Consider the following 52,714-nt stretch of genomic DNA (forward strand, 5'->3'; position numbering starts at 1 on the left):
ACTTTGGATACCGGCTACAGACTGACAGAACAGAACCTGAGGAGAACCAGTCAGCTATTAAACCAGGGACAGAGGAACTACTAGACTTTTGTTTGCTGACAAGCGACTGAATGAGGGCTGAGACGCTGCGATCTTTTAAGGTTCTGAAAAAATCCAGATGACATGAACTAGGTTTTAAGTCCCACTCTAAGCTGAGAAATCATCTCTGAAAGAAGATCAGAGGGGAAAGAATGGGTTGACATGTGTGTACTAAAGTACAGATATGCAAATTGAATGCCAAAACTTTTCATCATAATACAAATCAAAGGTTCATGACATGCATGTCTAGCCAAAGCTAGCAGTAGAGTTGTTGGAATCTACTATAGGAAGGAGCATTGGTAACAGTTCGTGGCCTTTGTTTTAGAATTACTCCAAATCCTGTTTGCGATGGGTTTGTGCTATTAATTTTTTTGTTCAGTGAACCACTGTATGATACTGTCTCCTGGTAACTGACAAGAAGCTGTTTCTAACACTTACATTCAGGGTCCTGCTTTCATTCACTCTCCAAGACTTGTGCAAGGCTTTCCAAAGAGTCCTGAGAGAACAGAACCGCTGGTCTGTGTTTCTGCAGAGTAGAGCTGAGGTGCAGCAAAGGGGAGTGTAATAGAGATTGTATATAATTTATGCCCATCAACTGTTACACACTCATGGCTGAAGTAACTTGCACACTCAGCTGAATATCAGTGCACACCGTGTCTTTGCACTATTCACCCTTTGCGAAGCGAACCCTCCCCCCCAGCTGAAATAACTGTCAGTGTTAGCTTGTAACTTGCCTGATATCTACAGGCCTGCAGTTCCTGTGAGGATGAAAAGAAGCTTGTTGGATGACTGAGTTTTCTGGAATCAGTCAATGCTGACCAGGCAAAGCACTTCAGCTTCTCTTGGAGGGATTCTTGAGAGTCAGGGTGTATCACCGGGAGCATTTGGTAATGGAAAGTTAATAGAGGTTGGTTCTGATTGAATTTACACATGTAAATCTGGAGTGATGCTGTTGAAGTCACTGTTACTGAATTCAGAACCTGGCCCTGAGAATTGATCCCATGTGCTACAAAGAGGGAGTGGCAGAATTTCGACTGAGGAGTGAAGAAAGTAAAAAAAAATGCATATAAAGAGGCAATGAAACACACTTATAAATCGCTTCAATGGAGGACAGATAATACAATGACCACTTTCACCCTGCACTTGCCATGTTTTTATGCATGTCACGATACAATGGGCCACACTCAGAAGTGAAGGGCCAGAAAGGGTTTCTGTGTGAAAGTTACAGCTCTAAAATCACAGTTATCAAATAGGCTGTGGAATTCCCAGCCACAGGATATCACTGGGGATCAGAGCATGGCAGGATTCAAAGAGGGTTTGGTGCTTATAGCGGTAATTGGAAAATCCAATTTCATTAGTGAGAATTTTTTTTAAATGTCTTGGAAGGGCTCTAAACCCTCCTGTTTTACACCACAAAATATGTCTAACTAGTGGGTGTCAGGGGGAAATTTTCCCTGGGAGCAGGTTATTCATAGCTGCCCATTGCAGGGTTTCTTCCACCTTCCTCTGAAGCTTCTGGAACTGGTCACTGGATACTGAGCTAGATGGACTGCAGGTCTGATCCAGTCTGGCAGTGCCTATCTTCCTATCAATGGTGTAAATCGAAGACTATGTTTTTAATGATCTTCCTTGAGATCCTGGGAGTCTCTAGACTTGCACTCAGAGCAGAAAGTTGTCTCATTAAATATCAGCTCGTCTCCTGTTCTTTTTCCTTTCAGGAAGGAATGTTGAAAACTCCTTGGACCTGCCCAGTACATTATGTCAGCTGTCAATGACACCAAATTCCAATTTGCAGTGTTCCTTCTCACTGGGATACTTGGAAAGGAAGACGTCTATCTCTGGATCGCTATCCCCTTCTGCTTAGCGTACGTTACTTCAATAGTAGGAAATTCAGTCATTCTGTTCATTATAAAAACAGATCCAAGCCTCCATGACCCCATGTACATTTTCCTTTCCATGTTGGCCGTCACAGACCTTGGCTTATCGATAACCACCATACCTACGATACTGGGCATATTCTTGTTCAACTCTAGGGAGATCAGCCTCGATGCCTGTTTTGCCCAGCTGTTCTTCATCCACTTGCTTCAAGGTATGGAATCCTCCTTCCTCTTGTTGATGGCCTTTGACCGCTTCATTGCAATCTGTAACCCATTGAGATATGCTTCCATCTTAACTCCACCGAGGTTAGTCAAAATGGGACTGCTGTGTGTGCTAAGAGGGGTGGCTGTAGTATTACCACTCCCTTTTCTGCTGAAACGGTTCCAATACTGTCGAGCCAATGTCCTCTCCCATTCCTACTGCGTGCATCAGGAGGTCATGAAGCTGGCTTGTGCGGATATCACAGTCAACAATATCTATGGTTTGTCTACTGCACTCTTAACCATGGGCTTGGACTCGCTGCTCATCTTCCTCTCTTATATGATTATCCTCAAAACAGTGCTGAATGTTGCGTCCCATGAGGAGTGTTTCAGGGCCCTGAACACCTGTGTTTCCCACCTCTGTGCTGTCCTGCTCTTCTACATACCAGAGATCGGCTTGTCTGTGATACACAGATTTGGGAATAGCTCTTCTCACTTGCTTCAGTTTGTCCTGGGCTACTTCTATCTGCTGGTCCCACCCCTAATGAACCCCATCGTGTACAGTGTGAAAAGCAAACACCTTCGTGCGAGGATAATCAGGGTATTCATCAACTGAAGGGTCAGTTCCTCACACTGCTCCCATACTAGTGACCTGAGAGTCAAAAAACATGGTCCACAGCCATCTATTCCATCCTGGACCCTTCCATCCGAGAAGACATGAGCTACTGATCTCCACTCAGACCCAGAGCAAGGGGAGAGGGGCTGGTGAGGCAGGAGAGTGCAGTCAGGGAAGGAGACCAAGGCAGGAAGCAGCATTTATAAAGTGTCTGTGTTCATGGAAAACCAGGGGACTGCTGCGTTGTTGGCCCAAAAGAGTCGTATTGGTGGCTGCTCCAACCTCAGAATTCCTATGATGTCAGTATAGAGAAGGGATGTGGATGTGGTTTCCCATTACACCTGGCCTGTCACTGTCCCGTCTCCGACTAAACATCCAAGGACCATGGCAAAAGCTGCAGAGTTGTTCTGCCATCGCAGTCCTGGTCCTTCCTGGGCTCTCTGGGTGCTGTGTGATCCATGGGGCTGCACCAGCTGTGGACAGAGGCTATTACTGGGGCATAGACACCCACCCATCCCCTACGCCCCCAGCCAGATTCCTGTGACTGAGTCGTGTCAGAGACCTGATTAACACAGGAGCTCCAGGAGAAGCCATTTAGGCACCCCTACCCGACTGATAGCTCTGCACACACCATACCCGCTGAGCCCTCTTCCCACCGACGCAGAGCAGAGCTACATGTGTGAGTGAGGCTCTGACACACAGGAGTCCTGGCAAGAGACTCAGGCCGAGGTTCCCTCCATTTGTGCTGCCCCAGCTGCTTGGAAAGGTTGGAAACACACCTCAACTCCCTCAGAGAGGCACAGCTGGCTCCTCTCCCAGCCTAGCTCATGCAGTTTAGGGCGACCACCTTCTCAAAAGGTAAAAGCAGGACACATGAAGGAGTCCTGCCTCCCTGTGACCCTGCCCCTGCCCCTCTTCGTCCCCCTGAGGCTCCACCCACTCCTCCTCCTCTTCCTCTGAGGCCTTTGCCCCATCTTCCCCCCCACAAGGTTTCATGCTCTGCTCCTCCTCTTCCCCTTGAGGGACCACCTCCTGGTCTTCCTGAAAGCCGGAGGTAGGCTGTGTTAAGAGCCACCCAGGGATCCCGGCCCACCATGGGGAACCACGGACCCTCTATCGGGGGGGGGGCAAGAGGAGGAGTAGAAGCCCCAAAGCAGCCCCCATCCCATGACCCTGACTCCCCACAGGTACCAAAATGGAGTTCAGTGTCATGTGATCTGGTCACATGTCTTTGCATTCCCTGCTGGGTCATAGCAGCCATTACCCATAGGCTGTCTGGAGCGTTCTCAGGAAGGTTCACCAGGTGGGGGATAAGCTTCTCCTAGGACCTATTATTTCCCCTAATGTGCCAATAACTGGAATAGGCCCTTCATAGCCAGCTGTCTAGACTGTAAATATTTTGCCTAGTGGGTGTCACCGTGGTGTAACTATACAGATAAATAGTCAATATTCATAACTTCAGATGCAAAAATAAAAATATGCATAAAAGTGGGATAATCATATTCTGCCAATCATAACTTTTCCGTAGAAACCTCACAGGACATATTTTTTACAAGATGTGTTATAACTATGTCACAATCATATCACAATGATGAATATGGGGGCAGTGTCAGAAAAGCCTCCTCAGCTGCCCTGGAACCTGCATGGCACAGATAAAAAGCTCAGGTTCTTCAAGAAGAGACAACTGCGTGGTAGCAGACGTGGTGGTGGTGGGGGGGACTGGGTTGCAGTCACGGGGGCCAGGGAGGCTCTGGGCTTCTCCAGGGGTGGGGGGCTCTTGGAAGCCATTACCATCCAGCGGAGGTCAGCCCAGCCCTCAGGCTGCTCTAAACTCCACTGAGGCAGGGGAAGAATGGGCCAGCAAATCAAACCACTGTAACTGGCTCCTTGCCATCCCCACTCTCTGCAGCACAAGGGGGAGCTTTGCTGGCGCAGCAGAGAATCGAGCCAGGCCTGTCACTGCTCAGAGGTCTGGAAGGCTGGGCCTGTGGTCTGGGCAGTGCTGTGTGACTCAGGAGAGCTGGGTTTGATTCCCTGCCCTCTGTGACTGTGGGTAAGCTATAGGCTATCTCTGCACGTCTGCTAAGGTGGATAATAGCCCTGCCCTGCCTCACAGTGGTGGCGAGAGGATAAATACATTCAAGTGCTCAGATACTCTGCGACGCTAAGCTCAGGGCTATGCCAGTGTTCCACAGAGCAACGCCTCTGACATTAATCTATCAAAGGCCTCTTACCACAGCCTCCTGTGACAGATGGCATCTGGGAAGCCCCATGAGTCCAGCCCCTTGGTGTCTGTGGCAGATGTGGGGGTGCTCAGGGGTGACAGTGAGGGGTAAGTAGTGGCTTTTTGAGGCGAGTGCTGCTGCGTCACGGGCATTAGAGTTTTTGAGCCATTGAGGTTGAATTGGTCTAACTGCCGAGCAATGGCCACTGGGGGTTCCTCTTAGATGGTCTGGCTCGAAGGAAGGAGTCTGAGGGCAAAGGTTACTATGGTAACTGGGCCCAGGCTGACACAGGTTTCAGTAAAGACTCTGTGATGGGTTTGGTCACAGAGATCCCCTTGGGACTGTCACCTGATGTGCTGAAATTACCTCTGAGCCAGTTTTCTCTGCCACCTTGGGACCTCTGGGACCCTGTCTTATTGAGCCAGACATGCTAACCTGCTGCAACGCAGACCTGCGGTCTGGGATAAGCTCCCCAAACTGCAGATTTTAGCTGAAAACTGCTCAGCAGGTTACCTGTCTCCAGCTCCCAGACACCCAGTTCCCAATGGGATCCAAACCCCAAATAAATCCGTTTTACTCTGTATAATGCGTATCTAGGGTAAATTCATAAATTGTCTGACCCCCTATAACACTGATAGAGAGATATGCACAGCTGTTTGCTCCCCCAGGTATTAATCACTTACTCTGGGTTTATTAATAAACCAAAGTGATTTTATTAAGTATAAAAAGTAGGATGTATGTGCTTTCAAGTAATAACAGACAGAACAAATTAAGTCACAAACAAAATGAAACAAAACACGCAAGGCTAAGTGTAATACATTAAGAAACTGATTACAGTTAATATCTCACCCTCAAAGATGTTCCAATAAGCTTACTTCACAGATTGGACTATTTTCTGCTCTGGGCCAAATCCTTTCCCCTGGTACTGTCTTTGTTAGATCCAGCAGACATCTCAGGTGATAAGCAGGGGTTTTCTCATGACTGGCAGCCCCCTCCTTCCTGCTCCACCCTCTTTTATAACTTTGGCACAAGGCAGGAATCCCCCGTCTCTCTTGTTACCCGCCCGACATGCTAAATGGAAAAGTAACAGATCTACGATGGATGTCACCACCATGCGACATGGCCATATGTCTCCAAGACCTCCAATCTCTACCCCACCCCCCGGGCTGGTCCTCACGCACACAGGAAGGCCTGCAGGCAAACAAACCAATGCCCCATTGACGGCCCCCACCCGGCGCGACCACAACAGTGACACAAGTCCACATCCCATCTCCCCAACTCCAGACACAGAAACAACACATGCAAACAAATAGGATGAACACACTTAGCAGACCACAAGCTTTCCAATCACATCACACAAGAGACCTCTTGCATAAAGCACATTCCAGCCACATCACACTCACAAGCATACCTCCCCAAGCAAGTGGAGTGTAATGTCACAGGCTGCTTTCACAAGAAAGGGGCAAACAGATGGGAAGATGCTTTCAGAGACACATGTAAACTAGGCTGTGTCCCAAGAACTCCATGGCTTCCCAAAAGAATGTAAGTTGGGCCATTTCTGTTTCTCTATCTCCAGAGCAAAGCCTGTCTAACTTAGGTTGTTGTAATACATGAGATAAATGAGTGTAGATGTGTGACAGCTGTCTTTTATTTTAAAACCTTTTTCTCTGATGCTTTCCGCTGTTTGCTAATAAACCTATTCGTTTTAAGGAAGCTGGGGTGACTGTTCAGCTCTGGTCACAAACCCCGAATGGAAGAGACTGAGGTTTCCAGTCAGACCTTCTTGGCATTTAGCGTAGTTGGGATTGTGTTCCTTACTCGAAGAATGGGAGAATTGTAAGACTTGCCTGAAGACAGGGAAGAACCTTGTTTAAAGGTTAAAGAGACCATACATCCTGGTTTTACTGTGACAATCCCAATTTTTCTTGGCCAGTCTCTATCCTTGTTGACTGCTTGTCAGTGTAGTAAGATGAGGCCCTGAAACATAAACTCTTGCATCAGAGGCCTGTTATGAGGCCTAAGGCCTGAACTAAAGTAATGGTCAAGAATTTGCTAATATAAAGCAAAGTTAAATTGTGAGCAAAAGGCAGGCCCTGCTCACAAAAGCTGGCAAGAAGAGGGCTGATGTTGCAAATATATACATAGCTAAAAGGTACTGAGTACTAGTAATATAAACATGTGCCAGGATGGTACCAGAACATTCTGGTACTAGCACATTCCACATAGATAACAAAGAACATGCCGACCCATCCTAAAGACAGGGGCAAAAGGATAATATGATGGAGTTGTTTTGATTGAACCAACATGTACAAGGTAATAGGCAACACTTTAGTACGTAGAGGGGTTGTACCTCAATACGTTAGGAGTGATGTGTAACTTGTTTGTACCTGTGTATAAAAATGTACCTCTGAGGGGTTGTCTTTCTCTGGCCTAGGGGACAGTGGAGAATCCCGCCACTGACTGAGCCGGTCCATTGTCAGGGGGCAAATATTTGTAGTATGTCCGGTAGTATGTCAATGGTATGTATGTCCAGTAGTATGTCTGGTAGAGTCTATGGGAAATGGTTCTGATACTGTCGAGCCAATGTCAATGGTGCCTGTCTCATATTTAGAGTCGTCAATCTGCCCCACTACAGGGAGATTCCCACATCTGAGCCATTCCTTTTCGGTGAGGACCTGTCCCACATTGCGGTGTCAGTGCAAGAGGTTGTAATGCTGCACCCTATATTCATTGTAGTATTGTGATTATGAGATGTTTATGACATAATTATACCTCTGCTACAAGGTGTGTCTTGTGAGGTGTCATTGGAAAAGTTACGGTTTACTGAATATGATTATCCTATTTCTGTGCATGTATCATTTTTGTACCTGAAGTTATGAATATTTACTCTGTATCTGTATTTCAAATGTGCTTACTCTGGGTAACACCAACAACTAGCCTCTCAGGTAGAACGACAAAGAAGCTAGGCAGGGCTGATGGCTCATTAACCAGGTTAATTGATGATGGAAGAGGTTAGCCTTCCTGTGAATGTTTCGGCCAGCCTATGAGCAATGGCTGTCATGGCTCAACAGGGCATGCAAGGGCATGGGACCAGATTTCATGGCACTGAACTCCATATTGGTACCTGTATTTTTCCACAAACTGGGCTGGGAACTTGGCTTAAAATAAAGTGTTCCCACCATATGGAAAAACTATATAAGGTGGGGACTGATACCCTCTTTTGGCCTCACTCCCCGCACAAGAGAGTTCCTAGAAAAAACGAGGAAGAAAGACTGAATTAGGGGAAGGGCTGGTCCCAGGCTAAAGGGATTTCTAACCTGTGTATGGAAACCTGGTGCACTACACGTATCATCAGAAAGGATGAGAAATTGCTATTTCAAATCCTATCTATCTACTGTGTTAGCCTTAGTTTGCAGTTTTGTTTATTTGCTAGGTTATCTGCTTTCATCTGTTAGCTATCACTTATAATAATGTAAAATCGATCTTTGAGTAATTAATAAACTTCTTTTATGTTTTATCATAACCAGGGTGTTTTGACTGAAGCGTCTGGGAAAATCTCAGCTGTACACAAAGGCTGTTACATACCTTTCCCACATTCAGTGGAAAGCCTCCTATATTAATAAATTTGTACAGATCCCTGTGCAGTGCAAGATGGTATAATTCTGGGTTTATTCTACAGCAAGGGTGCAAGGCTGGGGAGCTGGGAAATTGTTTGTTGTCTCCTGTTTGTCCTTGAGTGGCTTAGGTAAAGCATTCAGGTAGCTCAGTTGGGTGTGTGGCAACACGTGCTCCCATGCTGGGTGACAACACTGCCTGGAGAGGCCAGCAGAGCAGTGTGAGAGATGCCAGCCCAGCTGAATGGATAGGGGGCTCAGTGGTTCCATCGGCTCCCAGCCTGCACCCCAGGGGAGACAAACTGTCACAGAGGTTTTAGAACAAACTGATAAATTAAACAGTAATAAGTCACCAGGACCAGATGATATTCATGCAAGAATTCTGAAGGAACTCAAATGTCAAATTGCAGAACTACTAACTGGTATGTAACCTAGCACTTAAATCAGCCTTTGTTCCTGATGACTGGCAAATAGCTAGTGTGATGCTGATTTTATTAAAAAGTCTCCATGGGCGATCCTGGCTATTACAGGCCAGTAATCCTAAATTTAGCAGCATGCAAATTAGTTAAACCTATAGTAAAGAACAAAATTAACAGACACCTACATGAACATGATTTGTTGTGGAATTGTCAATGTGGCTTGTGTAAACGGAAATCGTGCCTTGCCAATCTATCTGAATTCTTTGAGAGGATCAACAAAAGTGGGCAAGTGTGATACGGAGGATATAGTGTACTTGGAAGTTCAGGAAGTCTTTGACAAGGTCACTCACCAAAGGCTCTTAAGAAAGGTAAGCAGTCATAGGATAATGAGGAAGGTTCTCTCATAGATCAGTAACTAGTTGAAAGATAGGAAACAAAGGGCAGGAATCAATGGTCAGTTTTCACAATAGAGATAGGTAAATAGTGGTTTCCCATAGGGATCTGTACTGGGACCAGTGCTGTTTCACATAGTCATAAATGATCTGGAAAAAGGGGTAAGCAATGAGGTGGAAAAATTTGCAGTCAAGACAAAATTATTCACTATACTGAAGTCCAAAGCAGACTGTCAAGTGTTACAAAAGGATCTCAGAAAACTCAGTGACTGAGCAACTAAATGAAATTTAGTGTTGATAAATGCACTGTAATGCACATTGGAAAACATAATCCCAACTATACATTGAAAATGATGGTTCTAAATTAGCTGTTACCACTGAAGAAAGAGATCATGGAGTCATTGGGTATCGTTCTCTGAAAACATCTGCTTAATGTGCAGAGGCAGTCAAAAAAGCTAACAGAATATTGGGAACCATAGGTGGTGGATATAGGCCCGGATATAGGCCTACATATATCCAGGCAGTAAGAGGGTATAGTCCAGTAAAGGGTTAGACTTCCCTGGCGCATATGTGGCCACCAGCCATTGATTGCAGAGTTTGCACAGAGAAGTTGTTGCTTATTATTATGCACCATGCAGGTTCCAGGGTGGCTGAGGAGGCAATATGTGTTACTCAGATTCCTGGGTTCATCAGTGATCTCCTTGGACTCCACGGAGATTACTGATGAAACCAGGAAGCTGAGTAACACAGACCGCTGTCACAGGTTGTCACCTCCGGGGTGCAGTCTGGGAGCCATCCGAATCGCTGTGCCCCTTAACCCTCCAACTGGGCTGGCCAATCTTACACTGCTTTGTTGGTGACACAGCCAATCTCTGCAAGCCTTGTTATCAACAACGACAGCAGCTGTTGCCATAAACCCAACTGAGCTACCTATGTGCTTTACCTAAGCCACTCAAACACAGGCAGGAGACAAGAGCCAATATCCCAGCTCCCATGGCTTGCACCCTTGCTGGCATATAAACCCAGACTTATACTGCCTTGCACTGCACAGGGGTCTTTACAACGTGCACTCATTAATACAGGTCGCTTTGCCCTTGATGTGGGAAGGATATGCAACAGCCTTTGTACACAGAGCTGAGATTTTCCTCAGACACTTTACCCAAAACACACTGGTAAAGATAAAGCATAAAACCAGTTTATTAGCCACTGCCACAGGCCCTGGTGGCACATCTCTGATGAACCTGTGCTAGCAGTTTGCTGGAGAGGGTCCTAGAGTAGCTGTGGAGGCACAAAGATTGTGTGTGGAGGGGGGACTAGCTACCAGTGGATCACTGAGATCTGTACATAACTTTAAGGATCTATGTAATCTCCCTTCTCTGTCCTGCAGGCTGAGTTTGTAATGCAGGAAAAAGGGCTGACAGGAAGAAATCTGGTCCTATATTATTATTATTATTATTATTATTATTATTATTATTATTATTATTATTATATTTCAGTAAGATCACAGCTGTGACGGCATCATCATTAGCCCTCGGTCGTCCCCGAAGTCGCCATGTGACTAATCAGAACCATATGAACAGTGATGACAAGCCCGGATTCCACAAATAGATCCTGCAGCAGGGCATCACCACACATCCCCTGTGATTTGGCCTCTGGCAGTTTGCCATTGGCTGAGGCAGGGGTTAAAACCGAGCAGCTGAGGTTCCCTGATGGCCAAGTGGCCCCCAAGGAATGTGCAAACATGCTTCATAAAGACAGTTGCCTCCCGATCTGAACACATACTGCCTGCTGCCTGTGCAACTTCTCCGATGACTCCTGGTCCTTTTGGGTGAAGACCTCTGGTGTCAGCGGCTCCCCGTCTAGCAGGAATTGGGTACGTTGGCAGGTTTCACTATCTTTAAAATGTGCAGTGAAGGGGAAAGGCTGCAAACTGTTTCCATTGGCAGATGTTCTGTGCAGCAGCAGAGGACTCAGCTGGGCTGTCGGGGTGACTCAGTGACGGGGCTGGAGGACAGGCAGCGCTAGGTAGCTTAGGAACCTCTCCCCTACATCTGCCCATGCTCCATGGGGGGCTGTTCAAGCTACACAGAAAGCCAGACATTCAAACCGAGCTCGGAGTGTAAAAACCCCAAAGCCCCGAGTCAGGATTTTTGAAGGGCTCCCATTTCTAGAGGTGCTGTGTGCTCTGGGCCCAATCCTGCCACCGGCTGAGGGAGAGGAGACCCCACAGATTATCAGTGACTAGTTCCTAAATCACCTCAGGTTTATTTACTCCTGAAAATTTAATTAGCAAATGCATTTTCAAAGGGTTTATTCTCTGGCTCAGTTGTGAACGCAGGAATTCAGAGCTGCGTTGCTCTGTGGTAACAGGTCCAATAGGGCATATTTCTGCTTCCTTAGCGGCTGAGGGCTCCAGCACTTCCACCCTGTAGATAGCCGTCAAAGTTAGAGGCTTCCCATGTCTCTGACTCCTCTTGGTCTCTGAGGGCCACATTTCAGGCCTCGTAGTCTTCCCTTACATGGGATGGAATCCCACGATCCTCCCACCCTCAGCCTGCACCCTGGGGTACAGCACACTACGGCCGACTGTGGATGCCGAGCAGGTCTGTGTGGGTTCGGCACCTGTGATTCTTCCCTCTGGGACTGTGGGAGTATTGATGAGACTGGGGCGACCAGACAGCAAGTGTCAAAAATCGGGACGGGGGGAGAGGGGGGGTAATAGGAGCCTATATAAGAAAAAGACCCCAAAATTGGGACTGTCCCTATAAAATCAGGACATCTGGTCACCCTAGATGAGACTAATGACCAACCAGCCTTCTTGAAACAAAATACTGTTTAATATGAACAGAAGGAATAAAGTGTAACATGGGAGAATAGAAGGGTTTTCAAACAACTTCTCAGCAACAGCTGCCCCACCTCTGGACAGACTCCCAGCGCTGGCAAAAACAAGCTGTGTAACATGGCTGGAGCCCGGGAATAGGCTCCTCCTGGCTTATATCTCCAGTGTAGTCTCTCAATCTCCCTGGGGTGGTGACTGAGCGATGGCTTTTCTTCAACTATTCCTTCCCTTCCTCCTTGTTTTCCAGCAGCCTGCTATTAAACTAAGATGAGTCACACTAGTTTCACCTTATATAGCCATAACAGAAACATCCCAATAGTCAACCCAATATAGCCATACAGCAAACATCCCCAGAACTGGGTTTAACACACACATTCATTATAGGAGCTCAGTTCCATGTCTGTCACAGTGCCAATCCCGGGTGCTATGCATTTTGTGAATACAGAACATAGACAGTGAGAGAGAGAGAGAGAGAGAGAGAGAGAGAGAGAGAGAGAGAGCAATAGATTACTTTCATGTGTGAAAGGAAGTTTCATTTCCATGAATACTCATGCATTTGACTTTGAAATCCACTTCCTGCAAACCCTGAATTACAGATTCTGGGGTTACTATGTACTAGAGAGTGAGAGCTCAGGGAATGAATATTTCATATACTGATCCCAAGGCCTGTTACCACTCCAGATACAGGCTACAGACTGGCAGAACAGAATCTGAGGAGAACCTAGGGTGACCAGATGTCCCGATTTTATAGGGACAGTCCTGATTTTTGGGTCTTTTTCTTATATAGGCTCCTATTATCCCCCACCCCTGTCCCGATTTTACACATTTGCTGTCTGGTCACCCTAGGAGAACCAGTCAGCTATTAACCCAGGGACAGAGGAGCTACTAGACTTTTGTTTGCTGACAAGCCACTGAATGAGGGCTGATGAAACACACCACTTTTTAAGTCCCACTGTAACCTTAGAAATTATCTTGGAAAGCAGATCAGAGGGGAAAGAATGGGTTCACGTGTGTGTACGAAAGTACAGATGTGTAAATGTTATGCCAAAACTTTTCATTGTTCTATAAATATTAGAAACCAAACTTTCATGACATGCAGGTATATTGAAAGCCAATGGCAGAGTTGTTGGAACCTCTACAGGAAGGAGCAGTGGTAACTTTACTGCTTAATTGGTATTGCTTTAGAAAGCATTTTAGAAGTACTCCACATACTGTTTGCAATGGGTTTGTGCTGTTAACTCTTTGTTCAGTGAACAGCTGTATGATACTGTCTCCCAGTAACTGACTAGAAGCTTTTTGTGACACTTACATTCAGGGTCATGAATACAATCCCTCTGTTATACCTGTGCAAGGCTTTCCAAAATATCCTAACAGAACAGAACCACTGGTCTGTGTTTCAACAAAGAATAGAGGAGAGGTGGAGAAAAGGGGAGTGTAATAGTGCTTGTATCCATGGCTGAAGTAACTTGCACACTCAAATGGATATTAGTGCAAACCTAGTGTTTGCACTATTTACTCCTTTCTGACACCAACCCCTCCTCCACCCAACTAAGTAATTGTCTGCGTTAGCTTCTTTTACTTTGCCAAATATCTGCAGACTTTTGAAAGGGAATACGCTGCAGGTCCGGCAAAGATGAAAAGAAGCCTGTAGGATGATTGAACTCTCTGGATTCAATCAACATTGGTCAGGAAAAGCACTTCAGCTTCTCTTGGAGGTCAGAGTGTATCACTGGGAGCATTTGGTTAGGGAAAGTTAAGAGAGCCCGGTTCTAATCAAATTGATACATGTAAATCTGGAATGATGCAGTTGATGTCAATGTTACTGAATTCAGAATCTGGCCCTAAGAATTTATCCCATGTACTGTAAAGCGGCAGTGGCAGAGTTTGAACTCGCAGGAGTGGAGAAAATAATATATAGAGTGAGGCAAAGACAGACGTTTATAAATAGCTTCAGCACAGGACAGATAAATACAATAAGGATTTTCACCATGCACCTCCCATGTATTTACACACATCATGATACAATGGGACGCACTCAGAAGTGGAGGGCCAGAAAGGGTGTCAGTGGAAAGGTCACAAATGTAAAGTCACACAGTGCTCAAGCAGGCTGCGGAACTCCCAGCCACAAGATATCAGTGGGGCCAAGAGCTTCTCTTGGAGGTGTCAAAGAGAAGGAGTCAAAGAAGGACGAGATGTTTATATGCGTAACCAGAAAATCCAAATGCCGTAGTGAGAATTGTTTTTAAAAAGTCTGGGAAGGATCCTACACTTTCCTGATTTACACCAAAAAGTATGTCTAACTAGTGGGTGTCAGTGGAAACTTTCTCTGGGAGCAAGTTATCTCATAGCTGCCTATTGCAGGGCTTCTTCCACCTTACTATGAAGAATCTAGACCTGGCCACTAAATACTGAGCTAAATGGACTACAGGTCTGATCCACCCTGGCAATGCCTATCCTCCAATTGGTGGCGTAAATCCAAGACTATTTTTGCTGATCATCCTTGAGCTTGTGGGAGTCTCTAGACAGGCACTGAGAGCAGAAATATGTCTCATTAAATGTAATCTAGTCTCCTTTTTTTCCTTCCAGGAAGCTCAAACTCCTCAGACCTTCCCAGTACATTATGTCAGCTGTCAATGACACCAAATTCAAATTTGCAGTGTTTCTTTTCACTGGAATACCTGGGCAGGAAGACATCTATCTCTGGATATCTGTCCCCTTCTGCTTAATGTATGTTATTTCGATAGTAGGAAATTCAGTCATACTGTTCATTATAAAAACAGATCCAAGCCTCCATGAGCCCATGTACATTTTCCTTTCCATGTTGGCCATCACAGACCTTGGCTTATCAATAGCCACCATGCCAACGATACTGGGCGTATTCTGGTTTAATTCTAGGGAAATCAGCCTCGATGCCTGTTTTGCCCAGCTGTTCTTCATCCACTCGCTTCAATGCATCGAATCTTCTGTGCTCTTGTTGATGGCTTTTGACCGCTTCATTGCGATCTGTAACCCACTGAGATATACTTCCATCTTAACCCTGCCAAGAATTGCCAAAACGGGACTGGTGTTTGTGCTACGGGGGGTGGCCCTAATATTCCCACTCCCTTTACTCGTGAAACGGTTCCGATACTGTCGAGCCAATGTCCTCTCCCATTCCTACTGCCTGCACCAGGATGTCATGAAGATGGCTTGTGCGGATATCACAGTCAACAACATCTACGGCTTGTCTGTTGCACTCTTAACAATGGGGTTGGACTCGCTGCTCATCTTCCTCTCTTATGTGATGATCCTCAAAACAGTGCTGAGCATCGCATCCTCCACAGAGTGCCTCACGGCCCTGAACACCTGCGTCTCCCACCTCTGCGCTGTCCTGCTGTTCTACATACCAGAGATTGGGCTGGCTCTGATACACAGATTCGGGAATAGCTCTTCTCACTTTCTTCAGATTCTTCTGGGCTATGTCTACATGATGATCCCACCCCTGATAAATCCAATAGTGTACAGTGTGAAAAGCAAACACCTTCGTGCGAGGATAATCAGGGCATTTGTGAAGTGAAGGGTCAGTTCATCACCTGTCTCCAGCACTGGTGACACAAAAAACATGAGCAATGGCCACGACCATTTATTCCATCCTGGATCCTCTTCCCCCTCTGCGCCTTCCTGCGCCCCATCTCTTCCCACAAGACTTAGCCCCCTGCTCCTACTCTTTACCCAAGGCTCCGCCTCCTCTTCAGGCTAGAAGCTAGAAGCCAGGCGATGGTAACAGCTGCCCAGGGAGTCAGCCACCTTGACGATCCCCAGACGCTCTACATTTTACCTCCCAGGATGTACAACCCAGGGAAGGTGGAGAGTCTGGGGCTCCCTGCAGCAGTCTGAGCTCCTGGGGCAGCTGCTACCATGGCCAGAATCTGGCCTGGCTGTGGGGTGGAGCCTTGGGGGAAGTGATGGAAGAGGGGGTAGGGCCTAGTGGGAAGAGATAGGGCAGTAAGTAGGACCTCATGGGAAAAGGAGCAGTAGGGGATACGGATCCGATGAAGACCTGAGCAAACAGGGAGGTGGGGGGCTCCAGAGTAAAGGAGCAGGATGGGGCCGGAGGGTAGGAGAGCCTGTGTTTTGGAGAAGTTTGAATAAATGTGACCCCACAAAAGGGGCTCTTGTATTAAGTATCCCAGGGTGAGAGTAAGTCATTGCAAGGACCTTAGAGGCAAGGGCAGGGAGCCTGCAGGGCTACCTCAGGCCCCAAGGGGGCACTCTGGAATGGCCGCTGTCTGCAGGGACTTCATCAGAGTGGGATGTGCTCTTGGAAGCCGTTACCATCAGGCAGAGATCAGCCCAGCCCCCAGGCTGCTCTAAACTCCGCTCAGGTAGGGGGAGAACAGGCCAGCAAATCAAACCTCTGTAACTGGCTCCTTGCCATCTCCGCTCTCTGCAGCGCACGGGGGAGCTCTTCTGGAACAGGAGAGAATCCAGCCGGGCCTGTCACCACTCAGATGGCTGGAAGGCTGGTCCTGTGGTCTGGGCACTGCTCTATGCCACAAGACAGCTGAGTTTGATTCCCTTGCTGTGTTTGACCATGGGCAAGCCCTTGACTGTCTCTGAGCCTCTGTACAGGTGCTAAGTAATCCTGCCCTACCTCACAGCATTGACGGGAGGATAAATACATTCCAGATGCTCAGATACTCTGAGACCCTAAGATCAGGGCTGTGTCAGGGTCCCACAGAGCAACACCTCTGACATTGGTCTATAAAAGTCTTCTTACCACAGTGTCCTGTGACAGCTGGCTTCTGGGAAGCCCCATGACTCCAGCACTGTGGTGTCTGTGGCAGAAGTTGGGGTGCTTGGGGTGACAGTGAGGGGTAGGTAGTTGGTTTCTGAGGAGGGTGTTGGAATGTCACGGAGTCACTGGGAGTTTCAGCACAGTCACCGGAGCGATGTTTTCCAGCCATTCAGACTGAATGGGTCTAACTGCCAAACAACAGAGCAACAGCCACGGGGGCTTCATCTTAGATGGTCTGGCTGGGAGAAAGCAATCTGAGGGCAAAAGTCAGCTTCACACCTGTCCCTGTAACACAGACATGGCTGAGCACTACGGTGACTCCACCCAGGCTCACACGGGTTTCAGCAAAGGCTGCTTCCACAAGAAAGTGGCAAACAGAGGGGAAGATTCTCTGAGAGACACAGGGAAACTAGGCTGGGTCCCAAGAGCTCCTTCGCTTCTGGAAAGAATGTAGTTGGGCCAGTTCTGTTCCTCTATCTCCAGAGCAAAGCCTGTCTAACTTAGCGAGTAGTGATACACGAAATGGAAGAATGTAGACATGTGATAGCTACCTGTTATTTTAAAACCATTTTCTCTAATGCTTTGTGCTGTTTACTAATAAAACTCGTTGGTTTAAGGAAGCTGGTGGTGACTGTATAGCTCTGGTCACAAGCACTCGAAGGGAAGAGACTGAGGTATCCTGTCAGTCCTGCTTGGTGATAAGCATTTAGCATAGAAGGGGTGTTGTTCCCAGCCTGAAGAGTGGTAAAATTAGGATCATAGGAACCTAAGAATGGCCATACCAGATCAGAGCAATGTTCCATCTAGCCCAGTATCCTGTCTGCCTGTTCTGTTCATTCATGTGGGGCACTTGGCATTGGCCACAGTGGGAAATCAAAAAGTGATCCAGATCCTGTCGCCCATTCCCAGATTCTGACAAAAGAAATAAAAAAGTCTAGGAACACCATCCCTGCTCATCCTGACTAATAGCCATTGATGTACCTATTCTCCGTGAATGTATCTAGGGCTTTTTGTACTCTGTTATAGTCTTGGCCTTCACAACATCCTCTGGCAAGGAGTTCCTCATGGTTGACTTAGTTGTGGGAGGAAATACTTCTTTTTGTTTGTTTTAAACCTGCTGCCTATTAGGGTACGTCTACACTTACCGGAGGGTCCGGCGGCAGGCAATCGATGTTCTGGGATCGATTTATCGGCGAGAGGAGTACGCGGCATTGACGGGGGAGCCTCCCTGCCGCGTCTGGACCCGTGGTAAGTTCGGACTAAGGTACTTCAAATTCAGCTACGTTATTAACGGAACTATTAGGTCATCTAATCTGAACTCCTGCAGAACGTCACCCAGTTACCACTGTATTGAGCTCAATGAGTTGCATCTGACTAATGCATAACTTGTGTTCATCTAAAGTGTATCTTCCGGGAAGGCATCCAGTCTTGGTTCAGAGATATCAGGAAAATCCATTACCTCTCTTGGGAGTTTGTCCCACTGTTTAAGCACCCTCATTGTTAAAAATGTGTGGCTCATTTCCAAATTTAATTTGTCTGGCTTCAGTTTCCAGCCATTGGTTCTTGTTATATCTTTCCTTGCTAGTTTAAAGAGCCCATTAAAAATTTTATTAAGATGATGTTAAAAAGAAAAAATTGAACAGAGTTTGAGCATAGAAATTTCTGGTTATCAGGGAATAACATACAGATTATCGAGGGTGCAAAGTTTGGTTTAAGATCAGGTGGCATAAGGAATATATAATCTGCAATATCCCCAATTGGGGGTAAAAGGTTGATCGGTCAAAGTACAGGCATTGAGATATGAGGGTATGAAGTTCATAAAGTGGCTATGTTCGGGTGATGGAGTATAATGAGTGGATATGATGATGAGGATGGATTGACCCTCATTTGGTGAGATTTAATGTTCAGGGAGTTTATGGTCCCAGTTCATATGATCCAACAGAGAAGGTCACTTGGTCCTTTCTCGTAGTGGGAGAACGATGTCACTCTGGCTCACGCCTCCTTGTACTGTCGGTGGCCGGTGATGTGCTCGATGTAGATGTCCCTGGACCATCGCATGATGTCTGAGACCATGAGGCGCCCCATGAGCCGACTACCCGGCATTTCATCCCTGAAAAAGTGCTTGTACACTGCCATCAAGTCATCTCTCAATCTTCCTTACTTCTACTCACTACGTCCCAGTTTATAAAGCCAAGGGTAAGTTGGAAAAAACATAGGCGGAGAAAGTCCTAGCTGTATTAGTCAGTCCTAGGATGACTGTGAGCCACTGATGTGCTGCGCCTGTGAACAAGACAAATGAGATACTAGAATGTGTCAGCGAGATTGGGAACTGTTCATATCCATATACCAGGCATTGTTGAGAACTCTTCTGGAAAACTGTAAAATAGGGGTCACTCCTATTCCAGAAAGGAGAATTCAGCCTGTGACTGGTGCAGAGAAAGGCTCCAAGGATGGTCAGGGCAATGGAGGGCCAGGCTTACAAGGAGACTTGAAGAGCTTGGCTAGTTTAGCGTAGCACAACGCAAGGCTCTGCGGGGATCAGATTGCTCTATAAATACATTGGGAGAAGGGGGGTGGTGAACACCAGGACTGGAGATGAGCTGCTGAAGCTAAAGGACGGTGTTGGCACAAGAACAAATGGGGACAAACTGGCCAGGAGTTAACTGAGGATGGGAAGGAGAAGAGGGTTTCTGGCCATCCAATAAGGGAGAATTCTGGAACAGCCTCCCAACAGGAGCAGTGGGGGGTGGGCCAAACAAATCAGCTCATTTTAAGATGGAAGTAGACGGTTTTATGCACCGGACGATGTGCCGGTGCTGCCTGCCATAACAGGGGTCTGGACACATTGACCCAGGGGGTCCTTTCAAGGTCTATGCCCCTATGGGTCACATTCACCTATTTTGCATCACACTGGGAGCTCATGTGGAGTCACTATGACCCTGCTCTGGTCCCTGGCCAATGGGTTTGTCCCTCAATAGATTCAGGAGAAATCATGATTCAGCATTTTCATCTGGAAAAAGAATTGTCCTTGGGTTCCTATTTAGTGATGTCTCAGGTGTTTAATTCCCTGAGTTTCAGGCAATCTCAGCATGCTGAGCTGCCAGCTGCCCCTCCCCAACCCCTAGCCCCAGAGAGGAAGGATGGTTCGGGGTTAAAGTGCTGGCCTGCCACTCAGAACTGGCTTCAGTTCCAGGATCTTCCACCGACTTTTTCTGTCACTCAGCAGTATGCATTTGAATACAGCTCAATATAAAGGTATATATCTAGGAGGAAGGGATGCAGCCCGTCCTTACCAGATGGGGGACATAATCCTGGGAAGCAGTGACTCTAAAAAGGACCTGGGATTCATAGTGGGTAATCAGCTGAACTTGTGCTCCCAGTGCGCCCCGGTGGCTGAAAAAGCTACTTCAATCCAGGATGTACAACCAGGGGAATCTTGAATTGGAGAAGAGAATTTATTTTATCTGGATATTTGGCAGTGATTTGAGCACTGCTGGAATCCTGTGTCCAGTTCTGGTATCTACAGTTCAAGAAGGAAGTTGATAAAGTGGAGTGGGTTCAGTGAAGAGCCACGAGAATGATGAAAGGATTAGAAATCCTGCCTTATAGTGATAGATTGAAGGAGCTTGATTGATTTAGCATAACAAAGAGAAGGTTATGGTGTGACTTGATCAAAATCTGTAAGTACCTATATGAGGAGCAAATGTTTAACAATGGGCCCTTCAATCAAGCAGAGAAAGTTATAACATGATCCAATGGTTGGAAGCTGAAGGTAGATACATTCAGACTGGAACTAAGGTGTATTTTTTTTTTTAGCAATGCGGGTAATTAACCATGGAGGAATTTACCAAGGGCCATGGTAGATTCTCCATCATGGACAATTATTAATCAAAGCAGGATTTTGTTCTAATAGTTCTGCTCTGGCGGTTATTTTGGGGCAGGTCTCTGGTCTGTGCTATACAGGCTGTCGGACTAGGTGGTTACAGTGGTGCCTTCTGGCTTTGGGATCTGCCCAGTGCTGTTAAATGCACTGCCCAAGCACATGGGGTGTTGTACTGATAAAATGTTACAGATTGTGAGGCGCTCGGACGCTGCAATAACTGGGGCCAGAGCTAAGAGCTTTAGAGAGATTTCAGCTCTGTGTGCCCCAAAAGGGTGATTTGGGACACTGGGTGGAGAACCTGAACTCTTCCCAACACCCCTTGGTGATGAGGCCTGTCATTAGCACAGTCCCCTTTGACGAGGGAGTTCTGGGCCCCTCCTGCAGCTCGGCAGTAAGGGGGGAATCAGGACGTGCTTTCAGAGCGTGAAGGATCGGGAGAGCATTGCCTGGCCGAACAGAGCCCTGCTGGTCTGCCCCTCGGCCTGTCTCATGCCTGAACATGAGGATAAACCCCTCTGCGCTGTGCCACAGGTACCTAGTGACTCTGCGAGCCCGTCACTGCTATGTCCGGCTGTCTGTGGCGTAACCCTGTTCCTTACAACTTGGGGCTCTGTAGACCAGTGCAGAGGGAAACAACGTTTCTGCCACTGATGGACTGTGTGACCAGAAATGTCCACTAATCAACCCTCAGTGCCTTCGTTTGTGGGTTCTCCCCTTGAGATATGGCCAACAGCACCCCCTCTTGGCATTTAATTGGGAGTGTCACACTATTTCCTGTCTTTCTGAGAACCCCAGCTTCAGGGATCAAGACACTGCATGGGAATCTCAGCTTTCAGTTTTCCTTAGAAGGATTATGTAAAAAACGGATTTATAAAAAAGCTAGAAAACGTATAGCAGGTGACCAAGAAGGCTCAGACACCAAAGACAAATTAAAATGAACCCCACGCGAGTGTATTTTTACATCTCATTATTTTAAATTAATCTTATGATTTTTGGTTGTGTTACTCATAATTTTTCAATGGGGCTTGGTGATATTCGGTACCTAGTTTAAAAGATCTGAAAAGTAACTAGCAGATACCTGTTCAAAATACAAATTAAACCTAACATAGTAGATATATTTGATATAAATTAGGAATTTTTCACCCTAACTAATGATTCAAGCAGTCCACCAAGTTTCCATATGCAGACTAGAAATCCCTTTAATCTTTGAGCAGCTCTTCCCCCAGTTCAGTCTTTGTTCCTCAGGAGTTTTCAGGAGTTCTCTTGTGTGGGGAGTGAGGCCAGGAGATGATGTCACTACCCACCTTATATAGTGGTAAAATACAGGTAGCAAAATGGAGTTTAGTGTCATGTGGTCTGGTTCCATGCCCTTGCATTCCTTGATGAGTCATAGCAGCCATTATCCATAGGCTGTATGGAGTATTCTCAAGAAGGCTCAGCACATGGGAGAAAAGCTTCTCCTAAGGCCTAGTGTTTCCCCTAATGACCCATTATCCTAAGTAGGCCCTTCACAACTGGCTGTCTACACTGGAAGCATTTTGCCTAGTGGGTTATGGTGCCAACCTGGATGTGGAGACTGTTGGATGTAGTGGTGTTGATCCAAAAGGCAAAGGGATTGTTGGATACCAAGTAAATTTCGTAATCAGAAACATGTGGACGGAGACTCCAAACAACTCTACCAGGCTGGCTGTGGTGAGCCAAATCCATCCTGCCAGAACTGCTCTCAAATGGGCGTATGAAGCAGAAGAAAAACAACAAGCAGGACACATCCTTAGAGAGTCACTCGTGGCCGTATTGCTAGCCTGGGCATGGAGTATCAGAGACACCACCCAGACACAGCATATTCCCACAAAACACCTTACCAAAATCACACAAAGAATCAAAAAGGAACTGATTTTAACCAAAGTCACACAGGGACAGTATGCTTGTTGTTGGAAGGTGGATGAGGAGGTTAACTGTGAACACTTTATTACCTTTGCTGTATCCCCTGACACTGGTCCTGGTAATACTCTTGGAAGTGAGACATCCATCGACAACAAATGCACACAGATTAAGCAACAAAAAGTAGAAACTCCAAAAATGGAGTGAGATTTTGTGACAGCACATCAAATAGTAAAACGCCACCTCACAGCAGTAGTAGGGGAGGATCTTTGCCATGTAATATTCAATCATAGCCACGAGAAAATGCTAGTGGTTTAAAACTGTGAACCCAGTAACCAGTCACGTGGACGGGATCTTAAAAACATATGGGGAATAGACAGACAGGGTAACGTTTATCAATTCACAGGATAAATTGAGCGTATCCATTCACATACATAGCCTTCAGCTAAAATGAAGGAACATTCACGGGAACTTGGGTCATGACCCCAGGTATTAGCAAATGTATTTACCATGTACAAGTATGTGATGGTGCCTACCCAACACAAACACACACCTCACCCCATCCACTCTATTCACCACTGACATTACCCCACCAATGGAATGTCCAATTCTACAACCTTGGCCCACATCAGGAATTTTCCTGGACCCTACCAGAGAGTATATGGTACAGAATGTGGGACGGATATATGTGCTACTAAAACTAAATTTTGCTAGTATGACCATGCCAATACAGTGCCCCCAACAATATAAAGATTGGTTCGATTCAGAAATTAAAATGCAATTTCAATTTTGGAAGGGGTTTCAAAATCCCTTACCAAAACAGCAAAGGGGGAAAAAAAAGAGGTCTTATGAGGACCGTCCTGGGAGGCTCAGAACTTGGCATGTCCATATGGAATTCCACAGGTATCGAAAATCTCAATCTGAAAATAAACAGCATCATTGATGGAATAGGTAAAATGGTCAAAACAGAAGGAGGCATTAGTAGCCTATTTCTGGGTCAACATGCAATTACAATTGACAACATACATTCAATTGCTCAAGGGTTCAGCCATCTAAATTCTACTATTTTGTCAATTATTAACAGCATGGAAAAAGAATGACGTTTCACTGGCAGTTGCCTGTGTGGGATGGTGATCGGGTAATTGAAATGATCAAACAAAGTTTATTATTACACTTACAGTTACAAAATTGGCCACGAGTACTAGACCACACAGCTATTTTAAAACAAACACAAGAGCAAGGAGTAAAATAATATTGCTCCTATGTTCCTACAGTTTGCTAAATTTGATAAGGTTTCAAGCTTAGATCATGACAACAGTGAAAGCCTTCAAATCATAGATTCATAGATTCATAGATTCTAGGACTGGAAGGGACCTCGAGAGGTCATCGAGTCCAGTCCCCTGCCCGCATGGCAGGACCAAATACTGTCTAGACCATCCCTGATAGACATTTATCTAACCTACTCTTAAATATCTCCAGAGATGGAGATTCCACAACCTCCCTAGGCAATTTATTCCAGTGTTTAACCACCCTGACAGTTAGGAACTTTTTCCTAATGTCCAACCTAGACCTCCCTTGCTGCAGTTTAAACCCATTGCTTCTTGTTCTATCCTTAGAGGCTAAGGTGAACAAGTTTTCTCCCTCCTCCTTATGACACCCTTTTATATACCTGAAAACTGCTATCATGTCCCCTCTCAGTCTTCTCTTTTCCAAACTAAACAAACCCAATTCTTTCAGCCTTCCTTCATAGGTCATGTTCTCAAGACCTTTAATCATTCTTGTTGCTCTTCTCTGGACCCTTTCCAATTTCTCCACATCTTTTTTAAAATGCGGTGCCCAGAACTGGACACAATACTCCAGCTGAGGCCTAACCAGAGCAGAGTAGAGCAGAAGAATGACTTCTCGTGTCGTGCTCACAACACACCTGTTGATACATCCCAGAATCATGATAGCCATCGCAAGGTGAATGCACGACGCAGTCAAGTGTGGGAATTTTGGTAAATAATACGCACAGCATTACCCCATTGTGTGCTTAGTAACTGAAACTGGCTTGGAAATTAACCAGGCTTATTGCACAAAACATAATGGATGATGTCTGTGTCAATATTATGCTACAATTGATACCAACAACACAAAAAGAGGCTGGGCCCGATCGGTACAAAAAGAATTAGTCAATGAGGTGGTACGAATACAAGATGTGGTATGTGCACTGAGATATTCTAATTTTTCTACACATGGAACCATCTGTCCTGGAATTGATACAGGATTTTGTGTGCAAGTCAACAGCACAGTTCAAATCGGAACCCAGGCCTTTTGGCCAACAAGTAGTGTTAGCACTGCCACTGAAGTTATTGCTCCTCCTGGCAACCTGCAAGATTTATTAATTGAATTGTTTCCCCATTCTAAACTACAATTGGACATACACGATTTGATGGCAAGAACCAAGGAAGCCTTAATATCCATAGCTTACCTTATCCAACAACAAATAGAAGAAGTAGAAAGTGTGCAAGGAGAGGTGGGAAATCCGAAAAGATATTACTCTCCACCCAATAGTCAGAATACTTAGTGTAATACTGACGGGAATACACACCATATCAGTAATTGCACTGATGGGAATGTGTTGCTACATGCAACGTCAAACCAAGAAGGCCAAATTACAACACCAGGTTGAGAAACAAATGGAACTAGCTATCAACACTGCCATAGTAATGAACAATCCTTATAAGGAATAATCAAATGCTTATTAATATTTAAATGTCAATGTTTTTACTTGAATAGTTTATAAAGGTGTGTTGGACCAAATGTGTCTGTAGTGAGGCCGAGTGGCCTCCCTCCTCAAGGGAGAGCGAGGGTCCACTACACTCCCCTTGATGGGCGTAACCTAGCCTGCCATGCCTCCCTCGCCGGAAGTACAGGAGCGGGGCCAGAAGTATAAGAGGAAGGCCCTGAAGTTCTGTGGGGGTGGAACCCTCAGAGGAGAAGGACGCCCCGCCAGTCCTGCAGCACCCCGGAGGGGAATCTGCGCCCGGGTGTCCCCGATCCCCAGAAGCGGATGACGCCGAAGAGGACTGGCCGGGACTACCTGCCGCTGTGTACCCAGAGGAGCCGGAGGAGGCCTGGAGGCCAGGGGTACCAAGCCCTGGGGAGGCAGGAAATAACTCAGGGGCAGCCACAGAGCAGCCGGCTGCAGAGCTAGGTGTGGCTCAGTTGCCGTGTTGCGGCTGGATCCCTGCCGACACAGGAGTGGCCAATCCTGCCATTGCCAGGGCCCTGGGCTGGAACGCAGTGGAGTAGGGTGGGCCGCATCCCCCTGCCACCCCGCCCCGGGGTCGCCGACATCTTACACTTCACCGGGAAGCTCCTGCTCTGGAGAAGGAACCTCCCTTACCAGCCCACTCATAGACTGCTGCTTTGGTGGCTACCTGAGCCCCACCCAGGCTAAAGACAGCCCTGAGACTGTTTGTTGCTGGCAGCCTGAGCCTTCTCAAGCCCAGGCCAGAGCCTGTATGAGACTGTTTGTCACCCAGCCCTATTGTGGGGCCGGGGACTAGAAGACACACAGGGTCTTGACTGGCCTCAGGGCGGAGACAAAGACCCTAGGCCAGGGGTGGCCAACCTGAGCTTGAGAAGGAGCCAGAAATTACCAATGTACATTGCCAAAGAGCCATAAAAATATGTCAGCAGCCCCCCAGCCCCGCTCCGAGCGCCTCCCACCCACTGGCAGCTTCGCCGATCAGCGCCTCCCCGTCCCTCCCCACACCTCCCGATCAACTGTTTCATGATATGCAGGAGGCTCTTGGGGGAGGAGCGAAGACACGGCAGGCTCAGGGGAGGGGGCAGGGCCTGTGGCAGAGCCAGGGGTTGAGCAGTGAGCCCTCCCCGGCACATTGGAAAGTTGGCGCCTGTAGCTCCAGCCCCGGAGTCGGTGCCTAGACAAGGAGCCGCATATTAACTTCTGAAGAGCCACATGTGGCTCCGGAGCCACAGGTTGGCCACCCCTGCCCATGGCGGTTCCTGGGATGCTTGCCGTGGCCAGACAAGCCCCAATAAAGAGACAGCCTACACCTTGGGACCTGCCGTCCTGACTGCGGGATGACGGAGGCAAGCAGACTGAGTGGCCTCACTCCTCATGGGAGAGCGAGGGTCCACTACAGTGTCCTATCCGGAATACTCGAGGTACAAACATGTATATACTCATATATACACCTATGCCCATTATTTACACATATATCTATGTATGCATACCAGTTATTCATATATCATTTATCATAAGGAGTATACCTGGTGCTCAACCGTTCAAGGAAATGATCATGCAATCCCTCATACATATCACTATATATATCTACATTAACGAGAGAGAAAATATCATATTGCCTCTGTAGAAATCCATGGAATACTCACACCTTGAATACTTCATGACGTTTTGGTTGCCCCATCTCAAAAAGTATATATTTGAATAGGAAAAAGTACAGATAAGGGTGTCAAAATATTCAGGGGTATGGAACCACTTCCAGATGAAGAGAGACTCAAAAGACTGTGACTGTTCAGCTTGAAAAGGGATGACTAAGCGGGGATATGACAGAGGTCTATAAAATCCTGAGTGGAGTGGAGAAAGTGAATAAGGAAGATTTATTTACCCATTCACAAGAACCAGGGGTCACCCAATGAAGTTAGTCGGCAGCAGGTTTAAAACAAACAAAAGAAAGTCCTTTTTCACACAATGCACAGTCAGCCTGAGAAACTCATTGCCAGGGGATGTTGCAAAGGCCAAAAGTAAAACAAGTCCAAAAAAGAATTAGATAAGTTCATGGAGGTTAGGTCCATCAGTGGCTATTAGCCAACATGGTCAAGAACGCAGCCCCATACTCTGGGTGTCAATAAACCTCTGAGTGCTAGAAGCTGGGAGCAGGTGACACAGGATGGATCATTCAATAATTGCCTTGTTTTGTTCATTTGCTCTGACGTAGCTGCACTGGCCACCGACAGAAGACAGGACACTGGGCTAAATGGACCATGGGTCTGACCCAACAAGGCCGTTCTTATATTCTCAAATTGTTCCAATGATGGATGTGCTGCTGCAGAGAAGCATTTCCAGGGGCTCCCTCTGTTATACAGCTGGCATAGCCACCCTAGTAAACGTCCAGAAGCAGCCCAGTGTAGGAGGCTGAGGGGGGTGGGGGGAGGCGAGTGCTGCCACCTACGGGTGTGGTCCTGTAGCACCAGGCATAGAGGCTCATGGTTTCAGCTGGAGCTGGGCTGGAAAACAGTTTTTTCCCCTTCCATGAGAAAATTTTGACCCAAACGAAAATGTTTGTTAACTTTCCAACCATTTTGGGGGGTGACTTTTCATAGAAAACGGATCATTTTTCTCTGAAAGCTCAGCTGCCATGATGCTGCTGAGCTAAAGCTATCTGGATCCCTAAGAGAAATTGGCGACTTTTCATCTGCCTCGTCCTCGTAACATAAATGAAGGTGGCACTGAGGGAGTCTATGGCTGCACTCTGGGGATGGAAAGGTCTAAACTTCCTGCCCAGTCTAGGGCTGGGCTATTGTGCCCATCAGCTACTCTAACCAGCCCTCTCATCTCTGTGCAGCCCCCTCCTCCCTGTACAACTCACCCTTCAGCAGATCCTGTGGGCAGTGGCTACTGTGACAGGCCCTGGTAGCACATCTCTGATGAACCTGTGCTAGCAGGAAGCTGGAGAGGGTCCTAGAGCAGTTGTGGAGGCCCAGAGATTATGGGTGGGGGGGCCTAGGAACCAGTTGATCACGGAGATCTGCATATAACTTTGGGGATCCCTGGATCCTGGGTCCCCGTTTCGGTCTTTAGGGAGAAGGGAAGGGACCCCCCTCCTGGAACGATCCGAGGGAAATTTGCATGTAGGGAGCCTTGTGAACTCTCCCTTCCCTGGCTTGCACCCTGGGTTTGGAATGAAGAAAAGGGGCCTGCTGGGGAGAAATCTGCTCCTATTTATAATTATTATTCAATTTTATTTTATTTCAGCAAGATCACAGATGTGACAGCATCATCGTTACCACTCGGCCGCCTCCGAGGTAGGCATGTGACTAATCAGAATCATATGAACAGTGATGACAAACCCAGATTCCAGGAATAGAGCCTGCAGCAAGGCTGGCACTGCAATGCACTTGGGTAGAATCACCTCTTATCCCCTGTGATTTGGCTTCCTGCAGTTTGCCATTGGCCGTGATGCAGGTAAGGCTGGTGCACACTAAGACAGGCAGATGAGGTTCCCTAATGGCCAAGTGGCCCCCAAGGGAATGTGCAGGCATGCTTCATAAAGACACTTGCCTCCCTATCTGAACAGATACCGTCTGCTGCCCTGCAACCTCTCTGATAACTCCTTGTCCTTTAGGGTGAAGATCTCTGATATCAGTGGCTCCCCGTCTAGCAGGAATTGGGTATGTTGGCAGGTTTCACTATCTTTAAAATGTGAAGTGAAGGGGAAAGGCTACAAGCTGTTTCCATTTGGAGATGTTTTGTGCAGCGGCAGAGAACTCAGCTGGGCTGTCGGGGTGACTCAGTGATGGGGCTGGAGGGCAGGCAGCGCTAGGTAGCTTAGGAACCCCTCCCCTACAGCTGCCCATGGTCCACGGTGGATTGTTCAAGCTACACAGAAATCTGAGATCCAAAGTGAGCTTGGAGTTAAAACCACGATGACCCAAGTCAGGATTTCTCAAGGGTCCTGTTTCTAGAGGTGCTGTGTGCTCTGGGCCCAATTCTGCCAGGAGCTGAGCGAGACGAAACCCCACGGAATATCAATGACTAGTTCCCAAATCACCCCAGGTTTATTTGCTCCTCAATTGCTCCTCAATTCAGAGCTGTGCTGCTGTTGGTAACAGGTCTGATAGAGCCTATTAATGTTTCTGACTGTCTGAGGGCTCCAGGTTTCTACCCTGTAGATTCCACTCAGAGTTACAGGACTACCTGCACGTCTGCCCCCTCTATGGTCTCCGAGTTCCAGACGTGAGGTGTTGTACCCTGCCCTCTCCTGGGGTGGAATCCCGCGATTCTCCCACCTCATACTGGGCTCTGGCTACAGGACAGTGTTGGTCAAGCAGGTCCAAGTGTGTTTGGCACCTGTGGCTCTTCCCTCAGGAAGGCTGTGAGTAGTGGTGAGACAAGTGACCAATCAGCCTTCTAGAACCAAAATACTGTTTAATCAAACAGTAGGAATAAAGTGTAACATGGGAGAAGAAGAGGGTTTTCAAATAACAGTCTATACAAATCTCTGACCCCAAGTCCTCGCACTCTGATGGGGACCCAGGCAGGCCGAGGGCCTTCAGACTTCTCCAGTGGTGTCTGTGCCTGTCAGTCTGAAGACCTTCTCAGCAACAGCTGCCTCAGCTCTGCACAGACTCACGGAACTGGCAAAACAAGCTGTGTAATGTGGCTGGAGCCCAGATATAGGCTCTTCCCAGCTTGTAGCTCCGGTAAAGTCTCTCGTAAGTACTGACTGAGCAATGGCTTATTTTGAGCTGTTGCTTCCCTTCCTGCTTGTTTTCCAGTAGGCTGCTATTAAACTAAGATGAGCCATACTGTTTTCTCCCAATATAGCCATGACATAAACATCCCACTAGTTAACCCAATATAGCTCTACAGCAAACATCCCCAGAAATTGGTTTAACAGACACATTCGTTATTGCAGATCAGGTCCATGTCTGACACTCTTCCATTCCCGAGTGCTATGCATTTTATTCATATAGGACATAAGCAGCAAGAGAGAGAGAGGGAGAGCAATAGACTGTTCTCATGTGGGAAATGAAGTTCCATTTTCACGAATACTCATGCTTTTGACTTTGAAATCCAAGTCTTGTAAACCTTCATCCTGGTGGAAATAAGAGGTTCTGGGGTTACTATGTACAAAAGAGTGAGAGCTCAGGGAATTAATATTTCATATACTGATCCCAGTGGCTGTTACCACCCTGGGTACAGGTCACAGACTGACAGAACAGAACCTGAGGAGAACCAGTCAGCTACTAACCCAGGGACAGAGGAGCTACTAGACTTTTGTTTGCTGACAAGCAACTGAATGAGGGCTCAGATTGAGGTCTTTTCAGATTCTGAAGAAATCCAGATGACAGACACTACATTTTAAGTCCCAGAGAAAAGATCTCAGAAAGAAGATCAGAGGGGAAAGAATGGGTTGACATGTGTGCTAGAGTACAGATGATGTGTAAATGTTATGCCAAAACTTTACATTATCATAAAAATATTCCAAACAAACTTTCATGACATGCAGATATATTGAAAGCCAGGGGCAGAGTTGTTGGAATCTCTACAGGAAGGAGCAGTGGTAACTTTACTGCTTAATTGGTATTGCTTTAGAAAGCATTTTAGAAGTACCCCACATACTGTTTGCGATGGGTTTGTGCTGTTAACTCTTTGTTCAGTGAACAGTTGTATGATTCTGTCTCCTAGTAACTGACCAGAAGCTGTTTGTGACACTTACATTGAGGGGCATGAACACAATCCCTCTGCAGTACCTGTGCAAGACTTTCCAAAACATTGTGGGAGAACAGAACCACTTGTGACTCTTTCAGCAAAGTGTAGAGCTGAGGTCCGGGAAAGGGGAGTGTAATAGTGGTTGTATATAATTTACGTCAATCACCTCTTACACAAGCATGGCTGAGTAATTTGCACACTCAAGTGGATATCAGAGCAAACCTAGGGTTTTTTCACTATTCACCCATTTGCGACATCATCCCCTCCCCTGCCCAGCTGAAGTAACAGTCAGTGTTCGCTTCTAGCTTGCCAGATACCTAGAGACCCTTCCATGGGGAGATGATGCAGGTCCTGTGAGGATGGCGAGAAGCCTGTAGGATGATAGAACTCTCTGGATTCAGTCAATATTGGCCAGGCACTTCGGCTTCTCTTGGAGGGACTCTGGGGGGTCAAAGTGCATCATTGGGAGCTTTTGGTAAGGGAAAGTAATAGAGCCCAGTTCTGATTGAATTTACACATGTAAATCGGAAGTGACAGTGACATAGCTGAAGTCACTGTTATTGAATTAAGAATCTGGCCCTTAGAACTTATCTCATCTACTGCAAAGCGGGAGTGGTATAATTTGGACTCTCAGTAGTGGAGAAACTAAACCAACATATGTAATGAGACAATGACACACGTCTATAAATAGCTTCAATGGACATTTTCACTATGCACTTCCCATGTGTTTTAACAAATCATGATACAATGGGCCACACTGAGAAGTGGAGGGCCAGAAAGGGTGTCTGTGGGAAGGTCACAACTATAAAATCACACAGCGCTCAAGCAGGCTGCGGAACTCCCAGCCACAAGATATAAATGGGCCAAAAGCTTAGAAGGATTCAAAGAGGGACTGGATGTTTTTATGGGTAACCAGAAAATCCAATTACACTAGTGAGGATTTTTTTTAAGTCTTGGAAAGTCTCTAAACCTTCCTGATTTATACCACAAAATATGTCTAACTAGTAGTCTCAGGAGGAAACTTTCCCTGGGAGCAGGTTATAGCTGCCTATTTCAGAGCTCCTTCCTCTGCAGCGTCTGGAACTGGCCACTGGATACTGGGTTAGATGGACTGCAGGTCTGACCCAGTCTGGCAGTGCCTATCTTCCTATCAGTGGTGTAAATCCAAGACTATATTTTTGCTGACCTTCTTTGAGCTTCTGGGAGGGTTTAGACTTGCACTGAGAGCAGAATGATGTCTATAAATATCATCTAATCTCCTGTTCTTTTTCCTTACAGGAAGGAAAGGTCAAAATTCATTGGCCCTTCCCAGTACATTATGTCGGCTGTCAATGACACCCAATTCACACATGCAGTGTTACTTCTCACAGGGATACCTGGGCAGGAAAACGTTTATCTTTGGATCTCTGTCCCCTTCTGCTTAATGTATGTTATTTCGATAGCAGGAAATGCAGTCATTCTGTTCATTATAAAAATAGATCCAAGCCTCCATGAGCCCATGTACATTTTCCTTTCCATGTTGGGCGTCACAGACCTTGGCATATCGATAGCCACCATACCAACGATACTGGGCATGTACTTGTTTAACTCTAGGGAGATCAGCCTCGATGCCTGTTTTGCTCAGCTGTTCTTCATCCACTCGCTTCAATGCATTGAATCCTCTGTGCTCTTGTTGATGGCCTTTGACCGCTTCGTCGCGATCTGTAACCCACTGAGATATACTTCCATCTTAACCCTGCCGAGAGCAGCCAAGATGGGACTGGTGTGTGTGCTAAGAGGTATGGCTGCAATGTTTCCACTCCCCTTTCTCCTGAAACGGTTCCAATACTGTCGAGCCAATGTCCTCTCCCATTCCTACTGCCTTCACCAGGAGGTCATGAAGATGGCTTGTTCTGATATAACAGTCAACAGCATCTATGGCTTGTTTATTACACTCGTAACAGTGGGTTTGGACTCACTGCTCATCCTCCTATCTTATGTGATGATCCTCAAAACAGCGCTAAGTGTTGCATCCCATGCAGAGTGCCTCAGGGCCCTGAACACCTGCGTATCCCACCTCTGCGCCATCCTGATCTTCTACACACCAGAGATCGGCTTGTCTGTGATACACAGATTCGGGAAAAGCTCTTCTCACTTGCCTCCGATTCTCCTGGGCTACGTCTCTCTGCTTGTTCCGCCCCTGATGAACCCAATCATATATAGCGTGAAAAGCAAACACCTTCGTATTAGGATAATCCGGGTGTTTGTCAAGTGAAGAATCAGTTCATCACCCATCTCCAGGTACTGCCACCTTTTCCATCCTGGACCCTTCCAACTGAGACGACATTACTGAACCTGATCCCATCTGAACCTCTCTCTATAGAGATAACAAATAGAGATTACCACTCTATAGAGAGAGGTTCAGATGGGATCTAAGGCTTGGAGCAATGGGAGGGTGGCTGTCCCCACTAGCTGGTGAGGGAGGGCAGGGCACTGGGGGAAGGAGACCAAGGCAGGCAGCAGCATTTACAAAGTGTCTGTTTTCATGGAGAGCCAGGGGACCAGTAGGATGTTGGCCCAAAAAGAGCCTTGTCAGTGGCTGCTCCGACCTCAGAATTTCTGTTGATACAATCAATAAAGAGAAGAGACGTGGATGTTGTTTCCCATTACACCTGGCCTGTCACTGTTCTGTCTCTGGTTAAACATCCATGGGCCAGGAAAAAAACCTGCAGATCTGTTCTGCAGTCGCAGTCCAGGCCCTTCCTTAGTGCTTTGGGTGCTGCGTGATCCATGGGGGCTGCACCAGTGGTGGATAGGGGCTATTCAAGGAGCACAGTCACCCACCATTTCCCTATACTCTTAGCCAGTTGCTTGTGACTGAGTTGTTTCAGAGATATGATTAACACAGGGGATCCAGGAAAAGCCATTCAGGCAACACCCCCTCCCCCTGTTGACAGCTCTGCCCACAGCACACCTGCTGAGCTCACTCCCCACCAAGGCAGGGCAGTGTGTAACTGAGGGTCTGAAGCACAGGAATCCTAGGAAGAGACTCAGGTCCATATTTCCTTCTCCTCCCCTCGGTTTGTGCTGCCCCAACTGCTTCTAAAGGGGTGGAAACGGTCCTCAGCCCCTTCACAGAGGCACAGCTAGCTCCTATCCCAGCCCAGCCTGTTCAATGTAGGGTGACCACCTAGTCAAGAGACAAAAACTGGATACTGCAGAAGCCACTTCCCCTCTGTGATCCTGCCCCACCCCTTTTTCTGCCTCCTTGAGACCCTACACTCTGCTCCTCCTCTTCCTCTGAGGCCCCTCCCTCTGCCCCATCTCTTCCCTCAACACTAGTGTGACAGGTTCGGTCACAGAGATCCCCTTGGGACTGTCACCTGATGTGCTGAAATTACCTCTGAGCCAGTTTTCCCTGCCAGCTGGGGATCTCCAGAACCCTGCCTGGTTGAGCCAGACACACTAGCCTGCTGCAACGCAGACCCGGGGTCTGGGCCACGCTCCCAAAGCTGCAGGTTTTACCTGAAAACTGCTCAGCAGGTTACCTGTCTCCACCACCCAGACACCCAGTTCCCAATGGGATTCAAACCCCAAATAAATCTGTTTTACTCTGTATAATGCTTATACAGGGTAAATTCATAAATTGTCCACCCCCATAACACTGATAGAGAGATATGCACAGCTGTTTGCTCCCCCGGGTATTAATCACTTACACTGGGTTTATTAATAAACAAAAGTGATTTTATTAAGCATAAAAAGTGGTTTTGAGTAATAATAGACAGAACAAAATAAGTCACAAAAGCAAAATAAAACAAATTCGCAAGTCTAAGCCTAATACTTTAAGAAACTGATTACAGGTAATATCTCACCCTCAGAGATGTTCCAATAAGCTTACTTTACAGACTGGACTATTTTCTACTCTGGGCCCAATCCTTTCTTTCTTAGTTCTTAGTTCCAGCACACATCTTAGGTGATAAACGGGTTTTCTCATGACTGGAAGCCTCCTTTGTCCTGCTCCACACCCTTTTATATCTTTGGCACAGGGCAGGAACCTTTTGTCTGTGCTTGTCCCCACCCCTGCCTCTTCCATGGAAAAGTACGAGGATTAAGATGGATTCCAGTATCATGTGACATGGTCACATGTCTCTGAGACCTCTAGTCTCGATTCCTCCTGGGCTGGCCCTCATGTACACAGGAAGGCTTGCAAGTATACAGAGCCATTCACAGTTCATTGATTTCTGAAGCACCCTTAATGGCTTCCACTTAATATGTTTACATCAGTGATACAGGTTTATATCTCATTCTCCTAACTCCAGACATAGAACTAATACATGCAAACCAATGGGATGAACACACTTAGTAGATTGCAAGCTTCCTAATGACACCATACAAGAGTCCTTTTGCACAAAGCATATTCCAGTTACATCATATTCATATTCATAAGCATATTTTCATAAAACATATGGAGTGCAACATCACATCCTGCAATGTCACAACTACACCCTGTGCTCCTCTTCCTTATCCAAGGCTGCAGCCCCACTCCAGGCTAGAAGGTAGAGCTGGACCATGGCAGCAGCTGCCTAGGGAGCCAGAGCCACTGTGAGGAGCCCCAGACTCTCCACCTGCCCTGGGCAGGGGGCTGGGAGGCCCAAGAGAAGCCCTCAGCCTGTTTTCCCACCCCACGGGATGCATCCCAGAGAAGATGGAGAATTGCAACCCCCCAAAGCGGCTTGGGCTGCAGGGCAGCTCTTACCATAGCCTGCCTCGGTGGAAGTAGAGGAGCAGGGGGAAGGGCCTAGTGGGAAGAGATGGGGAGGTGGCAGGGCCTCATGAGAAAAGGAGGAGAGGGGGTGCGGCAAGTCTGAACCTTGCTGACCCTAGGAAGCAGGGTGGTGGTGGGTTCTTGAGTAAAGGAGGAGGATGGGTCCAGTGGGCAGCAGAGTCTGTGTTTTGGAGAAGACTGAATAAATGCGACCCCACAAAGGGGGTTCTTGTTTTAAGTATCCCAAGGGGAGAGTAAGTTATTTCAAGGACCTTAGATGGAAGGGCAGGGCACCTATAGGGCTACCTCAGGTCCCAACGGGGCTTTTGGGGTAAGCTGTTGTCTGCAGAGACTTGGCCAAAGTGTGCTCTATTCTTGGAAGCCATTACCACCAGGTGGAGATCAGCCCAGCATGCAGGGTGCTCTAAACCCCCTGAGGCACGGGGAGAACAGGCCAGAGAATCAAACCTCTGTAACTGGCTCCTTGCATCCCCTCTCTATGCAGCTCAGGGACGAGCTTTGCTGACACAGCAGAGAATCCAGACAGGCCTGTCACCATTCAGATAGCTGGAAGCCTGGCCCTGTAGTCTGGGCATAGCTCTGTGATTCAAGAGAGCTGGGTTTGATTTCCTTCCCCTGTGTGACCATGGGAAAGCCATTGGCTGTCTCTGAGCTTCTGCACAGGTGAATAGTAGCCCTTCCCTGCCTCACAGCAGTGGCGGGAGGATAAATAAATTCAAAGTGCTCTGAGATCCTAAGATTAAGGCTATGTCAGTGTTCCACAGAGAAATGTCCCTGACATTTGTGTATGAAAGGCCTCTTACCACAGCCTCTCATGACAGCTGCCTTTTGGGAAGCCCTGTGACTCCAGCACCTTGGTGCCTGTGAGGAATGTGGGGGAGTGACAATAAGGGGTAGGTAGTGGTTTTATGAGGGAAGCGTTGGAGCATCATTGGGATGCTGGGAGTTTCAGCACAGTCACCGGACCGGTGTTTCCAAGCCATTGAGGTGGAATAGGTCTAACTGACAAGCAATGAAGGAAAGGATTTCTGAGGGGATGTTGGGTCTAACTGCCAAATAATGGAACAGCAGCCATGGGGGTATCATCTTAGACATCCTGCTGGCAGAAAGCAGTCTGAGGGAAAAGGTCATCTCCACACCTTGGCTCAGTAACATGGAGATGGCTGAGCACTATGGTGACTGGGCCCAGGCTCACACACGTTTCAGCAAAGGCTACTTCCACATAAAAGTAGAAAACAGATTGGAAGATCCTGTAACAATCCTGATTCTTCTTGGCCAGTGTCTACCCTTGTTGAGTGCCTGTCAGCATTCAGAGGAGCAACTTGTTCAAGTTGTATCCTAGATAACGATCCACTCAAGCCAATGATTCAAAGAGTCGTAGAGTTTAAGGCCAGAAGGAGCCATTAGATCATCTGGTTCAGATGTTGTCAAATGGGGCTGTGGGCCAGGCTGGGATGTGTGTGGAAGTATTGAGGGGAGGGGAGTTAGAAACTTTAGGGAAAAATCTTTCTGTGCACATTTTACCCACAGCAATGAATAACTAGCCAAGCTGATTCCTCCAGACTGATCCGGTCCTCAGACGGTGCTGTGGATTTGACTCTAAATGGCGCTGTGCATTTTGATGGATTTCGGTTAAGCTTGCACAACATGATAAAAAGTTGTTGCTGTCTGTACGTGGATCCATTTGCTAGGGTGCTGTGTGCACATTTCATTGTAAACACCATGGAGGAAGGAGAGCTCGGCAGGCAGTGGCATTTACAAAGTGATTGTGTTTGTGAAGAGCCAGTGGGATGATGGCCCATAAAGACCCATATTGCTGGCTGCTCAGACTTCAGAATTCCCGTTGACACAGTTAATAAAGAGAAGGGACGTGGATGTTGGTTCCCTTGCACGTGGCCTGTCCCTGCCCCATCTCTGGTTAACAGATCTACGGGCTGTGAAAAAAGTTGCACAGCTTTTCTGCAATTGCAGTCCTGGCTCTTCCTGAGCGCTCTGGGTGCTGCGTGATCCAGGGGGGCTGCAGCAGCCATGGACGGACACCCCCTGCCCCTACACCCTCAGCAGTGTGCCTGTGACTGAGTCGTGTCAGTGACATGACTAATGCAGGAGGCCCATGAGCGGCCGTTCAGGCAGCCCCCTGCCCCTGCATTGATGGCTGAGCACACCGCACGCCTGGTAAGCCCAGAGCTGTGTGTGTGAGTGCACAGGAGTCCTGGAAAGAGACTCAGGCCCAGATTCTCTCCCCCTCTCCTCCCTTTGTACTGCCCCAGTAATCCAAAGGTTTGGAAATGACCTCAACTCCTCCCTCGAGGCCTGGCTCGTTCCTATGCCAGCTCAGCCCATTCGGAGTAGGATGACCACCTTTTCAAAAGACACATGGAGGAGCCCTGTCCCCCCTCAGTGGCACCACCCTGCCTCTCTTCTTCCACCTGAGGCCCCACCCTCTGCTCCTTCTCTTCCTCCATGGCCCCAACCCTACCCAGGCTGGAAGCTGGAGCCTTGCCGTGGCAAGAGATATCCAGAGAGTCCTGATGTTTCACTTCCCTGGGCAGGAGGGTGAGGGGACACGAGAGCATCCCCTAGTCCGTGTTCCCACCCACCAGGACCCGCCATACATTGAAGGTGGCGATTCCTGGGCTCCCCACAGTGACCTGAGGCCTGAGGTAAAGAGGAGGAAAAGGGGGAAGGGCCTCAGGAGAAGGGGAGGAACAGGGGGTGGCTGGATCTAAGGGGAAAATGAGCAGGGGATGTGGCAAGCCTGAACCAATGCAGACCCCAACAAGGAGGTCGTGGGGAACTCCTGAGTAAAGGAGGACGATGGAGCTGGAGGGTAGGAGAGGCACCTGAGTCACAGAGCAGTGTGCGGACCACAGGTCCAGCCTTCCAGCTATCTGAGTGGTGACAGTCCCCGCTGGAGTCTCTTCTGTGCCAGAAGAGCTCCCCACTGTGCTACACAGAGCGGGGATGGCAAGGAGACAGTTACAGTGATTGATTCACTGGCCTGTTCTCCCCCCTGCATCAGGGGAGTATAGAGCAGCCTGGGGGCTGGGCTGACCTCTGCCCAGTGGTAACGGCTTCCAAGAGCACAGCCCATTCTGGCCACATCCCAGCAGATGGGTGTCACCCCAGAGTGCCCCCTTGGGACCTGAGGTGGCCCTGCACATGCCCTGCCCTTCCCGCTAAGCTCCTTGCAATGACTTACTCTCAGCCTGGAATACTTGAAAGCCCCCTTTGTGGGGTCACATTAATTCAGTCTCCTCCAAAACACAGGTTCTCCTACCCTACAGCCCCATCCTCCTCCTTTACTGAGGAGCCCTCCCACACCCACCCTGCTTGCTGGGGTCAGCATTGGTTCAGGCTTGCCACACCCACTACCCCATCTCTTTTCCTGAGGCCCTACCCCATCTCTTATCAGAAGGCCCTTACCCTTGTTCCTCCTCTTCCCCTGAGGCTCCAGGCCCCAGCCACATCAGAGCTAGACTGTGGTAAGAGCTGCTCCGGGAGCCCAGGCCCCTGTGGGGAGCCCCAGGCTCTCCACCTTTCCTGGATTTTAAGTTCTGGAGTGTGGGGACACAGGCTGGGGTCTTTCCTTCAGTCCCCCAGTGAACTGCCCAGGGCAGGTGGAGGATTTTGGTTTCTCAGAGTGGCTCTAGATCCTGGCAACTCTCACCATGTCCCAGCTCTGGCTTCTGGTCTGGAGAGGGTGCAGAGCCTTCACCAGTGAGGAGGACCAGGGGGTGGGGTCTTGGGGGAAGAGATGGGGTGGGGGGAGGGGTCCTCGTGGGAAGACGAAGAGTAGAGAGGCAGTGGGGACGGTGCTCCTGCAGGTGTCTCGCTTTTGCCTTTTGAAAAGATGGTCACTCTACGCAGAATGGGCTGGGCTGGGATTGGAGCTAGAGGTGCCTCTGCGGGGGAGTTGAGGACCGTTTCCAACCATTTTCAGTGCAGCACAAATGGATGGCGGGAAAAGGGAATCTGGGCCTGAGTCTCTTTCCAGGACTCGTGTGTGTCAGACCCTCACTCACACCCGCAGCTCTGCTCTGCCTCAGTGAGGAGGGGGCTCAGCACGTGTGTGGTGTGCAGAGCCATCAATGGGGCCGGGGGGCCTGAATAGCTTCTCCTGGGTCTCCTCCATGAATCACGCATCGGACACGACTCAATCACTAGCACCTGGCTGAGGAGGTAGGGGAAGGATGGGTGACCGTTCCCTTTCAATAGCCCCGTCCACAGCTGGTGCAGTGCTCATGGATCACGCCGCACCCAGAGGGTTTGGGAATCACCGGGACGGTGACTACAGAATAGCTCTGCAGCTTTTTTCATGGCCCATTGATATTTAACTAAAGACAACAGGACAGTGACAGGCCAGGTGTAATGGGAAACAACACCCACCTCCCTTCACTTTACTGAATGTTTCGGCAGGAATTCTGAGGTCAGAGCAGCCACCGATTCAGATGTTTATGGGCCAACATGCAACCAGTCCCCTGGCTCTCCACAAACACAGTCACTTTGTAAATTCTGCTGCTGCTTTGGTCTCTTTCACCCAGTGCACTGTCCTCCCTCACCAGGCCCTGTCCAATTGCTCCAGGCCTTAGACCCTGTCTGAACTTCTCTTCTTTCACCAGCGCTGGAGCCACCTGATTAACTGACTCTTTGCTTTTTGAATGCCTTGATTATCCTCGTACGAAGGAGTTTGCTTTTCAAGCTGTACACAATCGGGTTCATCATGAGCGGGACCAGCAAATAGATGTAGCCCATGAGAATCTGAAGCAAGGGAGAAGAGCTATTCCCAAATCTCTGTACTACAGACAAGCCAATCCCTGGTATGTAGAAGAGGAGGACAGCACAGAGGTGGGAGACACAGGTGCTCAGTGCCCTAACGCACTCCACATGAGATGCAATGCTCAGCACTGTTTTCAGAATCATCACGTACGATAGGAGGATGAGCAGCGAGTCCAACAACACTGTGGAGATTGTGACAAACAAGCCATAGATGCTGTTGACTCTGATATCCGAACAAGCCATCTTCATGACCTCTTGGTGCAGGCAGTAGGAATGGGAGAGGACATTGGCTTGACAATATTGGAACCGTTTCAGGAGAAAGGGCAGTGGGAATACTACGACCACCCCTCTTAGCACACACACCAGTCCCATCTTGACTATTCTTGGTGGGGTTAAGATGGAAGCATATCTCAGTGGGTTAGAGATCGCGATGAAGCGGTCAAAGGCCATCAACAAGAGCACCGAGGATTCAATGAATGTGAGTGAGTGGATGAAGAAGAGCTGGGCAAAACAAGCATGAAGACTGATCTCCCTAGAGTTAAACAAGAATATCCCCAGTGTTGTTGGCATGGTGGCTATCGATAAGCCAAGGTCTGTGATGGCCAACATGGAAAGGAAAATGTACATGGGCTCATGGAGGCTTGGGTCTGTTTTTATAATGAACAGAATGACTGAATTTCCTACTATAGAAATAACATACATTAAAAAGAAGGGGATAGAGATCCAGAGATAGATGTCTTCCTGCCCATGTATCCCAGTGAGAAGGAACACTGCAGAGCTGAATTTAGTGTCGTTGACAGCTGACATACCGTACTGGGAAGTCCGAGTAGTTTTGAACCTTTACTCCTGAAAGGAAAAACAAGACGAGACTAGATGATATTTAACAAGACATTTTTCTGCTCTCAGTGCAACTCTAGAGAGTCCCAGGAGCTCAAGGAAGATCAGCAAACACTTAATCTTGGATTTACACCACATATAAGAAGATAGATATTCCCAGAGTGGATCAGACCTGCAGTCCATCTAGCCCAGTATCCACTGGCCAGTTCCAGATGCTTCAGAGGAAGCCAGATGAAGCCCTGCAATAGAAAGCTATGAGATAACCTGCTCCCGGGGAATGTTTTCCCCTGACACAAACTAATTACACATATTTTGTTGTGTTAATCAGGAAGGTTTATAGTCTTTCCAAAACTTTTTAAAACAGTCCTCACTAATGTAATTGGATTTTCTGGTTACCCACATAAACATACGAAACCTACTAAACTCTTGGCCGCATTGATAACTTGTGGCTGGGAGTTCCACAGTCTCCTTTACCCCCATATGATTTTACAGTTGTGACCTTCCCGCAGACACCTTTTCTGACCCTCCACTTCTGAGTAGCCCATTGTATCATGCAATGAAAAGTGCATGGTGAAATCTGTCATTGTACTTATCTGCCCTGCATTGAAGCTATTTATAAAAATGGTTAATTGCCTCATTATATATTTTTTTAATTTTCTCCACTCCTGAGAGTCCAAATTATGCCACTGCCTCTCTGCAGCACATTGGATAAATTCTCAGGGTCAGGTTCTGATTTTAATAACAGTGACTTCAACTGCGTCACTCCAGATTTACATGTGTAAATTCGATCAGAACCAGGCTCTATTAACTTTCCCTTACCAAATGCTCCCGGTGATACACTCTGACCCCCAAGAATCCCTCCAAGAGGAGCTGAAGTGCTTTGCCCGGCCTGCGTTGACTGAATCCAGAGAGTCCAATCATCCCACAGGCTCCTCTTCATCCTCACAGGACCTGCATCCTCTCCCCATGCAAGGGTCTGTAGATATCTGGCAAGTTACAAGCTAACACAGACAGTTACTTCAGCTGGATGGGGGAGGCATCACAAATGGGTGAATAGTGCAAACACTAGGTTTGCACTAATATCCAGCTGAGTGTCCTAGTTATTTCAACCACACCCGTGTAAGAGATGCTGTGCGTAAGTTACATACAACCCCTATTACACTCCCCTTTCCTGCACCTCAGCTGTACACACAGGTGGACTGGCAGAACTGCAGGTTCTCAATGCGAGGATAAGACAATGGTGTAGAGAGGAGGGATTTATATTTATTAAGAACTGGGGAAACTTTTGGCAAAGGGGCAACCTATACAGGAAGGATGGGCTCCGCCTAAACCAAAAATGGAACCAAATTCCTGACACTTAAAATAAAAAATTAAAAAGGTTGTGGTGTACGGGGAGATTCTGGCAAACCGGTAAAATGCCTGAAACCACTATGGCTTATTGTTAAAAGCAGCCTATTCAGCAGTCTCAGCTTGACCAAGGCAGGAGGGGAGGGGGGGTTTTGGGTGCCACAGAAAGTACGGCTCATCTTAGGTTAACAGCAGGCTGCTGGAAAACAAGCAGGAAGAGAAGCAACAGATCAAGAAAAGCCATCGCTGAGTCAGCACTTCAGGGAGGTTGAGAGACAACACCAGACCCAGTGGCTGGGCTCCAGCCACATTACACAGCTTGTTTTGCCAGCACTGGGAGTCTGTCCAGGGGTGGGGCAGCTGTTGCTAAGTAGCTCTTCAGACAACACTGGGGCAGTCTGAAGGCCCTTGGCCTGCTTGGGTCCCCGTCAGAGAGAGAGGTTTTGGGGTCAGAGATGTGTACACACAGTTGTTTGAAAACGAGGGCTGTTTATTCATCGCAGTTAATTCATGCGATTAAGCCAAAAAAATGAATCTCGGTTAATCACAGTTTTAGTCACACTCTTAAACAATAATAGAATATCAAGTGAAATTTATTAAATATTTAGGATGTTTTTCTACATTTTCAATTACAACCCAGAATACAAAGTGTACAGTGTTCACTTTACATTATTATATTTATTACAAATATTCACACTGTAAAAAAGACAAAAAAATAAATAATATTTTTCAATTCACCTCCTACAAGTACGGTAGAGCAATCTCTTTATCATGGATGTGCACCTTACAACTGTAGATTATATTCATTACATAACTGCACCCAAAAACAAAACAATGTAAAACTTTAGAACCTACAAGTCCACTCAGTCCTACTTCTTGTTCAGACAATCGCTAAGAGAAAGAAGTTTGTTTACATTTATAGGAAATAATGCTCACGCTTCTTATTTACAATGTCACCTGAAAGTGAGAACAAGTGTTTGCATGGCATTGCTGTAGCCGGCATTGCAAGATATTTACTTGCCAGGTATGCTAAATATTTGTATGCTTTGGAACCATTCCAGAGGACATGCTTCCATGCTGATGAGGCTTGTTAAAAAAACAATGTGTTAATTACATTTGTGACTGAACTCCTTGGGGAAAAATTGTATGTCTCCTGCTCTGTTTAACATGCATTCTGCCATATATTTTGTGTTATGGCAGTCTGAGATGATGACCCAGCACATGTTGTTCATTTTAAGAACACTTTCACTGAAGATTTGACAAAACACAAAGAAGGTACCAATGTGAGATTTCTAAAGATCCACAGCACTTGACCCAAGATCTAAGAATCTGAAGTGCCTTCCAAACTGTGAGAGAGATGAAGTGTGGAGCATGCTGTCAGAAGTCTTAAAAGAACAACACTCCGATGCGTAAACTACAGAACCTGAACCACCAAAAAAGAAAATCAACCTTCTGCTGGTGGCATCTGACTCAGATGATGACAATGAACGTGCATCAGTCCACACTGCTCTGGATCATTATTAAGCAGAACCCGTCATCAGCATGGATACATGTCCCCTGAAATGGTGTTGAAGCATCAAGGGACATAAGAATCTTTAGCGCATATGGCATGAAAATATCTTGTGATGCCGGCTACAAAAGTGCCATGTGAACACCTGATCTCACTTTCAGGAGACACTGTAAACACGAAGCAGGCAGCATTATCTCCTGCAAATGTAAACAAACTTGTTTGAGCGATTGGCTGAACAACAAGTAGGGCTGAGTGGACTTGTAAAAACTCTAAAGTTTTACACTGTTTTATTTCTGAGTGCAGTTATTTTTTCTACTTAATTCTATATTAGGTGAATTGTAAAATTAAGCGAATTGAAAACTACTGTTTCTTTTGTTTCTTTTTTACAGTGCACATATCCACAAGCAAAAATGAATATAAAGTGAGCACTGTACACTGTGCATTCTGTGTTGTTATTGAAATCACTATCTTTAAAAAAGTAGAAAATATCCAAATATATTTAAAAGAATGGTATTACATCATTTTTAACACTGTGATTAATTGCAATTAATTTTTTTAATCATGCAATTAATCGGGATATTTTTTTAAATACTTGACAGCCCTATTTAAACCCTGCTTATTCTCCTATGTTACGCTTTGTTCCTACTCTTCAGATTAAACAGTATTTTGGGTCTAGAAGGCTGGCTGGTCACTCGTCTCACCACTACTCACAGGCTCCCAAAGGGAAGAACCACAGGACCCGAACCGACTCAGACTTGCTCAGCAAGCACAGTGGTCAAGCAGTGTGCAGTAGCCCAGGGCCCCGTCTGGGGGTGGGAAGATCGCTGGATTGCATCCTATGAGAGGGAAGGCTACAAGGTGGCCATCTGGCACTCAGAGACCAGAGTGGGGGCAGGGATGCTGGTTGCCCTGTTATTCTGAGGGGTCTCTCCAGGGCAGAGAGTCTAGAGCCCTCAGCCAGTCAGGAAACAGAAATATGCCCTATCGGACCTGTTACCACAGAGCAACAAAACTCTGAATTCCTGCCTTCACTATCGACCCAAAGAATAAAACCTTTTCAAATGAAAATACATTTACTGATTAAATTTCTAGGAAGAAATAAACCTGAGGCAATTTGGGAACGAGTCACTGATATTCCATGAGGGTTTCCTCTAGCTCAGTCCCTGGCAGGATCGGGCCCAGAGCACACGGCACCTCTAGAAACGGGACCCCTTGAGAAATCCTGACACGGAGCATCAGGGTTTTAACACTCGGAGCTCACTTTTAATGTCAGATTTCTGTGTACATTGAGTAGCCCACCGTAGAGCATGGGCAGATGTAGGGGAGGGGTTCCCAAGCTACCTAGCCCTGCCTCACCCCCCAGCCCCTCACCGAGTCACCCCGACAGCCCAGCTGAGTCCTTTGCCGCTGCACAGAACATCTGCAAATGGAAACAGCTTGCAGCCTTTACACAGCACTTTGCATTTTAACGATAGTGAAACCTGCCAACGTACCCAATTCCTGCTAGACGGGGAGCTGCTGACACCAGAGGTCTTCACCCTAAAGGACGAAGAGTCATTGCAGAGGTTGCACAGGGAAAATCTGTTCAGACAGGGAGGCAGCTGTCTTTATAAAGCATGCCTTCACATTCCCTTGGGGGCCACTTGGACATCAGGGAACCTCAGCTGCTTGGCTTAGTGTGCATCAACTTTAACCCCTGTCGCTACTAATGGCAAACAGCAGGAAGCCAAATCACAGGGGATGTGTGGTGATCCTACCTAACTGGATGGCAGTGCCAGACCTGCTGCAGGCTCTATTCCTGGAATCCGGGCTTGTCATCACTGTTCGTATAGTTCTAATTAGCTACCTCGGGGGGAGGGGGGAAACCAAATGGTAACGATGATTTTGTCACACTTTGATCTTGCTGATATAAAATAAAATAGAATCATAATAATAATATAGGACCACATTTCTCCCTGGCAACCCCCTTTTCTGCATTACAAACCCATGGGGCTGGCCAGGGAAGGGAGAGTCCACAAAGCTCCCTACATGGAAATTTCCCAAAGATTGTTCCAGGACGGGAGGTCCAGTCCCTTCTCCCTGAGGAATGAAAATGGGGACACAGGATCCAGGGATCCCCAAAGTTATATACAGATCTCAGTGATCCATTGGGAGGTAGGCCCACCCACCCACAATCTCTGGGCCTCCCCAACTGCTAAAGGACCCTCTCCAGCTCATCAGAGATGTGCTTCCAGGGCCTGTTACAATAGCCCACAGAGATGGGAAGGCTGGTTAGAGTAACTGAGGGGCACAATACCCCAACAAAAGACTGGTCAGGAGGTTTCAACCTTTCTATGCCCAGAGTGCAGCCATAGACTCCGTCAGTGCAACCTTGTATTATTTTACGAGGGAGATGCAGATGAAAAGCCTCCAATTTCTTTTGGGGATCCAGGCAGCTGCAGCTGGAGAGTATCATATGGCAGAAGCTGGATATGAGTTGACAGTGTGCCCTTGTTGCCAAGAAGGCTAATGACATTTGGGGCTTTATAAGTAGGAGCATTGCCAGCAGATCAAGGGATGTAATCATTCCTCTCTATTGACATTGGTGAGGCCTCATCTGGAGTACTTTGTCCAGTTTTGGGCCCCACACTACAAGAAGGATGTGGAAAAATTGAAAAGAGTCCAGTGGAGGGCAACAAAAATGATTAGGGGGCTGGAGCACATGACTTAGGAGTAGAGGGTGAGGGAACTGGGATTGTTTAGTCTGCAGAAGAGAAGAATGAGGGGGGATTTGATAGCTACTTTCAACCAGGGTCGCCTAGGGGGGGCAAATGGGGCAATTTGCCCAAGGCCCCGGCCCCGCCTCCGCCTTCCCCCATCCCCCCGGCGCCTCAGCGCATCACGTCAGGAGCGTCCCTGGAGAGCGCTGCGGGCCTGAGCTTCTCCCACGTGGTAAGCGGGCGGGGCTGCAAGCTCCGGTCCTGCCGAACCACGCCGCTGCAGCGCTGTCCAGGGGCCAGGGCAGCTCCTGGATGCGGCGCTCTGAGGCTCCGAGAGAGGGGAGAGGCGACGGTAACCCAGGAGTGGCCCTGGCCAGCGCTGCTGGTGGGGGGCGGTCAGTTGGATTGTTGGCGTTGCGGGGGTCTGTCAGGACTCAGCGGGGGAGCGGGGTGGATAGGGATCGGGGCAGTCAGAGGACAGGGAGCAGGGCGGGTTGGAGGGGATCCCGGGGAGGTGGTTGGGGGGGCGGTGAGGGGACAAGGAGCAGAATGGGTCGGGGATTCTGAGGCGGGCAGTCGGGGGGCAGGAAGTGGTGGGGGTCGGATAGGGGGCAGGGCCAGGCTGTTTGGGGAGGCACAGCCTTCCCTACCCTAAAGCTCATTCAGCAGTTTGAGGCTTGCAGACAGGAGCGCTGCCAAGTTTTTTGCTGCCCTAAGCGGCGAAAGGTCCCGCCCCCTAAATGCTGCCCCCAACAGAGGCGGCGGAAGATCCCGCCCCTGAAATATTGCTGATGACCGGGGCAGCCGAAGATCTGGCCGCTGCGGTCACCACCCCCCAAATATTAGTGCCCTAGGCGACCGCCTAGGTCGCCTAATGGGTTACATTGGCCCTGCTTGCAGACAGCTATTTAACCCAATGAGCCAAGCTGTTATCTTTTCCCTTAGGGCTACCATCCCTTTCACTTATCAAATGCCAAATTATAGTCTACATTGAATTTCAGTGCCAAGGGAGATTCATATCAGGGGAGGGGAGCTTCATTTAAAATGAGCCACTTTACATTAACAGTGATAGCGCCAAGAGAGCTATGCGGGAGGGATCACATGAGAAGAGCAATATCATACACCACCTACCTCCTTCCCAACCCTACCAAGGGAGACCCTCCCCTCCCCTGCATTCCCTGAGACTCCAGAGGGGTTAATTCAGTGGTTCTCAAACTTTTGTACTGGTGACCCCTTTCACATAGCAAACCTCTGAGTGTGACCCCCCGCTTATAAATTAAAAACTCTTTTTTATATTTTTAACACTATTATAAATGCTGGAGGCAAAGTGGGGTTTGAGGTGGAGGCTGACAGCTCGTGACCCCCCAGTAATAACCTCGTGACCCCCTGAGGGGTCCCGACCCCCAGTTTGAGACCCCCTGGGTTAATTTAATTTTAGCACCCTGTGTCCATTCACAGGCATGTGCTATTTTGAGATTTCAGTTTTCACAACATAGGCTCATCCCAGATTCTGGAACAAGCTCAAATGCTCAGTTCGTGGAGTATGTACATAGTCTATACTAAAGACAAACCCACAGTAACCGTCTCCAGTTTGTGAGGGACCCCATGAAGCCAGTCTCTAGGAAACAGATACATTCATGGAGGTTATGTCCATTAATGGCTATTAGCCAGGATGGGTAAGGAAGGTGTCCCTAGCCTCTGTATGTCAGAGTGTGGAGATGGATGGCAGGAGAGAGATCACTTGATCAAGTGAGGTTTTTACTCACGAAAGCTTATGCCCAAATAAATCTGTTAGTCTTTAAGGTGCCACCGGACTCCTTGTTGTTTTTGTAGATACAGACTAACACGGCTACCCCCTGATACTTGATACCTGTTAGGTTCACTCCCTCTGGGGCACCTGACATTAGCTACAGTTGGAAGACAGGATTCTGGGCTGGATGGATCTTTGGTCTGACCCAGTATGGCCGTTCTTATGTTCTTATGAACCCAAAGTTATGGAGACAGATATGAGTCAAGGAAGACAGCAGAGTATCAGAAACCTGGAAAAACCTCTGACTGGATGGTCACAAGCTGAGGTGGTTCAAAAGTTTTCGATTTTTTTTAAGCAGAATTTTTTTATTGTTTCTTTAAACAATCAAACACAGCAAGCAGCAAATATTTGGCCACACACTTCTGAAACCCCAAACCATGTTCAGGTTTTGGTAGATTAATTTCAGCTTTTCAATTAAAAAAAAAACACAACAAATTTTGAAGGAAAGCAGACATTGTCCGTGATTTTTTCTGCTTTTTGAAAACCCCTAGTTTTTGATCCAAAAAAAGTTTTGACGGAAAACCCCTAGTTTTTGATCCAAAAACAATTTTGATGGAAAACATCAACCCTTTTAATGAGCTTTGGTGTCTTTTAGCACTAGCTGATGCTGAGAACCAGTGATACCTTGTAGAGGTGACTTGAAAAGAAGTTTTCTCAAAACTAGGTTTGTGCCGAGATGCGGAAGGTTTTTAAATGTTTATTTTCCCCAGGGCCGCCTGGGGAAAGGGGGGACAGGTGGGGCAATTTGCCCTACGCCCCACAGGTGTCCCCACAAGAATATTATATTGCAACTTTTTTTTATGGAAGGTGCCCCAAAAATTGCTTTGCCACAGGTCCCTTGAATCCTCTGGACAGCGCTGCTTTCAACTACCTGAAAGGGGGTTCCAAAGAGGATGGATCTAGACTGTTCTCAGTGGTGGCAGATGACAGAACAAGGACTAATGGTCTCAAGTTGCAGTGGGGAGGGTTAGGTTGGATATTAGGAAAAACGTTTTCACTAGGAGGGTGGCAAGCACTGGAATGGGTTACCTAGGGATGTGGTGGAATCTCCTTCCTTAGAGGTTTTTAAAGTTGGGATGATTTAGTTGGGGATTGGACCTGTTTTGAGCAGGGGGTTGGACTAGATACCTCCTGTGGTCTCTTCCAACCCTGATAGTCTATGATTTTATGATAATGGCAGCTGAGCTTTCAGAGAAAAAATGATCCATTTTCTATGAAAATTCACCCCAAAAAATGGATGAAAAGGAAACATTTCAGTTTGTGGGGGGGAAAAACCTGTTTTCAAGACAAGCTCTAGCTCAAACCACGAGCCTCTGTCCGTCCTGCTACAGGACCACACCCCTAGGTGGCAGTGCTAGGCCCCCATCCACCTCCCACACTGAGCAGCCCCTTAAGATGGCAATATTTCCCAAAGAGAAAACGGGAGACGCTGTCGCTGGAATACTGTAGGGGCGCCCTAAGGTGTCAGGAGACTGTCACCTGTGGCTGGAATGCTGCCACTTCAGCTCTGCCTCACCCCCTGTGGGGGGCTGCCGTCTGCACTAGGCTCCCCCAAATGTTCCTTCACTCCCATTTCCCCATTTTTTTGACAGAAGTGGGCATTTGTCCCGTTTGCTCTTGCCAACTGATCAAGTCAGCAAGAGCAAACAATAGAAATGCCTCCTTTTGAAAAAAAATTCTGGACGGCTGGGATAGGGCTTAAAAAAGGGACTGACCTGGTCAAAATGTAGGGTGTCTACACCAGCTCTGTAACAGAGATAGCCCCTGGAAAAGGCTTGACTGCAGCAGCCCCTCCAACAGTGGAACAATTTAAGAACATAAGAATGGCCATATGGATTCGGTCCATCTAGCTCAGTGTCCTGTCTTCTGACAGTGGCCAGTGGAACTCTCAATGACCACAGACTCAGATAAGGTACGAAGGCACCCGGCCAGGTTTATTGCCAAAGGTACGAAGGCACCCGGCCAGGTTTATTGCCAAATGAAACACGGTCTCTAGCTCCCCGGATCAGATGTCTACGGTTCTGCTGGTACATATGTGCCCCCTGACAATGGACTCAGCTCAGTCAGTGGCAGGACTTTCCACTGCCCCCTAGGCTGGACAAAGACAGCCCCTCTGAGATACATCTTTATACACAGATACAAACGAGTTACACATCACTCCTGACATATCGAGGTGCGACCCTTCTACATATCAAGGTGCCACACATTACATTGTGCATGTTGGTTCGATCAAAACATCCCTATCCATCATGTCATCCTGACCCTGTCTTTAGGATGGGTCAGCATATTCCTGTTATCTATGGGGAGAGTGCTGGTATCAGGGTGTTCTTGTACCACCCTGGAATGTATTTACAGACTTGTGCCTAGTACCTCTTAGGTATGTGGGTTTCTGCAACATCAGCCCTGTTCTTCCCAGATTCTGTGAGCCGGGCCTGCCTCTTGCTCACAGCTTAACATTGCTTTATATTAGCAAAGTTGTGGCTACTTTGGTTCAGGCCTCAGGCCTCACACCAAGCCTCTGATGCATGGGCTTAAGTTTCAGGGCTTCATCTTACTACAGAGGGGCCGAGCTACCAGTGGGTCACTGAGATCTGTGCATAACCTTGGGGATCCCTGGATCTTGGCTTCCCCTTTTCATTCCTCAGGGAGAAGGGAAGGGACCTCTCCTCCTGGAATGATCCGAGGGAAATTTCCATGTACGGAGCCTTGTGGAATCTCCCTTCCCTGGCCTGCACCCTGAGTTTGTAATACAGGACAGGGGGCTACTGAGGAGAAATCTGGTCCTATATTAATAATATTTTTATGATTAATTTACTTATTTATTAATTTTATTTCAGCAAGATCACAGCGGTGACATTGTTACCACTTGGCAGCCCCGAGGTAGCCCTGTGACTAATCGGAACCATACAAACAGTGACAACAAGCCCGGATTCCAGGAATAGACCCTGCAGCAGGGCTGGTGCTGCAGTCCATTGGGGTAGCGTCACCCCACGTCCCCTGTGATTTGGCCTATTGTAGTTTGCCATTGGCCGTGACGGGGGCAAAAGCTGGTGCACATGAAGCCAAGCAGCTGAAGTTCCCTGATGGCCAAGTGGCTCCCAAGGGAATGTGCAGACATGCTTCATAAATACAGCTGCCTCCCTATCTGAACAGATACTGCCTGCTGCCTATGCAACCTCTCTGATGGCGCCTTGTCCTTTAGGATGAAGATCTCTGGTGTCAGCGGCTCCCCTTCTAGCAGGAATTGGGTACGTTGGCAGGTTTTGCTATCTTTCACATTTGCAGATATTGTCTGAAGCAACAGAGGACTCAGTGACGGGCTGGAGGGCAGGCAGCGCTAGGTCATTTGGGAACTCCTCCCCTACTTCTGCCCATGCTGCACAGTGAATAATTTCAGCAGAAATCTGATATTCAAAGCGATCTCGGAGTGTTAAAACGCCACTGCCCTATGTCAGGATTTCTCAAGGGCTCCCATTTCTATAGATGCAGTGTGCTCTGGGCCCTATAATGCTCCTGGCTGAGCAAGAGGACACCCCAGGGAATAGCGGTTACTAGTTCCCCAATCGCGCCACGTTTATTTTCTCCTGGAAATTTAATCAGCAAATGCATTTTCAACAATTTTATTCTCTGGCTTGATTGCGAAGGCAGGAATTCAGGGTCGTGCACTCAACAACTTTGTAATACCTGTGCAAGACTTTTCA

At 47.5% G+C, this 52,714-nt stretch overlaps 4 protein-coding genes across 4 annotated transcripts; 3 read left to right on the plus strand and 1 right to left on the minus strand.

Annotated features, from left to right (window-relative positions):
* Positions 1-1,836: 1,836 nt before the first annotated feature.
* LOC135981632 (olfactory receptor 51G2-like) lies at positions 1,837-6,431 on the plus strand. The gene is made up of 2 exons (XM_065584982.1): positions 1,837-2,763; positions 6,354-6,431. Exons 1-2 carry the CDS (start codon positions 1,837-1,839, stop codon positions 6,429-6,431), a joined length of 1,005 nt encoding a protein of 334 aa, XP_065441054.1.
* Positions 6,432-14,881: 8,450 nt separating this feature from the next.
* Positions 14,882-15,986, plus strand: LOC101939331 (olfactory receptor 51G2-like). Its single transcript, XM_005311421.4, has one exon. It carries the CDS (start codon positions 14,882-14,884, stop codon positions 15,815-15,817), a length of 936 nt encoding a protein of 311 aa, XP_005311478.2. The 3' UTR covers positions 15,818-15,986.
* A 16,598-nt stretch (positions 15,987-32,584) lies between these two features.
* Positions 32,585-33,520, plus strand: LOC101939614 (olfactory receptor 51G2-like). The gene has a single exon (XM_024112033.2). The coding sequence runs from the start codon at positions 32,585-32,587 to the stop codon at positions 33,518-33,520; it is 936 nt and encodes a 311-aa protein (XP_023967801.2).
* A 7,149-nt stretch (positions 33,521-40,669) lies between these two features.
* LOC101939890 (olfactory receptor 51G2-like) lies at positions 40,670-41,617 on the minus strand. Its single transcript, XM_005311423.2, has one exon. It carries the CDS (start codon positions 41,615-41,617, stop codon positions 40,670-40,672), a length of 948 nt encoding a protein of 315 aa, XP_005311480.2.
* Positions 41,618-52,714: the final 11,097 nt, after the last annotated feature.

The sequence above is a fragment of the Chrysemys picta genome, chromosome 1 (assembly GCF_011386835.1).
Source record: "Chrysemys picta bellii isolate R12L10 chromosome 1, ASM1138683v2, whole genome shotgun sequence".
Classification (NCBI taxonomy): domain Eukaryota; kingdom Metazoa; phylum Chordata; order Testudines; family Emydidae; genus Chrysemys; species Chrysemys picta.

What these genes read in the sequence shown, in the direction of transcription:
- LOC135981632 (XM_065584982.1), top strand. Translation starts at nt 1,837, where the DNA reads ATGTCAGCTGTCAATGACACCAAATTCCAATTTGCAGTGTTCCTTCTC. An exon ending in CGAGGATAATCAGGGTATTC is followed by an intron (nt 2,764 to 6,353) that starts ATCAACTGAAGG and finishes CAATCACATCAC; the next exon opens with ACAAGAGACCTCTTGCATAA.
- LOC101939331 (XM_005311421.4), top strand. Translation starts at nt 14,882, where the DNA reads ATGTCAGCTGTCAATGACACCAAATTCAAATTTGCAGTGTTTCTTTTC.
- LOC101939614 (XM_024112033.2), top strand. Translation starts at nt 32,585, where the DNA reads ATGTCGGCTGTCAATGACACCCAATTCACACATGCAGTGTTACTTCTC.
- LOC101939890 (XM_005311423.2), bottom strand. Translation starts at nt 41,617, where the DNA reads ATGTCAGCTGTCAACGACACTAAATTCAGCTCTGCAGTGTTCCTTCTC.